General features: G+C 44.0%; 1 protein-coding gene and 1 pseudogene across 1 annotated transcript; both read left to right on the forward strand.

The window, feature by feature from the left end:
* Positions 1–999: 999 nt before the first annotated feature.
* On the forward strand, positions 1,000–6,989 carry LOC132996998 (uncharacterized; annotated as a pseudogene).
* A 3,309-nt stretch (positions 6,990–10,298) lies between these two features.
* Positions 10,299–55,391, forward strand: ptgfrnb (prostaglandin F2 receptor inhibitor b). The gene is made up of 15 exons (XM_061067370.1): positions 10,299–10,538; positions 15,206–15,318; positions 15,767–16,025; positions 21,158–21,565; positions 23,570–23,986; positions 31,170–31,316; positions 31,402–31,556; positions 31,718–31,838; positions 32,532–32,751; positions 32,832–33,019; positions 36,740–36,859; positions 51,574–51,760; positions 51,879–51,997; positions 52,092–52,142; positions 53,335–55,391. Exons 1-15 carry the CDS (start codon positions 10,493–10,495, stop codon positions 53,445–53,447), a joined length of 2,664 nt encoding a protein of 887 aa, XP_060923353.1. The 5' UTR covers positions 10,299–10,492; the 3' UTR covers positions 53,448–55,391.
* The last annotated feature ends 1,750 nt before the right edge of the window (positions 55,392–57,141 follow it).

Here is a 57,141-nt window from a genome sequence, read left to right on the forward strand (position 1 = left end):
TGGAAACTACTCATTTATTTATTTAGTTTTCGAGGTGAAGGGTAAAAATACTTAAATACTCACGCAAAGAGAAAATATACCTTTTACTAAATGTACTAATTTCTATTTGTTGGATTCCTTCATATCTGAACCTATAGTAAGAATATTAGCAGATGTATCAAGACGGAAGTTTCCACTATCCCCAAAAAGACCAGAGTGGGTCTTGATTGAGTAATAACAGTTAGGAAGGAGTTAAAAAGAGTTCATACTGGCTCAGATATGATAGGGAACCACAAGCTGTTAATCAAAGCTACATGTTTCCACCTGTTTCCACATTTCCCCTGCATTCGTCGAGTGCAACACACAACGACACCTGCCACTTATCTGTGTAAAGGAAGTGGATAAGGTAGCTTCTAGGTCAACGCCGGCCTCCAGTGCAGTCAGAGAGAGAGGGTGAGGTCAGCGCTTCAGAGGTGAGATGTTTATTCTTCTACGTAAACGTGCATTTTCTCAACTTCTGGCTGCTGGGAGACAAACGTTTATCACAATGGCCGAAACATTTCAGTTAAAGCGTTTCACCTTTGGGATAGTGTTTGGGGAAAACATTTCAAACATCAGAGAAAAATACCAAAACATCTTTATTTAATTATGAAACACAAATTTAAAGATTGTTTTTTATAAGTCGGTAGCTCATGACTTTGCTGTTTGACATTTTGTGACTATAAGAGGAAACTTGTTAAAAATACTTTTTGAATTTCCCTTTATGTGTGAACGTGGGCAGTAAGTGTGGAGCAAATGGAAAAGATTACATAAACCAATTGTTTGAAACCTTGTTATAGATTCTGTGACCCCAAATTAAAAAGATTAATTAAGAACGCAGTGGGATTTTATTCTTTGAGATCTAAAACAATAAATGACCTAAAATGTAATTATTTGGGATAATGTTGTGATGATTTTTAAATTGAGGTCACAGATTGTATTTTTAGTCTCTGAAGCAGTAAAGGTAGACTAGCATTGTTTCATGCTGTGACGATGAAAGCAAATAGGGCCCCTTGGATCACTTCCTTTAGAAACCATAAGAACGCACACGTACACGCATGAATATGATCAAAACGCGCGCTGACAGGAAATAACCTTGATAATGCAGAGCGGCTGTTCTTCTTTTCAGCCGAACATGATGAGGATGACAATGAAGATGGCTGCTGTCTCTGGAATCCCTCTGCTGCTGCTGCTCTGCTCCGTCATCTCCTCCACAGGTACTGAACAGTTTGAGTCGTTTTAGTGTGGAGCAGATTAATAGATTCGATCCTGTTCTCCTTTCGCTGAACATTTCAAACCGACTGCTACTTTTTTAACTTTCACTTTTTGTGATATTTCCATAAGCAAACAAAGAATATTTGATTTTAATATACCTCTGTAAGTGTTTTCAACCCCATTTGTTCTGCGAATCATGTATAACATCATATACATGTTTAACATCCTTCTATTGGTTTTTCCTCACAGGTTCAAAACCTGTAGTTTGTAAGTTGTAGGAAAATTGGCCAAAATTTTTAAAAACACTTTAAAGACTTTAATGCAGCTGCTCAAAGGGAGCTCAGGGTCAATGTCAAGGTTGAGGTTTCTTTTGAATATATATTCTTTATTCCTTGTGAAATAAAATTAGTTATGACATTGTTGGTTTTTCTAACGCGATATTTAATTATATAAAATACGATGAGGACTCTCTATTTCATTTGTGTGATGCTCTGATTTGTTGTATATTCAGTCTATATTTGCGTGCCATAGTTATCACTGGTTACGCCGGCGAGTTCGAAACCCGACTCGGACAGAAAGAAATGGCCCTTAGCGCCGCCGCTGCAGCACAGTCTCGTTTCTAATGGGACTGGTTCCAGCAACACAGCGATTTTAGCCATTGAATCAAAAGGAAATTAAAACGTGAATACAGACAAATCCACGTTAAGAATGGAGCGTAGAAAACATGAAAAAAAAAGACACAAGTTCTTATATGTTTAAAAGTGTTAAACCTTTTATCACTTGAAACTGAGGTTATAGACGTGTCTCGTGAAGATGGACGATATAAACCAAATTACTGAAATCATTGAAATATTTTTACATTTTCAAGCACTCCAGACAATATTAAATATTTATTCAGGCATTGAAGGAAAACATTTTGTGCTTGAACGAACACATTGTTGAACATAACTCTCAAGACGCAGTTTAAGTGTTGAGACGTCTCGGTGCTGGGTGTTGATGCTGAGCCAGTTTTGTGAAGAGGGTCAGAATAGAGATGTGAAATCGCTGACTCGAAGCTTTCAACCATTTGTCTGTTGTTTCCTGCTATTGTCGTCTGTTCTGCGGTTATGACCAACTTCCTTTCATGATCCGGACTTGAAGAAGCAAAGAGTATCTTAAAGAACTGTGAGCGAGTGCTGGAAGTTAATTGTTGTTTTAAGATCATTTTCACGAGTGAATGATGCAACTTTTTTATTATTTTAATTATAGATATCAGCTTGTTTTTCTGTGAAAGTAATTTAATTTCTCCTATTTTGAAAAATATAAACGTTGCTTGTGATGGCAGAGAATTGTTGTATCTTTACTAATATATTAGTTTAAGGCATATTTTAACTTCCAGTCAGGGTGTTTTCACACTTGTAGTGTGAAAAAGTCACACTAAGGTCCGAACTAAGGTTCATGTCTTTTGTTATATTGTTCCATTTTGACCTGGCGACATACGTTCATCCTGTGAGTCAATGTCACGGAAAATACTTAACTCTCTCGTAACTTTAAATCATCCATTCTGCCGAGAACAGTTGGCGACCGACACCATTACCAACAGCTGTTTGACGGATTGACATGAATTTTGTGTAGATGTTTTAAAAAGGCAAATTCTATCAATGTCCAACTGCTTGGTACCTGAACGGAAACACAGTGGATATGACCTGCTCTAACAACACCACCAAACTCTGCTTAGAATTCTTTAAAATTTTCTTTTTAGTCTTTTAAACTGATCTACCCCCACTCACCAGAGTTACAAAGATGTTCAGGGTGAGGAGTGGGAAAGAAAGACACCTTCAAGTCACAAAATCATTAAACCTGATTTTGAAACTCATATTCTAAATATATTTTAAACTAAACATTTTATTTTCTAACTCTTCACTTCATATAAGCTTATTCTCTTTTGTTCCTTAAAGACTGAACCGTAAAATGTGTGCTGTAGATGTTGATGGTGACTTTCATGTTCCCCAGAGACTGTACCATTTGTGTTATGCTCCTCTGGCTGCCTCTGTGTGTGTTTTTCTCTCATGGGTTTTAGGTGTGAGGGACACTGCAGCAACTGTAGGCCACAAATGAAGCTTTGACATTTGCAAAACGGTTATGGGGGCGTTCATACGGCCCTGTCTCATTCTCCGTTGTATTTCTGTCTCTCTCCTCCAAAGAGTCAAAATGCGACAAGAACGCCGCAAGAGGAGAGGCCTTCGCCGTGCCTCTGGGGCACCAGCTGAAAGACACAGAAAGAGTGAAGTGGTGGCTAGGTTCTGTACTCATTGTGGATCGAAAAACCCTGAGTAACAGCAGGTTTGTCACAGGGAGCAAAGATAATATTTTTCCAAATGGATCCCTGACTCTGAGGAATGTGACAACAGCCGACGGGGGGGAATACCGCCCAGAGGTTTACACAGGGGATGGAGAATCAGCAGCAAAATTAAAGACCGTGCATTTATGTGTATTTGGTAAGTTGCAACATATTTCATCCCTAACCCTAACCCTATATTCACACTGCATAAAAAGCACCACTTTGAATCATGATGGATCTACTCTTCTCGACTCAGATCGTGCCCCGCAGCCTACAGTGAATGCTACCTGTTTCCAGCAGTCGAAAGTCAAACTGACTTGCGACGTTGGTAAGGTGAGCGCAAACGGAGCAGTGACAGTCATGTGGAGCATCTTGCAAATAAAAATGGGAATAAAAACCCATATTTGTTTACTTTAATAATTCGAAATTCTCATGATAATCCTCTAATGTGTCCTTTCATGATCTGTCACCCCGCAGGTCAAGAATCTCACGTTTGCCTGGCTGCGGAATGAAAAAGAGCAGAAAAAACCAACCACTCAAATTTGGATGCTGGAGCTCAAAGATGTTGGAGAAGATTCCTTCAGATGCAAAGTATCCAACCCCCTCGGCACTAAAACCAGTAACCTGGTAACGGGCCTCTGCCATAGTGAGTATTATCCTGTGGTATATTAGAGCCACTTCCACGGGGAAATAAGATCCTGAATCTTGTACAACAAGTTTCACAAATACAGAAATGCTTAACGTTCTGGCTCATCAGCTCCACGTTATCATGAGTAGCAAGAGTTTAAGAAGATTGTGCAGGAAACTGAGTTTGTTCTTTCTTGGGGGATATGGTTGTTTGTGGTCGACTGTGTGATATTTATGGAAGTCCCGGTGAGCACAAGTTCTCCTTGCTGGTTATTTTCTGCAAAAAGGACATTTCTTTTTACTCATGATATTACGAGTTAATTCTGAATTACGACAGTTTTCTTGAAATATTACGACTTCATCCTCCAACTTGTATCCTTACAACTTTCTTCTGAATTACGACTTAATTATTGTAATATTATGACTTTCTTCTTTAATACTTCCTAATTATTTTTAATGTTATGACTATATTCTCGAAATCTCAGGGTTTTTTTTCTTCAATCCAGCCCTAATTCTTTAACTTTTCTTTCCAGATCATTGCATCTATCAAACTATTTGGACATAATATTGATGCTCTGTGTGTGTGTGTGTGTGTGTGTGTGTGTGTGTGTGTGTGTGTGTGTGTGTGTGTGTGTGTGTGTGCGTGTGTGTATTTGTGTGTGTGTGTTGCTTTCAGCCTTTTCATTTATTCTACTTGGGTTTTTACAGTAACACAACCACCTCAAATGTGATCAACTGTCCATCAAACACTCGAACCCCTTGACACGAATATAGTCATTTGAATAAAAATAGTTATTAAACTGACTAAAAAAACGTTCTTTTCTTCCCATCTTTCCTCCTTCAGGCTCTTTTTCCTCTTTTTTCCTCGACAACATGTGGGTCATGTGGGCCTGTGTGGGTGGTGGTGCAGGTAGGTTTGCTCTCCTGTGTAGTTCCATGTTAACATTTCAGTATTGTGATATATGTGTATGTTTTGAGTGGAAATACTGTGGAATTAACTTGATAAGAATGAAAACTGACGCAATTTTAGATTTTGACATGTGTTAATCAAATCGCTGTTATTCTCCATCCTGATCAGGTCTCGTTCTCCTGCTGACAATCATCGTCATCGTTTGCTGTGTCCGGGCCAAACGGAAAAAAAGATATCAGACGAAGGGTACGTTTGTGTTGACTGTTTAGTTTGTGATCAAATTTAGAATGAACAATATTTCACACAGTACACTTGATAAGTGTGATGATGAAAATTGAGCTATTTGGACAAAATGTGCGTTTTGGAACCGAGATATTTAGAAATAATGACGTAGACGCAACAGTTTGCTTATTGGGTCGTCTCGGTAACAATATATACTTTGTTGATTCGTCAGGCTCCCATCACATGACCCCCTGCACTGTAGTTTGGATGTAGCCTCTGTACTAAGTCAATAGGGTGTTACACACTTTAAGGTATGGTAACAAGCTAAAGTTGAGTGTGTCTTAGAAACTGAGATACATGGTCTGCACCTAAATCCTCAAAACTCTGGCATGACCCCATCGTCCGCTGAAATATGAAAACGTGAACATCCAATGCACAGGTTTAAAGGAGAAAATATCCCTCGGTTTTATAAATGTTTGCCAAAGATAAAGAAATTCAAAGATTTGGACTCATCGTTGCTTTTAATGCTCAGATGAGGAGGAGCTCCGCTTGAGGTGGGCCGACCCTCAGCAGCAGCCACACCAATGTCCTCAGCATGGCCATCCTGCCAGTCGTCGTCAACAGCACCAGGGCCAGCACCAGCACCAGGGCCAGCACCAGGGCCAGCACCAGGGCCAGCACCAGGGCCAGCACCAGCGCCAGCACCAGGGCCAGCACCAGGGCCACCACCAGGGCCAGCACCAGGGCCACCACCAGGGCCAGGACCAGCACCTGAAGCCGCAGCAGCAGCAGCAACCGGCCGGCCACACTGGTCCTCGCCAACATCGCTCCAAACAGCAGCGTCCCAAAGCCCCAGAGCCCCCCACCAATCCCCCCCCCCAGCCCAGCCCCCTGAGACCTGCACAGGTAGGAGGCTCAAGTGGAGGTTTCACACCACTGCATGTAGGGATGTGCAACAGCTGGTGGCGTTTGCGCACTTGCCTCATCAGATAACATTATAACAGTGGCTAATTACCAGTAAAGCATACAATCAGGTTTTATTTTCCTGTCTCCTCAGACCGCCAGAGCAGATAACGGAGATGAAGAGCAGGCTCCTCCTCTTCCTAAACCCAGGTCGAAGACTCCCAGGACGCGAGTGTGACGTGATGTGAGTGTCAAAGAAGATGACCCGTCACTGTTTTTGGCGCCATGATGTCATCAGGATGTGTTTTTTATCAAATAATCTCAAAAAGTAAAAGAGGTTTGCTAACTCAAACTCTCTATTTTTCTTAATTTCCCTTGTTATTTTCTGTATTTATTCTATGTACGAATGTTACCTTAAAAAGCAATTCTTCATTTTCAGAACTATATTAGATGCTCAGTGTAATATTTGTTTTCGTTTTTATTCTCTTCTCTGTGTCATCTTCTCTCTGGAGATACAGTCACAGCAGGTTTAACGTACATTTAAAACAAATCCTATCTTCTCTTTGCTGTTTTGTATCATTTCTGTGTCTCAGTTTGAAAAATACAGGAAAATTACTCTTCTAATGAAATGTACTTTATGTCTCTGAACACACCTGTACCTCCTTCTTATGATGGACTTTTATTGAGAAACTGTGTGGTGAGGTCTTTTGAATAAATGCTGTTTAACATGCTGTGACTTTTCCAGTAAAGTAACAGCGGCTGAAAAGTTTCAAACTGCGTCACCTTCACTTGTGCAGCTAACCTTTTTCACTGCGGAAGAAGAGTGTGCATGTGTCAGTCCCATATCCTGTCTTTTTAACAAAAATGTGTGTGTGTGGTTTTGAGGGTTGGTGGTACAGATGCTGCTGCAGAGTGCAAGATTATTATCGCGTGTGTGTGTGTGTGTGTGTTTCGACCAGATCTTTTCCCCGCAGTTTTAAAACAGAAACAGTTTTTCTGACACACACTGCTGCAAATAATGGTGCCCTTGTCAGAAAACTGTTTCACAAGAGGAGAATATTAGGGAGGTGTGTAAAATGCAAAACTCATTATGGCTTTTATTGTGTTTTGCTTCTTATGTAGCTCATTTATTTTATGATTAATGCGACTTATATGCTGGAACGCTGCAATTTCCCACTGGGATTCATTAACAAGGTTTTTGCTTCTGCAGGAGAAACTGGTTCTACACAGATTATTGTAACTGCATGGATGGATGGATTGATGCAAAGATGGGTGGATGGATGAATGGATAACTTTAAAAAAAAATGTGAAGATGCATAGGGTTAACTATCCACTCAAGCTCAGAAGAAAAAAGGATTCTGTATTGGTCTATTGCTACCACTAGATGACGCTGTAGCTCCTAGAATTTGACCGATGTCACACAAAGCTCAGGCTTGATTTTGTTTGAAATATTTTTAATTAGAAATAAGGAAAATAGTCTTTGTATTTCATATAAGTACGATGAGACTATTGATTCTTCTCACGTAAAGACGTCCTGACCTTTATTCCCATGTGTACCTGCGTGTAACAACACCTTTAATTCCTTTTTTCTTCAATGGACTTCTGCATGGTGGCCTCATCTATACAAAGAAGTGTAAAACAAAACAGGAATGCAAAGAAATGGAAAATATAAATTGAATCGACCAATGAATGACATCAAAATGTAAAACATCTTTAGCAGGGAGAGTAAATTTGAATGTTGACATCACATGTCTCTGCCTACTTAATAACTGCAGAGAACCGTGCAGATGCATCATGGGAGCTTAACCAGAGCTCACACACCTTTCACACTGGATTTGCTGCAGTTGAATCAAACAGTTTGACACTTCATACACTTTACAGCTTTGACCGAACATTAAAATTCATGCCGAAAAAGGTGAGGTCCAGAGTATTGTGACTCTGTCAGATTCTCACTGTGACAGTGGGTTAGGGTTAACCCTAATCTCATTGTCTGAGGATGTGGTCTGTGGTTTAGAATAAAAGCCTGTTGCTCTATTAAAACCAGATACACAAGCGAGAACCTGTGATCTGGTTAATAACTGACAGGGTAGTAATGGCAGTAAGATAAGACTGTGTGTGTGTGTGTGTGTGTGTGTGTGTGTGCGTGTGTGTGTGGTCTGTGTGTTAACCATGGTAGGGGACAACGTCACGTAAATCATTCAGTTTTAAATTTAGGTTTCGTTTAAGATTAGGTTCAGGTTATGTTTGGGTTAGGATTAAGCAAGTAGTAACTTTTATTTAGATGAGGCTTAGGTTAAGGTTAGATGAGGGTAAGAATTAGATAAGGAGTTACCCTGATTAAGATAGGTTCAGGTTATGTGAATGTTGAGGTTAACGTTAGGTTCAGATTAACGTTAGGTTCAGATTAAGGTAAAGTTTAGTTTAAGGTAGGTTCAGATTAAGGTAAAGTATAGTTTAAGGTTAGTGTTAGGTTAAGGTTAGAGTAAATCTCACGGATATTAATGCAATGTCCTCTTAAGTAATTGAGACTACTGTGTGTGTGTGTGCGTGTGTGTGCGTGTGTGTGCGTGTGTGTGTGGTCTGGGTGTTACTGATGGTAGAGGACAACGTCATGTAAATCATTCAGTTTTAAAATTAGGTTTCGTTTAAGATTAGGTTAAGGTTATGTTTGGGTTAGGATTAAGCAAGTAGTAACTTTACCTTTAGATGAGGCTTAGGTTAAGGTTAGATGAGGATAAGAATTAGATAAGGAGTAACCCTGATTAAGATAGGTTCAGGTTATGTGAATGTTGAGGTTAACGTTAGGTTCAGATTAAGGTAAAGTTTAGTTTAAGGTAGGTTCAGATTAAGGTAAAGTTTAGTTTAAGGTTAGTGTTAGGTTAAGGTTAGAGTAAATCTCACGGATATTAATGCAATGTCCTCTTAAGTCATTGAGACTACTGTGTGTGTGTGTGCGTGTGTGTGCGTGTGTGTGCGTGGTGTGTGTGCGTGTGTGTGTGTTTGTTTGAACAGATGCTATGTGTCAGCAGACGCCACATACAGTAATAGTCGACAACACACACACACACAGGGAAAATTAGCCATATAATCGACCCGTGAAGTTTCGACCTTTGCCCCCAAGGCTACACACCCAAACTTCTCAGCTCCTCCCACGCCCCCTCTCTGCGCCTGCGGAGGCTGACTGAGCGGTGACCTTTGACCCCACCCGGCCGGCCTGTGTAAATACCCAGCGTGGGTCTGACCACAGGACAGTAGCTGCCAACACGACTGTGTCAGCCTCGTTAAAGACGGCAGCCTGCAGCAGGAGGAGATGGAAGCAGTGAAATACGGTTTCTCATCCTCATGTGAACTGAACCATTCTCATGCCAAATAAAAATTAAAATATTCACTTTCCCCAGAATATATAGCTTTCATTGTATGTGTGTTTATAAGTTCCAGGACAAACATTACCCGGTGGTAGCATCAATGACCTTCAGTACAAGCTTTTTAAGATAAGACAAGTCATCGTTGCGTTGTCTTATTTGTTGTATTTTATCATTTGTTGGTGTGTTTTCCTATTTACTGTTGTCTTTTATTATTAACCTTTGTTTTTTCTTGTATACACTTGTGTTTTTTTTAATTTTTCTTTCTTTATTGTGATGTTTTGTGGCTCGTCGTTGCGTTTTCCACCTCAGGGCCATCACAAAAATTTCCCAGAATCACAACTCGAATGTTGTCGCTATCTCCAAATACAAAATGCATATTTTATTCTTATTATTCTGATATTTCACACAGTAACAGATTCTGAGATGTGACTTAAACCATCAGACACTGAAACATGTGACATGATAGAGGCAGGTTCACATCCACCTCTCTCTCCACCTCTCTCTCTCCCTCTCTCTCCTATCCCTCTCTCTCTCTCCACTCCTCCTCCAGACACTCACCTAACTTCCGGCCACTCTCTCTCTCTCTCTCCCTCCCTTTCCCTCCCTCTCTCTCCTCATATCTCACCCACATTCCCACACACACTCACACACACCAGCAGTAAACCGGTTCGGTGTTGTGGGCCCCCGTGTAAACGTGATCTCGTCTTGATCCGGATCACTGGATCCAGGGACTCGCGGTGTGCATCCGTTTTGCTGCGCGGCTCCGCCCGGTGTGCGGTGCGGTGCGGGGACTACACGCATCTGAGAGTTCCAGTGGAGCGGGAGAGGAGCACTCGTCTTTCTCCGGACAAAGGGACCGAGGGAGGAAAGTGAAGGAAAAAGGAGAACGAGTGTAAGAAGCGAGGGAGGAAAATGGATTATTCTCTTCTCACACTCATCATCTGTGTGTTCACGCTCGGTAAGAAACCTTTTTTAATCGCTGTTTGCCAATTAACTCCTGTCCACCCGACGCTTCACTTAATAACAAGCCAATTTAAAGTTTATTTGCATTTCAGCACAAATACACGCGTCGATTAAATCCATATTAAATAATTCTCAGATCTTTAACATCCGCTGGTCACATCGGCGTGTGTCATATCCATTAAGCACCGCTAGATTTTAATCCATTTTAAACTTTTCCAACTCCTTCACGTCCAAGCTGCCACCAACCTATGTGCATGTCTGTGGCAGCAGAGGCACGTTTAGCAGGTTTTAAAAAGTGGGTTTAAGTGGAAAACAAGTGTTATTTGATTCAGTGAATGTAGCCGAATTGAAGAGTTGGTTCAGGACATTGACACTTTGCATCTTGATCGCACTCAGACGTTCCTGCGTGTGGCGACAGGCGAAAAATGCTAAAAATGCCATGTTGGTAAAAGGAGTTTGGTGCTGAAGTCTCCCCCCCACCCCTGTGAGGGCGAGCTGCAGCTATTTCCCTCTTACATGCACTGCCTCTGTGTTTTGTAACAGCTGCTCAGTTGTGTTTCAGCCAATGTGAGTCTGTCATTTAAAGGGATTGTTAATTAATATTCTGCCTTAAGGTTAATTAAAGCATGAGGCCCTATGAAACAACAATAACATCTACTGGAGCCAGATTCTTATGTTGATCTGCACCAAATTGCTCTCACTCATCTAGACCCATGAATTATTCTGCGAGAAATCAAGGAAAATGTTGAAAACACGATTTCTTGCACAGTTAAAGAGTAAAAGGAAAGACCCGAACCAGGATCCACGCCAAAAATGAATGATCCCTTCCCGCACCAACATCGCATCCTTACACCAAGTTTCGTGGTAATCTGTGATGAAGTTTTTGTGTAATCCTGTTCACAATCAAACCAACCACAAACAAACTTTCGAATAGAAGTAAAAAACATAACTTCCTGCCTCATCACTTGCAAGATAGGATTAAGACCAATCATGAGGTGATCAAGGTCCCATAACAAGCCACTCGAGAGCCGTCCATCATGATCACGCTTATTATTTGAATTGTGTCCTTACCAGAGTGAAACCAGTGTGTCTGATCACCAGCGTGTTTTGAACCAAAGGACCAGTGCTTAGTCATTAGACTGGATTTTACCTCAGTCTGGGACAAACCCAGGCTTGTTCAGCAGCTTCCTTTCTCCCTCCGGGCCAAACAAGGTTAAACAGGGCTTACCATTGCTGAGGTTGCCATATGTTTGTGAGCACAACAGTGGATTCTCTCCTGTGTGTGTGTGAGACTGAGAGTGAGAAAGAGAGAGGGACTTGGCTTAAATTAGAGCAGAGCAAGATGATCAGATGTCGCTCGGCGCTCCTGAGGTGCCGTGTGTTCTGGAGCTGCAGAGGCAGAAGTGCTTCCCCTCAACTCGGACTCTCGTGCTTCCAATAAAATCAAACTCGTGTGCAGACTCCCCAGAGGTCGAAAACCTCCTGGTTCCACTTCGTCTTCCCCTCCCAACGTAACCATGTTTTGTTTCCCTCAGCACAGAACTGCTCGTGTTCAAGGATATTTCCCAGGTGAACTGACAGTGTCAAAACCAGTGAGCCTGAGCAACCTGTTTAACAGTTTTCCTCATGAAGTTCCATTTTTGTTTTGATGCGGCAGCTCTGAAGAGGCCTGACGACTTGTTTGTGTTGAGCTGAGAGACACCTATTGTTGGCTGAGGGGGGGACGGTTGGAGTGCAAACCCCCCACCATCATACACAGGCATATAGACATTCTTGTCTTTGACAGGGCCGCGAAAACTGGGAAGCTTTTGGCATAAAGTGGCATGGGGCCTTGTCTCGACACAGCCAGTCATAGAATTTGAGGGGGTTCTCACTAAATTGTTGCAAACAGCTGTTCTCTGGGGCCCCCCTCTTAGCTCGGGGGCCCCAGGCAATTTCTTTCTTAGCCTGCCCTGTTGCTACGCCCCTGATTGATGGTAAAATGATGAAAATACTAGCACATTGAAGGAGGCATGTGCATTTTATTCCTGCTGAACTTAAACCCTTTAAAATGAAACGAGGGAGCTTTAAACACATTATATTAACCATGCACGCTCAGGTAACTGCACAGATTATGCACGCCCGACTTGAAATTAAAAGCACATTTATTTCATTTTGCGGTCCGCCTCTGTCGTGCAAAAGCCTCTCACCCTCTTCTATGTTTGAGAAATATTTAATGACTTTTGGGTCCGGCCAAGACGTCACGGGGAAGTTCACTGAGAGTCAACCGGGTTCTTTCGCTCTGAAAACAGTTGAGGTGAACAGTGTGTTTTTTTTTTCTTTTCAACACCAGCTGTCAATTCCCCTCCACGATGTCAACTTAGAAACAAAGTTCAGGCCTGATGTGACTCTAGTGGATGATCCCGCCTCCTTTCTGCCTTCAGGCTCTGCTGGCCGAGCAGTATTTTGTTTCAGGAGCGACGAACAGGCCGGCTGGAAATCGAGTTTAAAAACCACATATCTTTGTTGCTGCTGCTGGCCCAGCAACTTTGAGTCTCTCATTTTTAGTGACGAATGGAGCCATCATCCTTTTAGCGAAGGAAATGCAAAGAGCGGAAAGGAAGCGATAGATTGTCTCACCTTAAGTTGGATGATAAATTGCATGAGACGCGTTTTGCATGTTGAAAAATGTACACGAGGAAGCGATTTGAATTCGGTAAGAAGCAGACCTTGTTAAACTCATGACTCAGCAGCGGAGAAGAACCTCAGACACCTCGCACTGGAAGTTGAATAAACCACTCTGTTCCATTAGCTTGAGGTATGGCAGCCGCATCGTCATAAAACTCAAAGAGTTATTCTTGTTTGGCGTCGTAGCTTCTTCTTCTTCTCTTCGCCGTTACCGTTAAATTATCGCAGTCGGACAAACAAACAATCCGTCACCAGCGACCCGTCTCTGGTTTATCTCCTGTCGGGGATCGTAAACGGCAACATACAGTATCTTTTTGTGTGGGACTCATTTCTTTGTGACGAAGCAGAAAACTAAACTTACTAAAGCAGAAAAAGCGCACACTCAGCAGGCGTGCACACACAACTCCAGGCCAACCGCCAAAAAACCCTCAAGTATTGATGGAGCCGCTCGGGTATCGCCGGACCTCACGAGCACGGGGAGTATTTATGAAGCTCTTCCTCCGTCCAGGTGAAGACTTTCTGCTCCGAGGAAGAAATTTATGTTTCTGCACGAGACTCTCGGCTAATTGAAACGCTGCAGAATTACTACTTGAATTGGGTCACATTCAATCTGAGGATGATAACACTTAGAATGTGACCGAGGGTCTGCTGCCAAAATGATTGTACTACTTTCTGATGCTTGGCATGAAGACACAGTTCAGTTCCCAAAACGTAGCGAGGTCTCTTACTCCTATGTTGCAGTCATGTCGTCCATTCCTATGACGAAGGACAGTTTGTATTTTTACATTTAACGAGAGTCCTGTTATGGGATTGGCCCGTTTCTTCTGGAGGACCGAGTGATGGGAATTTGTTATCGGATGAGAAAAGGTTGAATCCTTAGCACGGAGGTGTAACTGTAACCGACAGCGATAAGGATCCGAATCTGAACTCGTATTCGATGCCAACTTTTACCACTTGACAGTTTCCTGCTCGTAGTGAAGGTCGGACCCCCGGCTCTGCTTTTCCCTCCTCACTGATTACCTGCCAACAAGCAGCTCAAGTGTAGGTTGCTGATATTCTACCTCCACACATCCCCAGCAGCGTGTAGCGTCTCCTCTTTACCTTCAGCTTGTGGGTCGGGTCAGGGGGGGGGGACGTCCTGCAGCCTGAACCAGGAAGCGGCAGCGTCGGTGAACCAACCGGCTGCGAGCTCTGCCGGCCGTGCTGCTACATGCTTCACTCATGCAGCTGGAATGTCAGGAGAGAGACCTGCTCTCTCTGTGTGCCGCTGTTCTTTTAGGGGAGGGGGTCTTTGAGATCAGCTGGAGAGCTGCCATAGATAACCAGAGGCTGTTTTCTTTCTCGGGCATGAGTGTGTGTGTGTGTGTGTGTGTGTGTGTGTGTGTGTGTGTGTGTGTGTGTGTGTGTGTGTGTGTGTGTGTGTGTGTGTGTGTGTGTGTGTGTGTGTGTGTGTGTGTGTGTGTGTGTGTGTGTGTGTGTGTGTGTGTGTGTGTGTGTGTGTGTGTGTGTGTGTGTGTGTGTGTGTGTGTGTGTGTGTGCTGCTCAGGATCTGGCAGCATCTTTGTCACCATCGATACCGTTCAGTCAAGTTATAACAAGCCCTGTGTGTGTGTGTGTGTGTCACTGTTTCGTATGTTGCAACCGGGACGTCGTGTCCAAGATTGCGACTTTTCATTTTTATGAGCGTGTTTGTCAAATCTGTCAACGTCATCCCTTAACGTCCCATTTATAAAACCTGGCCGGTGATGATGAATCACAGTCTGTCTGTTTAGTCATCTTGCTCCTAATGGAACACGCACATAAAGTATTTCCCCTCGAAATGATAACTGAATAAAATCTATTCATCCTGCAAATTCTATTTTTATGCAGCAGATTATGCTGTGGCTCATAGATCAGGGTGGTTTTGCTTTCTGAAAGTCGAGATTTCAATACATCGTCCATCAAATCCAGCTGAAGTCTCATTTTTCTCTTTCACATTCTCCCTCGCCCCTGCAGGTGGGTGCTCGGCCCGAGTGGTGAAGGTGTCTCCCGGTCCCCTGATCCGGGTGGAGGGTCAGCCGGTCTCCATCAGATGTGAAGTCAAAGAGTATTCAGGACCTCGTGAGCAGGTGATTGTCAACTTTTTATTGAATGATGCCGAAAGATGTCAATAACAAAACGACAACTCCAAAGAAACCATGTGCTTGTCTAGGTTGGGGACTATTTTCATGCGCGGATCAACCACAAGGTTCAGCTTTTTCTGCGTTGTCATCCCACTTGAGGTCCCAGAAGTCCTTGCAGTTAGAGAGCTGTTTATTTCTCATGAGAATATGAGGATGACATGTTTTACAGTTTCAGTGAACATGCAAAGAGCTGCAAATGGATCATGAAATCATATCTCAATGGGAAATAAATCCCTTGATATTTAATGCAAATTTTAAGTTCCATCCAGAATAACTGTGAGTAGCAATAGATTCTATAGGAACTCTAACAAAGAAGTCAATATGGGCTATCAAAATACAATTTGCTTTGATACGCTATTTTGCTTGTCGGTCATGATCCCTCTCTGTCCGGCAGGATTTCGAGTGGGTGATGTCCAGGGACGCGGGCGCGCCGAAGTTGAAGATCATCTCCACCTTCGACGCCACCTACTCCCACCAGTCGTTCAGCAAGCGGGTGGCGTCCGGCGACATCTCGGTGGAGAGGCTCAGCGACAACGAGATGGATCTGAAGATAGCGGAGGTGAAGGCGCTGGACGCCGGGCTCTACTGGTGCCAGACGCCGAGCACGGACTCCGTCATGAGCGGCAACTACGAGGCTCAGGTCCAGCTCATTGGTACGGGAGAGGAGTGTGTGTGTGTGACGTGTGTGTGTGTGTGACGTGTGTGTGTGTGTATATGTGTGTGTGTGAAGCTAGCTGGCTTCATTGGTTCATTTAACAGCCATCCCCATGACTTAGTAATGCCCTACAGACCATGTATATATTCTCCTGCACACACACACGCCGGCTGGGTTTAGATGATTATAGTCGTAAATTTGGCTTTGACACACACTCACACACACTCGGTGCACATGTCAACACACTCCTGGTGGGGAGCAGATGTCAGGTGGGAGAACTTGGCTTGTGTCAAGTGAAGACCAGGGAGACGCAGATTTGGAACGTGAGGCACAAATGCTGAGCACAGAATATAAATACCATCGTCTGACATTTAAAGGAAAACAGTCCAGAGGGGGATATTAAAAAGAGGAGGGGAAATGGTCAAACAATTAGTAATGCGATCTTATCACTATAAACTTATCGACTGTGTACTTTGGACTCAAAGTACCTGAAAAGTTTTGATACGGAATCTAATAGATTTCAACTTAAAAGCACCAGTTGATGTCTCTTCGGTGTCAAAATTCGGAATAGAAGACAGTGGTCCTCAAACACCAGTGAGCGCCCCCTGTTGGATCACGAAACAATCTACTTCAGACAGTCCGAGGCGCTTCGAGACTGCATATTTTGAAATAGAGCCTCATTTAAACCCTAATTGAAAAGAGGAACCTGAATATGAGCCTAATGTGTCTATGGGAGCAGCTGCTGAAGAGCAACAAAACCAGTTCATCCTGTTTTAGTAGAATTGAACTGTCCAGACAAGTCAAATAATTATACAAGAGAAAAAAGGCAGCACTTCCTCTTCTCCTGAAAACATTACTAAAAAACAAACTAACTGTCATGGCTCTAATATCATAAAACCGAAAAGTGCTTTGAGGCAGGGTTGACTTTTTAATAATTAACCAGATCATTATCTTTCCCTGCCCTTAACAAAGTTCTAACAGTAAAACCGTGAATCATGATTAAGTCACCACGAGCGGACGTCCTCCACTCTTCAATAGATCCTTTCCTTTTGTTGGAATCGTTGGGTTTTTATTAATATTGCTGAAATATTGCCACACATGCTATTGAGCCTGGCACTTGTGATTCACTAAAAGCAATAGATGGAATCCTTTGCTCTGTTTAAAGACAGAATCCACATCCAGAAACGATTCTCTGGTTCCTCCCATCGTCCTCAGAACTCGCTGTGTACACTTTAAATTTTTCATTTTCCGACAAAGAAACGGGGCGAAACAGACGAAACTCGTGCTCAGCATTTTCTTCTGAATTTAATTGGGTTTCTTCCCCCATAATTATTCAGTTGCTAATTAAACGCGCATTTCGGCGACAGCGCTCGTTTAAATCCGCTGTTAACCCGATCCCAGAAGAGGCAGGATGCTCAAAACACAACAAGTCCCTCTGTTTTTACTCCGAGTGTGTGTGTTGTTTCTGAAATGTGAGGGATGCAGTCACAAAGAGGGATTGTCTGACAGCAGGTTAGTTAGCTCCTAATGCACCATCATGTTCCGCTGCTTCCCAGTGAGCCTCCCCAGACACCTTGTTAAATTTAGACCTGAATTAACTAGGCAGCTCTGTTTGTGTGTGAAAGAGATTGTGTTTTGTATATGTGGAGCATACAGTATGGGAAGTGTGTGTGTGTGTTTGTGTGTGTGTATGTACACGAGACAGTCAGTCGTTAACAGAGATGATGAGTTAGATTCGGAGCTGGAGGCTCTTTACCAGTCGAGACTTGTGCACCTCGTTCGTCAGCGCTCATACACACACTCTCTCTCTTTCACACACACACAAAAACACACACACACACACAGTGAGCTTCCATAGCTCCACTGAGGCTGTTCGGTTATGTAAGAAACAAGAGAAGTGGAGGTCGCTGAGGATTTGAAAACTCCTTTCCGGCTAATTTTAATTGATAGAGCAAAACGCAGATTATTTGTCCTGCCTTTGTTATCTGTCATAGACGCTCACGTCCCCTCAGCACCACTGTGTGCTCGGACGTCCACTGCACGTCTTATTAGTGTCCACTACTGTCCTGTTTATAGCCTCACTTTGTAGAGATACATATATATATATATACACACGTCAGGAATTCCACCGAAAGAAATCTTTGAAGCCGATGTCTATTACACAGACATCACACAGCCTCGGGGATCACTGCGACTTAAAGCAGCCAAAGTAATAGGTTTTTTTACGATGCAGATTCTCCAAAATGTAAAGAAATGTAATTTTAAAAAGCCGCACTGGGCCAAGATAAAGGTTACAGTCACCACGTCGAATGCGGTGTCTGTCGATGCCACGCCAGCCGGTATTTGCTGTGCACCTATCACCAGGTCTCTGCTCCGACCTCCTCCTGTTTGTTTCGGGTCCCGTCCACTCAGGAGCAGGCGGCTTCAACTTACTGCTGACCCTGTGATTTATTCTGCAGCACTAACTAGAGGATGCTCACCTGCACACGCAGCAGTCTCTCCCATGGGGGGGGAGAGGGGAGGGCAGAATTGGCAGGTTATTAAGGGGAATTGTTTTTCGGTCATTTTGGTTTAGAGGGGATAACATGTGTCTTCTGGTCTGAGGTCGACTGCTGGCTCAGCTTAGCAATAGAATGGGTGGAGAAAAATAAATTAATATTGAAAAACCCTGTGACCATGGATAAAGTTGGGATTAATCGTGCGTTATAGCCTGAAAACCTTTCAGTGGGATCATATCCGGTGGCGTGGCTTTGCCTCGTGACCTAACATTAGTCATTTGACTTCTGCTAAAAACAGTCAGCCACTGTTTATTAAGTTTTATTTACCTACAGATGAGATGAGCGGTTTGTTCTTCTGAATACATACAAATCGTTTTTTTCCCACAGGATTTAAATGTGGCACCAGTATAATTCCCACAATGCTTAGCTGCGAACTCCTCATCCCCGGCCATCTGTCGCCGCTTGGACTCGTTTGTAACACGACGACAATTAGCATCCAAACCGGATCACTCATTATTTATGTATTAAGTATTTTGGGATGAAACTTGGAGAGTTTAGAGCGAATATTATCTTAAGTTATGTAAGGTTTGTATCACGAGGACACACCCAGCTCTTTTTCAAATTGTGCAGTTTTTTTTTGTGGGATTTCGTGTTTTTATATGAAAAAGGATCAAAACCAGTCGGTGATAATGATGAAACTGAGACAGTAATATGTGTTCAGCAGTCGTCCCGAAACCAATCTGAGGCTGCCACTTAGTTTTATTGTTAACCCCCCGTGTCTCCGCTGCAGATGCCATTCATCAAAGCATCTAATGTCTTTTTCTTTAATTTCCCTGTCGTGGAAAGCCGAGGGTAAAACCTTATTTCATCGCTGTTGGCGTGAAAGCAAAGATCTGCGGCAGTGTTCTCCTCTCGCAGGGCGCCTCCCCCCCGCCCGCTGCATGAGTCATAGCGAGGGAGGAAACAAAGCGACGGCGAGCGCTGCTCTGTTAAGACCTGCTCGGACGTGACACTCCAAACGCTTCCGGGAGGCCGGGGCGTCAGGGCCGAGCAGGAACTTTGTTCATTATCAGAGCAAAAACAAACACTGAAGGTAAATGTGTCGGTGTGACAGGGGTTACTGTGCCGAGTGTGAGCCGGCAAGTCATTAACTTTTATGAACACACACACACAATCAATCACAAATTTATGACTTTGTCTGGTGCAGTATGTTTGCTCGTTCAGCTCTCCTCCAGCCGCTGACCTTGTGAAGAGAGCCACTCTGTGCAACACTTTGAGAGCCACTCTGTGTTGATTTAAAGAATCCCCGGACATTAACCTAGACCTCACTGTCTTTCGCATTGGGAGGCTTTAATTGAAATCCTGCTCATTTACCATGAATGCAGAAATTGAACAGAACCCAATAAAATCCTGTGTAAACACTCAAGCAGGCGAGAGCCAATCAAATCATGTAAATATGAAATAGGAGGCAGAGGCAGCTTCCTTTAGCCCATCTACTTCCTGGGAAGCACGAAACTGTGATTGTTGTCGTTATGACGATTGACACTAAGCGCCATGCAGGAGCTTCGTCAAACTACGTTAAATTATAAAAACAAAAACGACTAGACCTGGTTTATATATTTCGTTGAGACATTATCCAAAAGGTTTGTGGCATCAGGTAGATTTTCATCAGCAGTCGTTATGAGGACAGCAACTCCCATGGTCCCACGCTGCTTCATGACATCATCAAAATGTTTTTATTGAGAGTCTCCTAGTGGCTGATGTTACACATTTTAATTTGTCTAATCACAGGAGCTCATTAGTTCACTAGAATGTAGCATGTTGTGGAAATACGAGGCGTCATCATTATTTAGGATCCTGTAACTCCGCCCAATGAATATGTGCATTTAATAATTACTTGAGCTGAAATTGTCCCATTTCCCTCCTTTTAACGTCCTTTTGATGTTTAGTTTTTTTCTCTGCATGAACTTCCATTTCACCGCATCAGTATTTTTAATCAGACGTTCCTCTCAGGCTCCTTCATACCCCACATGTAAACAGAGATTTACCCCACTCTGCTTCAAAGCACAGAGGAGTGGGGTGGGTGGAGAAGATGAATGTTGAACAGCGCCTGGAAAGGTTTTTTTTTAGATTTTTGTTTTTACCTTGATTATGTTGTAGTGTCATTGCTTTTGTGTTCTGCAGATTTTCCTTCTCTTTTTTTTTTACCGCCCAAAAATAAACATTTTTTGTAAAGTGATCACTGCAGTAAACAAGATCGGGATGAGCCTCCAGGGATAGACGATGAAGAAAAATGAGGGAAAATGCAAATATTCTGCTGATTATCAACCAGAATAAAGAGTTTAGCTTCAGTGTTGTTGTAAAATGAAAGATATAAAAACCAAATGTATCCGCAGCTTCTCTGCAAAATGTCCAAATGTAGATTGAACCAGCATGCAACCTCAATTAAAACTGTGTGACATATATTATAGTATTTAATTGTTTAAAATGCAAAGGAAGGAAGAAAAGACAAGAGAAAACTCAACTCACGTTGAATTAATCTTTATCTCCATATACATAGTCTTCAGTTTGTGTTCAGTGATATTCCTCTTCCACAGTCTTACTAATGTATTCCTCTCTTTCTTCCCGCCAGTCATTCCCAACACTCTCAGCGTCACCCCGCAGACCCCGCCCCCAGAGGTCCCGGAGGGCAGTGACATCACGCTCTCCTGCAGCGTCATCCGCACGCTCACCCAGCCCACCTACCTGTCCGTCACCTGGTCGCTGAAGAGCGGCGCCACGTCGGAGGAGATCCTGACGTTCGGTCCCCAGGGCGGAGTGGTGACCGGGCCGAAGTTCACCCGGCGCTACGCCGACGGAGGCATCCGATTGGTCCCTGGGAAGAACGGACAGTTTGACCTGGTGATATCGAGAGTGACCACGTCTGACGGCGGGACCTATGAATGCAACGGAACGGAGTGGACTCATGAGAGTGGTGGGAAATGGATCAAAATCGTGGAGAACACGAAAGAGATGGGGACTGTTAAAGTAATTCCTACAGGTAAGAAACATCTCTGTTTGATTTTAGTTCAAATCAACTTTAATTCAATCAATTTTTAGTAACAAACTCAAAGGATAAACTCGAGCCTCTTCGGCTTCACTCGAGAGGAACTAGCATGTCGTCCATCTTTATGTGAAGTCTACAGATGGGACTGCACCGCACTGTTTGCACTGGAGGTTTAAGATTCAGGAAGGTGCGGGCGTTTCATTTTCATCGATTGACATCCTCACAAAGTCGTTGTTCATTGAAAGGCAGCTTCCTGTTGTTGTACCAAGGGTGATTAAACTCATGTAAAGCTGGAAGGTGACTCTCTCTCTCTATCACACTTAAAAATAACAAGTCACTTGCACATGATTAGAAATCGGAGTTCCCGTCTGCGGCACCTGAAAAAGATGTGAGCGGGTGATAAACCCTGAAAAGGAAAACTCTGAGTCACATAACGGTTGCGATTCGTACCCTCTGTGCCTCTGGATCAAATCCCAAAATAAACTTAATTAATAGTGTTAATGCAAGACAAAGAAGGGAAAGAGGACTGGTGGCTTTTCACCACCCAGAGGCTCTTGTTCCAGCACTAGACAAGCTAGCGTTCACCCCCCCCCCCCCCCAGGTTGTGTTTAGGAGACATGGAGACGAGCCGAAAATAGCACAACCTGCCCCTGGATCGGTGTAACGTTGTAATAAGTCCCTCTTTAAACGTGGCATTCGGAGGTTCCCTGCATATCCGTAGCAACGGTTTGATAGCTGCAGTGAAATTAGAATTTGTGGATTATTTTTCCTGCAGGGATAATCTTCAAGTGGCACTTTCTGGCTTCTTGATAAAAAGAGGCTACTTCCCTGCATGTGTTTGCCGTTTTCCCTGCCACTGTGTTGGATATGGGAAGAAAATGAAGGATGAGAGGAGAGGGAGGGACGTGGGAGAGTCGTCTCTCTCTCTCATGGCTTTTTTTTCCTTTTAAACTGCATCCTCTCTTCTGTGAGACTTTTCTAGCCGAGTCCCGAGAGGCTTGTGACCCTCTCTGCCCGTCTTTCTGTCTCATTCTGTCCTGAGAGAGGCCCCTGCACACACACACACCCATACACTCTCTCTCTCTCATTCACTGTGGTTGCTGTGGCCACCATATCTTATATCTTTCTGTGTTACCGTATCCTCTTAAGTGTTAGAAAACACACCCAGTGGTTTGTAATGAAACCAGAGATGTGCAGCACACACACACACAGAGGTCTCGGTCCCAGGTCCATTGTGGACCCGGTCAGTTCATATTGACTTACTGACTTGAGTAAAGAGGATGAGAAAAGTCAAACAGAGCGGGCTTTGTCTCTTTTGTCCTCTCCCAGACACCATACAGAGCCTCTCTGACCACATACTGCAGCATAGGTTGTTGCTGGAGACCGAATCCAAACCCGCTGATCCGACTGTTGGGTTGAAGATACACAAGAGAAGAGTGACAGTCGTTTTTTAATTCGCTGGACTCCTTTTCTCCGAGAGGATTTTAAAGTTCGTCTCTGACATTGATAGATGACTACTTGGATTGTCTTTTAAGAATATGTAGCTTGTGTATCTTGTCCGCTTTGACGTTACATCACCTCTGAGGGTTTTCTGTCTTTATCCAAATGTTAATATCCTCGTTACATCTAATAAATCAGAATTTACAATTTACCATTCTTTGCTTTTTTTATAGTTATTTTCATCGAGTGCATCGTCAGAGGAAAACGCTGTGTTCTAGCAATAAAAAATTGTTGGAACCAATAGATGAATCATTTTTATTTAAATAATGACTATAACACTTTAGAATCAGTCGTGTCAGAATACCTTAATAAATGCAGTATTAATATTTCAGCGGAGCCACCCAGTGTCCTCTGCTTACTGCACTCTGCTGCTAATGAGTTGGGATGTTTTATATTCTACCACCACGTCACTGTTTGTTAATTCCTGATCTTGATGATGCACTATCTCGCCTGTACACCTCAGGGTGAAGTAACTGACTCTGTCTCTGTCCTCTCAAGGTCAGTCCCTCAGTGTGAAGGCCACGTCCCCCTCCACGCCGCCGCTCCTCTCCCCCGGCGACACGCTGACCCTCCTCTGCTCCGTCGCCGCCGACAACCTGCAGGCCCTCGCCCTGGAGGTGACCTGGCTGGCCGGCGACCGCGACCTCGTCACCATGGAACGCAGCGGGGTGGTGGTCGCCAACGTGTCGGCGAGCGGCGCCCAGGGGACGCGCGGCGAGACGAGCCTGGAGCGGACGGGAGGCGGCGAGTTCAGGCTGGGGGTGAGGGGGGTGAGCACGGAGGACGGAGGGGAGTACACCTGCCGCGTGCGGGCCTTCATCGAGAAAGGAGGGAAGAGCGCCGGAGGAGGAGGGAGGTGGCACATGGCGGCCGAGAAGAGGTCCGGCCCCGTGATGGTGAAAGTGTCACAGATCAGTAAGTGAAACGTTTTTCATTTATCATTTCAATACATGACATATATACATCTATCCAGTGGTGGGAAGTAACGAAGTAGAAATACTTTGTTACTGTACTTAAGTAGATTTTTCACATATCTGTACTTTACTTGAGTACTTCTTTTCCTGACGACTTTTTACTTTTACTCGTTACATTTGAGCACAAATATCTGTACTTTCTACTTCTTACATTCTCAAACTCGCTCGTTACTTGAGCAGCGGAGGTTGGCGCAGCTCTCTCTCTCACTCTCTCTCTCTCTCTCTCTCTCTCTCTCTCTCATCCAGGGTTAAACATTTGTAAAATCATACATTATATACATTATATTCATATTGTTGTATAATTTTTCAGTCAGTTGAGATACCTTGAGGAGAAAACATTTTGGGTTGTTTTGTGTCTGTATAGGCCTACTATAAAAAGCACTTTGCATTTTTAATTTTGGTACTTGTACTTTTACTTTTGATACTTAAGTACATTTCAACACCAGATACTTTTGATACTTAAGTACTTTTAATATGAGCTACTTTAAGACTTTTACTCAAGTCATTTTCTGACGGGTGACTTCTACTTTTACCGAAGTCACTTTCAGGTAAGATATCTGTACTTTTACTCAAGTATGGCTTTCAAGTACTTTATACACCACTGCATCTATCTATTACTGATCTGAATGTAGACGATCAGAGTTAGATCCCCTGATTATGACCTGATCAAAATGATGAAACACATCAGAAAAAATTACTAATTTTAATTATTGAATATGAAATATGGATGTCAAATGGAATGAGCCTCCATACATACAGGAAAACAAGCTTGACTCTTTATTGACAAGTCGCTGTCAGCGTTCCCCATAGCATGCTGCAGCATCCCTTCTGCTTTAGGGCACGAAACATCCATTTCTTTCTGTGTTGCGGCTGCAGCTGGGGGGAAGTCATCCTGATGTGAGCCTACACATCATGTGGAGTTTTTATATTGCTCTGCTGCAGCGTCGTCCCCTCGCTGTTTAGATCCCATTTCTGCAGAGTGAGAATGAAGAGGAATGCTCGACAAAAACTGTCAATCCCATCACCGATCGGAAACGCATCCTGGTTTTCCCGTACAGTGGATAAGAAAAGAGCACTGGGGAAGAAGTTCTTGGGTCCACATGATTTCACGAGTTGTGGATGTTTACCAGTGAATCCGGAGTCTCAAGGGGAAGTTCTTTTAATCCTCTAGTCAGCCTGTCGACTCCCGCTGAGAGGACAATTGATTAGTCATGCCTCTCCTGCTCTCTGCTACCTCTGGGTATGCTGATAGTTTGTGTGTGTGTATGTATGTGTGTGTGTGTGATGCTCTGATTCCTGCCTTTAAAGAGCGGCGGTGTCAAACACGGTCGACACAGCAATCAATTACTGGCGTGGGGGGTGGTCTCTCCGTCTCCCTGCTCCTCTCCGTCTCCGTCTCTTATTCACTCTGCGTGAATTTTACAGCGCGGCCCTTTTTATTTCTGTGAAGCTGAGAGTAGCCGGCTCGTGAGATGAAGTCTTGGATATCCAACACGACACGAATTCGTTTGCGTTTCCTCTTGAATAGATAGTTTCCTAAAAAACTATAATAAGATGCTGACTAACGCCTTCATTTTCAATGTTCTCCTTGAAATAGACGTTTAAATTAGTTTTTGTATCATCAATTGCTCGCATAACCAGAAGTGATATTATTCCTTTGTGTTGAGCCTCATATTCCTGCTATAAATAATCAATAAAGGGCAAACGGCTAAAACTAAATCCACCCACCAGCTCCTTGAAGTGATTCCTGCCCAATTAACTCTTTGTTTCTTCTTTGTTCAATCTGCACAAACCCTGAATCGTGAGAATGACACGTGGTTTTCTGGGGAGTTCCATACAGGAACTATTTGTTGGCATAAGCGTTGACTTCCTGTCCCGTTAGATCCGTGTTCTGTGGGTTCTGCAGATTCCGACTGATCCGAGAGCCAGCAGCAGATGGATTTCTGTCAAACTCCCTATTCCCACATCTTAATGAAATAAATGGACTGTAATGAATAAGTAAACACTTGTTACATAATCGCTTTCAGTTCAGCTACAGTAGCGCGTTCAAGGCTTTGGAGAATTCCCCCTGAAGGGTGTTGGCGCAGCGACTCGGCTAAAAGTTTACTGTTCAACTGCCATTGTTTCAGGGCGGTGGCAGTTAACCATCTTAATTCATATTTATAGATTCCAGTTTGCTTTGGTGCTTCGGGAATATTCTCAAAGGGTTTCGCTGGAAAACTCTTTATATTGACATCAAAGGGAAACAATTTAATTGGAATTAATGGGTATTTATTGATTAAAATGGAAAAGTAATGGACCTGTTAATATGGACACATTTGATCAGATTTGTCTCGTAATGCTCACATTGTTGAGAACCTGCTGTCATCTTTTTAATGTGATCATTTGAGTTTTCTATTCCTGAATTAAGAAGTGAAACAAAGCAGAAGCCTCTTCCTGTTCTCATGTTAAATAAGATCCAACTTCCCCTCAGTTTTGTCGGTGTTAAAATCCGGAAACCATATTTAGCAAATAAATACTTTAAATGAAATACCAACGCAATTGAAGATAAACACGGTGACATCTGTGATGATTAGAAGGTCATTGCAAACTTTGGAAAGTCAAATGGACGACTATGGTCCCAGCTTCATATTCGTCCTCTCTGTGTTCTGTGGCTCTTCCTCTGTTGTTTTTAGCTTTAATTCTCCTCTTTGGTCGTCGGTTTCCTTCAAAAGGTTTGTCCAAGTTTCACAAGCTCAAATACGCAAAGAGAATAAATCTGAGTTTTCACAGCTACTTTGCAATAAACAGCTCCTTCTGCTTTCCAGTTGAAATTTTATGAAGTGAAACAGCAGCAGATTAGTTTATGGCTGCCGGTACTTTACAGTATTTACAACTTCATACTGTTTGTGCAAAACAAGTATCTACGTAATAAACTTCAAGAATATATCAAACTACTCACATCAACACATATGACTGCCTCTACAAAATGTCTAGTGCAGAATAACCAATTTCTCTCTCTATTCTACATCTCTAAAAACTGTATGCAGTTGCTAATACAATAAGGAAACTACATCTCCCATAAGGAGCCACTGGAAAGAACTTCTGCAGACCGAACGCTCTAGTTTCAGATGATCAATCAGTTTTTTCTCACAGGAAACATGAGAATTATCGCAGGGACACTTCTGTTATCTATAATTTACTGTACTAGACATGCAAATAACTAAACTGTTCCTCATAATCCTCAGTGGACGGAACAGTGTGTGTGTGTGTGTGTGTGTGTCAGAGGACTGGGCGCTGTACATCTTGTATGTCAGCTCAAGCCTTCAGTTAAAATCACAGCCGTGTCTCGTAGATGTAGAGAGGTTTGTAGAAGCCTCGAGGATCCATGTTACATTTAGAAATATCAACCAGGGGTCATTCTCTCACACACACACACATACGCACACAAAGAGCTGAAATATCAGGCTACATGATCGAGTACATTTCGTCAATATCTGCCACGTTGTGTGTGTGTGTGTGTGTTTGTGTTTACGGGGATTATGGAGTGCACAAGTTATCTGCATACTAATGGCCAACAACGTGTGTGTGTGTGTGTGTAAATGAAATTGAATTGAAGCCTTTCTCGGGCGTAAATGCTACACACACATTCATGCTTCAAACACCATCTTTATCGCTGTGTCTTGTGTGCTTGTGTGTTTGTCCCACATACTGGGGGTATGAGGCTGTTCTCACTGGTGGAACTCCTTCATTTGCCTGAGGGTATAAATTCCTTCATGCAGCGTCTGCCGACACACACACACACACGCTTACACACACCATGAGAGCAACACTTCTAATTGAGTGCAGCTCACATTTCATCCTCACTAGCCTTTTAATATTAGCTCAAACTGTGTGTGTGTGTGTGTGTGTGTGTGTGTGTGTGTGTGTGTGTGTGTGTGTGTGTGTGTGTGTGTGTGTGTGTGTGTGTGTGTGTGTGTGTGTGTGTGTGTGTGTGTGTGTGTGTGTGTGTGTGTGTGTGTGTGTGTGTGTGTGTGTGTGTGTGTGTGTGTGTGTGTGTGTGTGTGTGTGTGTGTGTGTCCGTCCGTCCGTCCTCCACCAGTCGGTTCCTATTCTATTGATGGTGCGGCCTTGAGGTTGCTCGCTCTTCCCACGATGCTTTGCTGCAAGCGCAGCTCCCCAGGAAGCACATAAAGAGTTGAAGAACTTATTTAAGAGCTCCCCACAACACACACAGATACACACAAGGGAAGTGTAGCCAAGGCCGAGAGGAATGTGTGTGTGTGTGTGTTGTGTCAGCTGGAATTGTTGTCAGTGGACATTTCAATCTTAATTTTCATAGCATATCCGAATATTTATGAAAATATTCTCATATAAGTCAAGATATGTGTGTGAATGTGAAATAGAAATGACTGATTTCAGGTTAAGACACTGAGTCCCTCTTTAGCCCGACTGACCCCCCCCCCGCTACGACATGGTGAGGAATTCGGCAACAAGAGTGGATCCCTGTGCGGTTCAGCTGCTCCTCCACGGAAAGGATATTAAGAAGCATAACTTGGTCTTCTTATCCGCACTGCTCCATATCAAAGCTGTTTTTTATTTGGCCCACTTAGACTTGCACATTAACTGGTCCGATTTGGGTGGCCGCAGGTCATGGTGACCTCATATTATTATTGAGAATGCAATATGTCAGGAACACCTTGAGGGACTGAGACTGCACTGGTGGGTGGTCGGGGTTAATAATGGAATCTACTCGTCCACGTTACAAAAGGATCGACCTGGAATATGTGTCTGCATGTATTTGATTGGCAAACACTTTGGTTTCATTGAAGTAAATAAGTGGGCTGTTTTTTCGGAATGTGCTAATGTCATTCTGAACACCTGAGGGCGTTCCTGGTTTTATAAATTGTAAAAAAAGAAAAATAGCGTGGGCTGCCTGAATAAAAGAGTCAACTTCAGTCAACTTTATATCTTGCAGGATTAAACGTATGACATCGTCCCCCCCCCCCTGAGGGAACAATTTAAGTTGTTTCCTGCAGCTTTCAGGCAGTTTCCTAAACTCTGTGAAAATCTCTCCCTCGGTGAAATGCAAAGCAGCTAAATTAAGGCGCCTGTGTCTCGCCACCGGCGGCATGGCGCTCCAGACTGTGGTTTTATGACGGTTTAGCGTCTATACAGTTCAGCATCTGTGACTGGATTGTTTATTATTTAGCATCTTTTGTATCACACAGGAGCCGTGACAGGCTCGGCTCATTTGTCGAATTGGAGCATGTAGCATGAAAATGAGATTTCGAAACAATAGTGATTCACATTTCGCTCATAAAATGTGAAATTAATACACTTCTCAATGGGATTTAATGAGACTGTCTCATAATGACATAGAGCCACCGGCAAGCCTGACACATGCAATCTGATTACATGTAGCTGTAATGTTCGATGCTGCATGCACATCTGTTCAGTGTGTCAGCTCGTACTTCCCCTGAGACGCTGCGTGCTGACAGAAAGAGGGAATGGCTCGAGTGGCTTATTCATATCTGCTTTTCCAATCACACACACACACACAGGGCCAAATTATTTAAAACAATGAATTGGACACTATAACAGTGGAAACACTCCAGTCTGTGGCAAATCTCCATCAGATTCGCTGCAAACTAAGAGTCTCCAACTAAGACGAGCTCCTTCAAACGAACACATGCAGCGAGACGCGGATGAAAGCGGTTTGTTGTGTTATTGACATTGACCTATTTCTCCTCGCGCTTCCTCCCCGAGCCACTCGCTTAAAAAACTCCTTTGTTCCTTTTTAAAACTTTTTTTATTGGTTCACATGAGATTTGTTTTCTTCGATATTTAAATTCACAGAAACCACACATCGCCTAAATCACTAAGTCACTCTGCTGAAGTCGTAAACGTTCAGAATGTCTCATATTATCCACACTAACAAAAACTCTGATACTCTGTACTATCTTGTTGCACTAAATTGCACCACACTAGATATCAGACGTCTAAATGTGCCAAATTCTTTCTTCACCAAGATCCATCAATTATTTCTCCGGCTCAAAGCCCAAAAATGATCTCCCTTGGCCCATGTCCCGACCTTCCAGCTAGTTTCAGGAAAATTATCTAAACGAAAACATGACCTCCTTGGTGAAGGTTTGGTTTGATCGCTGTATCTTCTGTGACTTGTTCCTACATTTATTAGCTGCTCTATAAGGATTCAGGATTTTTCAACACCTATATCACCCACATGGGTCACTTCCAGTTTATATGTTGAATAGCATCGGAGCAGCTGAACGTGAGTAAGGACTGGTTACTCCAGAGAGAGGGACAGCGAGAGGCACGTGGCTATTTGTCAGGAAACCTTCACACATTCCTATCCAGTGTGTGTGTGTGTGTGTGCGTTTCACAGCAGATGGTGACGGTGCATGAGTCAGTGTGTGTCTGTGACGTCCAGCTGACATCACGCAAAAACCCCTCCTTTGCCAAACACACGCTCATGCACACACTTTGTATGTATAACGTTTAATCTGCGTGTGTGTTGGTCGGTGGCAGGTAACGGCACATCTACACACTAATAACACACCAGTAACTGCTTTTATACGTGTGTGTGTGTGTGTGTGTGTGTGTGTGTGTGTGTGTGTGTGTGTGTGTGTGTGTGTGTGTGTGTGTGTGTGTGTGTGTGTGTGTGTGTGTGTGTGTGTGTGTGTGTGTGTGTGTGTGTGTGTGTGTGTGTGTGTGTGTGTGTGGGGGGGGCTCAGATGCCTCACTGTTGGGCAAGTGGTAATCTTTTGTGTGTGTTTGCTGTTTATTGATGTGGAAAGGTGCAATCTGGATGTCTAACTGAGAAAACCTGCCTCCCCACCTACTGTACACTCTCGCACGCACACACACACACACACTATTAACACTGACGCACACCTCATCTCACACTGTTAACAGTGTTATTTCAGGTCTATTTTTGTGGCCTGGCTCTGTCACACAGCTCTATTTAAGGACTGAACCACTGAAAGGAAAAGAAGCAGGATTCACTGTGGATTCGTCTGGTGATTCTGTGTAAAGTGTCTAAGATCCCGTCAGGATGCGAGTCGTTTCTAAAAGTGTTAACTACATAATGAAGTTTTTTTATCTCTCTCGTTATTTCTTTGCAGAGCCGAGCTACACGCTGACCCTTGAACCGGCCGTGAACCCCCAGGTGACGGCTGAACCCACAGAGCTGGACTGCCACGTCACCAACATTACCCACGTACCCCTGGGAGGCCGACTGGGCGTCACCTGGGAGCACACCGCGATTGCAGGTACTTTTTTTAATTTTTTTTTTACCTCAGCTGGTTTCTAGAACTGCCATGAAACATTTTGAGACTCTTCCATCTGTCCGAGTAGGGGATGATGCCAAGACCTCGCATCACATCGGCTCCCTGGACGGAAGCGGCGACCTGCTGCCGGGGTCCATGTACTCCGACCGGCTGAAGGGCGGCGCCATGTCTCTGACCAGAGTCCAGCCGAACACGTTCAAACTGCGAATCCTCCGCACTCAGGTGGGAAAACTCACAAAGAGTGGCAGACAGAAACATTTGCGATTTCTATCCTGAGAGATATTTGACAGTTTAATGGGAATAAACATAATCCTATCTTCTAACAGTGAAACCAGCAACTCTCTGACGTTGATCACTGACTAGTTTTAATTTTTGCTTTGCAGGATATCGACATGGGCCAGTACTCCTGCACTGTGTCTGCGTGGAGCGCCAGCAGCCAGGGTGACATGGTGAAGCTCACGGAGCACAAGAGCTCGCCGGTGACTGTACAGTGGGATACCAAACGTAAGGAGGAACCAAAAAATCCAAAACACACATAAGAATTCAACTCAAATCATGAAATGCATGGTAGATTGATTAATTTCTCCACCACGATTTGTACTAAACATTACAACAAACTACTCAGGCTCTAGTTTATTAATGCATAATGGACTTCCTCAACTTGTACTTTCGTTTCTCTCTAATGGTTCCTCATCTCTGCACGTAACACACAACCTGCCACTCAAGGTCGTATTCTGCGCTTTAACGAGTCACTTGTGGGAGAGATAAAAAAAAAAAGGAATGAAGCCTTAACTCACATTTATGATTAAAAAAAAAAAAAAACTCCAACCAGTCAGAGCAACCCCACTGTTAGGTTTTTATGAATCAGCTCTAATGTCTCGATGTGGTTTCCAGACTTCACAGGAAAAATCCCTCCGCATAACAACAGACCTCTCGTTGTCTTTTTCACAACACGCACACAAACATGTCTCTATTTCAGTCGCACACGCTGAACTCGCTGCCCTCAGTTAATTGAGCCATGATCTAACTCCATTGCGCTCCATGTATGTGAGCCTGTTTTGAATCAGTGTAATCGCCTATCACTTCCTGTCGGCCTCTGTCGGGGATTTCCTCACCTCCTGACACCGCGGCGGGATGAATGATGTCCTTGTCGAAGTCGTTCTCGCCGATTAATCGACGGGCCGGTTGTGTTCTCAGGTCCGACTCTGAACGTCGTGGCCAAACGGGTCCGTGAAGCCTCAGTGGGAGGGGCTACCTTCGAGATGAGCTGCACCGTGACCACTGAGAACCTCGGGGAGGCGGGCTACTCTGTGCTCATCCAATCGCAGGAGAGCCTGGAGGGCAACGTGAGAACCATCATGACTCTCAGCCCCGATAATGTGGTGCAGCATGGAGGAGCCACCGACCCCAACAGGAGGTATATACCTACACAAATCTATACATTCACATTTTAACAATGTACTGGTGTCTTCTTACATCTCTGTTCTGTCCACTCAGAGACAGTTTAGTTCTGACGAAGTCCGGCCCGGCAGAGTTCCGCTTTCGCCTCGCTGGAGTCCAGCTGTCCGACAGAGGGTTCTACTGGTGTGACATCACGGCGTGGACGAAACAGCAGCCGGGACAAACCTGGACCAAAGCCACGAGCGCCGAGTCGAACAAAGCCAGGATCGACTTCCAAGAAAATGGTGCGTCCATGCACGTTTTTGTGTTCCTCTGTCTTTTGTCGTGACTGCAGAGGCTCATGGGTAACGCTTCAAAATAAACCTCCAAATGTTATTTTAAAATGGAAAAACCACTTAAAGAACCATTTGTTTCCCACTTTACTCCCCTTGAGTCAAAGTTAAATATTATCACTGAGCTGTACTGCTGTTTCTAAATGTGTCTCTTTACGTCACCACTGAAGTTTTCTCTCACTTGTTTTTAATGCCGTTGGTTCCGTTTAATGAGTTTTGCCTGAAATCCGGCTTTGCACAAAGAGCATGACAAAAGACCAAATATTGAGGAACTACTTTCTAGCACTGCGGCGGGATTCATGATTAATTTAAAGCCGTTTGACTATTTCAACTAATTTCTTCCGTTTCATAACAATCTGAGCAAATACTGGCGACTAAATATGTGTTAAGTTCCTGCAATTACCCTGGAAATCCTGGAGTAAATGTCTATAAATAGAAATATTTAGCATTTCTGTTCACACATTATACACTCACATCCTCCACCCACACACAGTTAATGATAAGCAACATAAATTCCCTAATAACGCTCAAAGATAAAGATGCATGTACACAAACACACCTTAAGCCCTGTAACGCCCACCACAGCCACTGGCCTACTTAACGTACTTTGATCTGACTGGGAAGTGCGAGACAGGAGAAGGAAAAACAAGGCGCGGCAGACAGGAAGCGGAGGAAGAGGAGGGAGGTGACATCGAGGAGGAAGAGAAGGAGGGAGGTAAAAAAGATAGAAGAGAGGAAGAAGAGACGATTTAAAGATGGAGATGTGAAGGAAGGAAGGAAACATGAGGAGCCTTATCAACAAATCTGATTAAAGACCAATAACCAACTTGGAGCTTGTTAGCTTAGCATAAAGACTGGAAACATTGGGAAACGGCTAGCCCGGCTCTGTGGTAATTTAAAAGCCCCCTACCAGCACCTTATGAAGTTCACTAATTAACACATTCTCACTTCTATCATATCACTTTTACATCCCAAATAATATCAGATGAACATTTTATGTGTATGGCTCCTCTTTTTCATCCTGTGATATTTGCCCTCTGTAACTTTTATTCTGACATTTGACTTTGGGGGGGGGGGCAACTGGCTCGGATGTTTGCATTTTCACATACAAGGAAGTTGCCGTGAGAAGGAAAGAGGCTGAAGACGTTCTGTCTTTCTCTGGGGAGGACAGGAGCCCTTGAGCATAACTTCCTCTTCCACCGCCTCTCTCTCTCGCTGCTTTTTCCTCCCCCGTTCTCTCCGCCATCCTTTCACTCTCTCTCACCCCCACTGTCTCCCTCTCTACCTCCCTCCCTCTCTGGGACATCTTCAAAGTGAAGCCCTTTGGCCAATCAGCCAGCTGCAGAGATCTGCACCGCTGCTTTTTCTTTTCTCTCTCTGCTTGCGCATGTGTGTGTGTGTGTAATCTTTCAAGTGTGTGTATCCAAGTCTAACATTTTGTGTTGACCCCACACAGTGCAATACCCCTACACATACACACACACACACACACATGCACACACTCTCTGACAGAGTTAGAGCTTTAAGCTGGGCAGTTTTTGCAAGAACCCCTTATGCTTGCCTTAGGGGACAGAAGCTATGAGTGTGTATGTGTGAGTGTGTGTTTGTGTGTGTGTGTGTTACGAGCACATGCAACTGGCATGCCTCCCAAGGTTCCAGCTGTATCTTGAATGTTTCAGACGTGTTGTGGTGTTGCAGCCTGTACGTGGGATCTTCTCTGAGGACGTATGTGGAAATGCAAAGTCTCACCAGCACATTTACTGTTAAATAATTAAGTGTTTGAGTGATTTTTTTTTTAATAGTAAAACAGCAACATACATATGGTGTAGCCGCGGGAAAAATGCAAGCTTGTCAATGGGAATTTAAATTGAGGCATTGGTAAATGTGTAAAAAAGTCAAATTCTGTTTCTTTTTACAACCTGGATTTGATTTTAAAGTCCATAGTTCTGTCATATAACATAAATCACTTAGTTGAAATGACAAAAGCCGAATTGTAAAAGAAAAGTCATTTAAATCAGTTCATTTATCTTCAGCCTTTGAAATGGAGCAATGATGCAGTTTGAGTATTTATTGTAGGAGTAAATGAATTCTGCATCGCTCATCTTTCAGACCAATGAGACAACGCAGATCTTAAAGTGGTTTCAAACACTGAAATTAAAGAAACTATTTAAGACGTTGTTCTACAGAGACGTGAAGTTCAGGAGTCGACGAGTTTAAAATGATCTTCACGGACTTTATTTCCCTAAACATCCTGAAGTTGTTTGGGGAGGGGGGGGGGTGCAGAACGCCCACAGCAGTTTACAGTAAACATGTCCTGTAAAAAAAACAACTCTAGTTGTAGAAAATGAAGAGAAAAGAAATAAAGGAGTTGCTAAACATGCTGGTGACGATTACAAAAACCCCTCAAAGTAAATAAATGTTCCCTCGAAAAAACAACTTTGGATATTTACTGAAATTGTTAATAGACTTAATTAATAAAGTGGTTTTCTAGTTTCAAATTGCTTAAAGGTCATTAATGCTCAACGTTTGGTACAAATATGGAAACAGACGGATGTTTCTGTCCTTGGGCTTCAGTGTCTTTACCAAGGAAACTTCGTCCTACACACTGAGGGGTCTGGGGAAAAACCACAACCCTCTGATTAGTGGACGTCCGGCTCTACCTCCCGGGCCGCAGCAGCCCAAATGTAAATATCGGCTGCGTGACTCATTTGGAGCCTGAACCCTCTAAAGTGTTTCTTGAATGCTCCTGTTTGACTGATCGACTCACCCGCAGCTCACCGAGAGGCCGAGACCCAACCAGCATGTTTTATGTCCGTCCGCATGCCGTTTACGAGCGCGTGCATTTTACAACGCTTTGCCCGCACATGACAGTGTGAGTAATGCGGCGTTCTTGGCGGGGGGAATAAAACTGTCAGAGCAACTTAAATGTTACCAGAGACGGCTCGAGACTATCCCCACACAGGAAACCACATAACATGGCTGCGGCAACTTCTGCACCCTCAAACAAACGGACTCGATGTCATCAATTTGTTCATTTCCTGTTTTACAGACAAGAGAAGAATATTAGGATCCGGGAACTGGCTTAGTAGCATACCAGGCTGGTTTGCTAAAATTCTTGCTTGACTTCCATGATTGCCAATAATTGAGCCAAGGGGCGAATAAAACATTCCTCGTGGCTTCACGTGTGGGTCAACTTACCGGAAAATAAACATCACTGTAACGAGAGCTACTAATTTGGGTCCTTGTCCATTCTGCTAACACGGAGGAGGCAGGTTTTATGAGCTATACTGCGGACCACACATATCTTATTGATAAACCACTGACTGTATATGAACGTGTTAACCGCTCGCGTTCTTTAATCTATTTATATCGACACCACAGCTGTTTTCTCCTTGTCGACGTCCACACATCACATCAAATCACACGTCGTGACTTTAAAGCAGCGTTTTTCCGTCTGAAAGCTCGAGAACTCTTTCCTCACAGGAAGCTCACATCCTCATCCAGCGCTCCTCGGGGACATGAAAGCAGAATTGGTGTGTGTGCAGGTTGAAAAGCGGCCTGTGTTTTAAACGAGTGCTTTTCATCTCGCTCTGGGTTTCTCTGATGTTTGCCGCCTGCGTCCAATGTGTTTGTGGAATGAAGCTGATTCCAGCTCATGTGCTGCTGTTGCAGGCCCGTCCTTCACCATCGCCATCCAATCAGACGACACCAGTGTTTATCCGTCGACAACCGCCAAGATGGATTGCTCGCTCAGCGTCTCTGGATCCTCACCAAAGACCGGTGCGACACAAGGTACAGTGCACACACACACACACACAGACACACACACACACACACACACACACACACACACACACACACACACACAGGTAGACAACACAGAGATGTTTGCTTTCTTATGCTACAAATCACAATCACTCACTGTCTCTGTCTTTCTCTTGTGTTGTCTGAACTTTTCATTTTCTTTTACACACAAGCATGAGTGAATGTAGCTGCACGCACACACACACACACACACACTTGCACACTCTCTCACACACACTCTTTGTACTCGTGCTGTGTTCTGCACCTGCCAACCTGTCAGCAGCGCTGCTAATAAGAATGATGTGACTCCTGCATTTCAAAGAGTTGTACAGATGAAAAATATGCTTTTTCTCACTCCTGCTCTTGTTAACACACACACACACACACACGACTACTGTAAATGCTTTTGTTTTCTTAACTGTGTGTATTTGCCGCTTGAAACACTGGTGATACATTTTACTGTAGGTGAGAGTAATAACACTTCCATTCTAAACCGTATTATTCTCCGATCGCGGTTGCTTCTAATTAGATGAATGTAGAATTAACTGGTTAAAAAACATGATTACTTTCAACTCAGGTGAATAATAAAAACTCCTGCTTTGAAAATGTTGCTGAGCCATTAGCAGATAAATATACTTAAAGCTGCACTAATCAAAATGGATCATTTCAGATTTAGAATAAAAAAAAGTTGCCTGCCTTAAAAAAAATATATATTCTATATATATATTTGCAGTGTAACTCGACCTGTCCTCCCCTCTTCTCTCCATTACTCTATTTCTCCCTCTGTCTCAACCCCCCCCCACTATGCAAACACCCATCCATCTTCTGTCCTCCCTCCTCCTCTTCCTCGCCGCTCCATACCCTTTGACTTAAACGTGTCGCATGACATCACGCGTCGCTCAACACCGCCCTCCCTCCATCTGTCACCGTTTCTTTCCCTCCTCTTCCTCTCTGTGCATCTTTCTTTCACCGTCCAACATGTGTTTTCAACCTTTCTTCCACATAGGGAGCCGTTAAGGCACATTGCAGACCTCCTCCCTCAGTGTGTGTTTGTGTGTGTGTGTGTGTGGAGTTATTTGGAAATAATTGTGCAAACACATGCAGAGAGGAGCACTGTCTCCTGCAGTGTTCGGACATATGCGAGCATATTTCTTTGCACATTTCTTTGCACCTGTGTCTTCGCAGCAGTGTGCTTGTGTACATATGCAGCCTGCCTGTAATGTATGCCCATACATAAACACTTAACAGTGAAACGCTGCAGGGATTGGTGCGTTGGAGGTTGTGGAGCGTGTGCGCACAGACAGCTGCACCATGGGAAGAACCCCCCCCCACACACACACACACACACACACCCTCAGTATCACAGCTGAGAGCAGAGTTACGCATGAACATGCTCACTACAGGAAGGAAGAAAAGACAGAAGCAATTCATGAATATATTCTGTGATTATTGTTATTTTTAGCACCGATTGTTTATAGAAGTTGTGTAAGTTTTATATTCCAACCTATAGTGACAGGTGTCCTGAAACCATCGGACTAGTACTCTGAAAAAGATTCCATTTAAATTAACGTAGGAAAACACAACACCCTTCAAAGAACATTCAAGGAACGATGGAACCAGATCTTTATTGTCCTTTAAACGGGTACAATGACATTTTTAAGGAACTAATCTAAGGAATCAAACTGTTATCTCATTTCCTCATTCGTCTGAATCTGAGACTCTTGCAACAACCCTTGAGTATCTGAAGTGCGTAAGAGCACAGGGTTTGGTTCATTTCGACTGAAAACAGCTGCACACTGACTGCAGTGCATTGCATGTGTTTGGCAGCTGGACAGTAAACCTGCTTATGTGTTTGCTTTGATGCTTTTTCATAGTATTTTATGATGTTTTAATTTCTGTTGAGGAAAACCAATCTTGCAGGATTTAGATTGTCTTTCTTAATGTTAATTCTGCTTTGGTTTCATCCAATAGCGTTCAGCGGTTATCCTGCAAAGAGCCAACAGAGGAACAGGGCGGGGGGGTATGCGGGACCCTCTTATGCTTCTGTGCCCAGAGGCAGATTGTCTCTACAGTGGAGGCAGTTGCATTTATAGTTGTTTTTTTGTTTTTCTGAAGCAATGTGTTGCTTGACACAGAATTAATTATAAGGTCTATAAATACACATGTGAAGGAAAAGGCTGACGGGTTTTAAATGTTTCTTCGTCAACAAATATCCCCAAACAGAGAATGTTTGTCTGACTTCTAAATCTGTTAAAACGGCTCACATACATACAGCTTCGATTTTAAAACAATCAGTGAATTTCCTTCAGAGTCGGTGACTGCAGCAGGATGGTGACTGTGGATCTGACTTGAAATGAACCGCGGAGCTCGTGTTTATGATCCATGAGAGGGAACAGGTCACCCCCGGCAACAGTGCTGATGTGTATTTAACCGTCGGTTCAACAGTGGAGCTCGGCGGCGCTGGGCGATTTAGATATTCAGTTTCTCAGACGAGGCCGCTGCACAGAGAGCGACAGTGTCACGAGTGTAAACCACGACAGCAGGTTAATGGACCAATTAGCAAACTGGTATCGAGTGACGTGTCAACAAAGGTGCGGCGCTGACGTGTCGGCTCCGTTTGGACAACGGCCAAGACTTCACTTCCTCGGGTGCTCTTAGAACACACACACACACACGGAGGGACTTTGTTGGGTGTAACAGAATATTAGACACCTTTGTCCCTTAGTGTGTCCTGTGTGTGAATGTGCGTACAAGTGAGTGGTAGATTGCGTCCTACTTCACCTTTGTAGCTCATTGTTCTGACACAATAAGGCAGCTTCAGGAGTCATTGAAAAGGTTGACCAACTGTGTGTGTGTGTGCATGTGTGTGTGTGTGCATTCCTCAGAGATGGCTGCAAACAGCTCTCCTGTTGCAGCTTGTATTTATGATGGGCGAAACACACCCGCACATAAAATATCCCTCATTATTCCTCTCTTCTTAGTCAGGTTGCTGCTTCAGCCTTTTATTAGCCATGCTGTTGACCCACAGGTAAATACAGTGTGTGTGTGTGTGTGTGTGACCTACAAGCGACTGCAGCTGTGGGACAAGGAGCATTTCCAAAGCGACTGCCTGTATGGAACCTATATGACGCTGTGGGGGACAGCGACTGAGATAAATCAGGGGCGAGGCAGAGTGATTGCAAACATCCATCTCTTCCTGTGGGATTCCGATGCCAGATGGGATGTGTGGTCCCCCCCCCCCAGCGAGTCTGCGGGTCTGCCCCTGGGTCTCCTCCCGGTTGAGTGTGCCTGATAAAGCGCTTATGGAAGGCGCCCGGGAGGCATCGTGATGGGTCGCCCGAACCTCCTCAACTGGCGCCTTGAAGGAGCAGCGGCTCGAGTCTGAGCGCCTGTCCGAACTGCTTGCGCTTAGGGTTGCAAAATTCCGGGAATACTAAAAGTTGGAAACTTTCCATGGGAATTAACGGTAATAAACTGGACATGTTGTGGGTAATTTATACTAACTGTATTTACCTTGTCATATACGTATACAGATAAATATAAACATTTTGTTTTGTCATAGGCTGATTTGAGCCCTGAGGAAACTTTGGGCACTTTGTCATTCTTCACATAGGGCTTTGCACAGTATTTGCAAATGTCCACAGCCTTTCCATCTGCATTGGATGGGGTGAAATGTCTCCACACACATGAGATATTTTACAATTGATGGATAAATGAATGGAAATAGGCCAGATGAACAGATTTACAATCCTCAATCAGCATGCTAATATATTTTCCCCAGTAATATCATGGAAACTTACCTGACTAGTCCTGCACTCTACAGCAGGCCTCAATAGCCCTGCTGTAGAGTGAAGGATGCTGGGAGTTATCTGTGCATGTGATGGAAGAATGCACAGTGGAGGCGTGTGCTGCATTCCATACATCTTTAAAATAGAGTTTTGAATGATGTTTTTATTGCTCAGTGTTTAATTTGCGTTTGTTTTTTTTTTCAAAATTCCCGAGCTTAACTTCCCATGGCAAGTTTCCGGAAATTTACCTGAAACTTTCCGCCCCTTTGCAACCCTACTTGCCCTTCCTGAGCCGAGCCACCGAACGAGTTTCTCTTATTGTGTCACCAACTATCACCATGTTTTCTTTCCTCACTAACACTGAGGCCGGGCCTTATCGGTCACGGGGTCATCGGCTGAGCTCGTCCGTCCGTCACCAGAACGAGCTGACGCCACATTTGCATATTGTTGGTGGCAAACGAGACGTTGAATCTCGTTAACGTCTGAGTCGCACTTCGCAGTTTGACACATGGCTTCCCCCGGGCAGCAGCTGGTCCACAGAGGCTCGCGTACGATTTGTTGCTTTCAGTTCACATTCATTTTTTCTCCCGTCGTCACTTCGTTCACGCCGGAAGTGAATGTGGGAAAAATCTGTGAAGTCTGCAGCACCTTGGTTAACGAAGAGTGGGATTTGTTTTACATTCCTAGAGAAGAGTTGATGTCGAGAGCCATCCTCTGGAACTGGATCACTGTTGTCATTTAGCAAAATAAGTGCGTAAATACAATTTGAACACGTGTGATGGTTTCGCTATTTTCTTGACCCCGTGTTACATTTTGCCTCGCTGTCGTTTGAGCGTGCTGCGGCGTGCGGGCGCACAGCGTTCATTACCGCTGGAATGACTGGCATGTTATTGCAGTCATGGAGCTGTGTGTTAGTGCGACGCCGCACACTTGAAATCAGTGGCGGAGGGATGACATCACCGTTACAGATATTTGTCTCTCTCGTTTGAAGCTGAAGCTGTGACAGTTTGGGGCTTTTAAATGCATCGGTGTGTGTTTGTTTTCTGTCGCTGCTCTGAAATTCTCTTGTTAAAATAACAGCGCCCCATTCCGCTCCTGCAGCGAGGAAATGAAGCTTTGTTCCTCACTGCCTCACACACACTCACACACACACACACTCACACACACACACACACACACACACACACACACACACACACACACACACACACACACACACACACACACACACACACACACACACACACACACACACACACACACACACACACACACACACACACACACACAGACACACACACTCACACAGACAAACACACACATACATGTTTTTTCCTTTTAGCCTCCAAAGAATGCATCAGCCAAACAGGAAGAGGAAACCGTGAGGCTCCTGGTGAACAGCCACGATCGTCAAGTGTCAGTCACGACGCTTCCATCTTGATTCCGTGCAAAGGAACAACAATCTCTAAAGTAGAGATTCGCCTGAGTGCACAGAAGTCCACACGTTTTTCTGATCATTTTCCAGAGCGGCTGTATGTGAGAACACAAATGTCCGAGTCAGCTGCTCCAGCACTTTTCCTTTTTCAAGACCTCAGCGTTTCCCCCAGAATTCGTTCAATCTATAGCGGTAATGGGGGTGCACATGCACGAAGGTCACCCTCACATGCACCAGATGCTGAGTGACAGGTACACAAGCTTAAGAGAACTGCAATGCATGAAACAACAGCAGCTGAAGCTATGAGGTCTGACTGTGTGGACGGTAAAAACATTAGGACCAGAGTGTCGGCATGCAGCAATGGGAAACCTGCTGCTCTACCCAGTCGCCCCAGTCTGACCAGTGTCTAGTTTCATATTTCCTTGGGTCTTACACGTTTTAGCAAACAACTTACTGCTGATTTTCTATTCTTAGAACCCCCCCCCCCCCCCGTAATATCATTCATTCCTTTGTGCTAATGGAGGCTGTGCAATCATGGCGTCCTGTGCAATTCATTTCAGTCTGAGTGGAGATTTTAACCTGATTATGTTGCAACAAGTGAGTTCACTTTGAATATAGCTCGCTGTTAATTCACCAGAAACAGTTAATGAAGTGAGTCGCTTTTCTGTCATCACCTCACCACTTCATCCTCTTTCGCTCTCACACCTCCTTTCATCCCTCTCTCCCCTCTCCAGCTACTCTTCCTCATTCTCCTCGGTACAATTCGCTCTTTTTTTCCCCTCCTCTCTCGTCGCTCTTTTCAGGAAAACGCTGCACGCCGTTCTCCAGCCACTCTTCCCCCCATTTACTGCCTCCTCCATTCACTCCTCTTTTCCACTTTAACAATCTGCTTTCGCTCCCTCCACTTCCCTCACTCCCACTTCTCTCCATCTATTCGCCAACTATTCTTCCCCTACCTCGTTCTGTCTCCGCGGCTGGCTAACGGAGCGTGAGATTGGCTAATTAACGGCTGCCTGTCGGCCTTGGAAAGACAGCTGGGTAATTTGGTGAGTGCGGGGGGGGGGAGGGAGGCTGAAGAGAGACCGAGGAGGAAATGAGGGGTAGAGCAGCCAAAAGAGGAGCGAAACCGTCGTATCGTTATATTTACCATGAGATTTACGTTTGCCAGGTGTTGATCACCTGCTCCTGTGATCCGGCGAGCGCCTCACTCACATGTGACCGGTAATCGCTTCACTTCCTTGTCGGCTGTGATGCATGAGAATCAGCTGCAGATGTTGGGATATGAAGATGCAGACAGAACTTGTCATTTGACGGTTATTTGATATTGACTCCACACGGGTTTAAATCAATCAAAGCTGCATTAGTAAACACAACATTGATTGAGGTGTTGTTGTTTCTTTTGGCTTCAGAGCTGCACCAGGACTGGGAGTCTAGATCCAAGACGTGACTCAGGAATTCTTCCCAAAATGCACCCGGTTTTTCTGGGAGAAATACCAGCAGGGTTTCTGAACATGTGTACACTTGTCTCTCTGTGTGTGTGCGTGTGTGTGTGTGTGTGCACCCTTGTGAAAACTACACACCTTTCATTTGGAGATCTTTGTCACAGATTCCATAGATGAAGCGATTAGCGGTTTCACAGTATGACGAGTTCAAATTCCTGAGGGTTACTTGTACGTTTAATCTTTTAATTACAGTGATGACATGGTTGATACTGTCCAGATACTGTCGACCTTTGATAAATAATACAAATAACTATAAATATATTTTTAATTTAAGAGGTTTATTTGAAAAAAACCTTTCTGTCCTTGTTTCATCCCAAACGAACTTGGATGCATGAAATAAACATTCAGTTAAAAGTTTCAGGCAAGTTATTCACTAGTTATTTATTCATTTGTTGTCAAAAACAATCTTTTTTGAATATTCAGTGGCTTCCAGATGACAAGTACCTCTTCTCAGGTTCACTATAAATTTCGACTGCTAGGGATGTTTATGCAGTTGTGAATAAGTAAAGCGAACGGTTGCCATCCCAACTTAAAGACGGATACGGTGGAGCGGTGTATAAGCAGGAAGGGGAGAGAAAGAGGAGAGGAAAGGACGGGGTGACAGTAAAACACAAATTGAAAATGTTGAGCAGATAGAAAGGCAGAGCGGCGCCATCATTTTCACTCCATTAGGTCTTCAGTTAAATGAGAAGATGCAGCTTTAAAGGAATTGGAAAGAAATTGAGGATTTTAGGGAGATGAGATCTGTTCAGGTAGTAAAGTTACATTTTTGTTTCCTTTCCGTATGAAAAGAGTCAAGATGGACGACGGCTGATGTTTTAAGGTCACGATATTTTCAATAATTTTTACTAATAAAAGAAAAAAATTTGGACTACACATTTTTAATATGAAACTGTAATAGTTGTTTAAAAGATAACTAGTTTTAACACACAACCCATTCATATGGATTTCTCTCTGCTTTTTTAAAGATATCTTTTAAAATGTTGGTAATTTGCGGCTAAAATCTGCTCTCGTGAATCTGCAACTAGAACATGACACATCTCCAGTAACATTTGCATTTATTTACCCGAGGTCGTATCGAGCAGCACGGCGAGTAACGAGGGAAACTTTGCTTCCCAGTTGCTTTGTTTCTGCGCGACTTGATAAGTGTTTTTATAGTGTTTAGTATTCCACTCTACCAGTGCTGTGCTGCTTTATGGAGCAGAGAACACACACACACACACACACACACACACACACTTTCATTAGAAGCACTGGTGGTAATTGTGTGTGTGTGTGTGTGTGTGTGTTTCAGGCACTTTAACGCCTTGGACTCTCCTCCAGGGATTAATCCAGAGAAATCCAATCAGACCGTCTTCATTTCCACAGACAGCCATTTTAGTTTTAGTAGCTCAGACAGGAGCCAGATATTCTATTAGAGATGCACTGTAGTTCCTCCGCTGCCATCCAATCACCACAATGTGCCGTCACCGCCACCGCCACCCCCCCCCCCGCCGCCGCTCCCGCTCATTGAAGCTGCCGCGCCTAAACCTGCGTTGTGAGTCATGAGGCTGACACAGTTGTGAGGCTGCGACAGCCCGGTGTTGTCTTCCATTAATGAGCCGACTCATTGCGGCCGCCGGAAACTTTTGATGGTTGACTTTCACTTAACAGACGCTTCGCCGTTACGCTGCCAATGACAACAATGATGATGATACAAAAATGAAAAAAAAAGGTTAAAAGCTCTGTAGCATAGAGCTGCATTCTTATACCAGCCGAGCAGGAACACTGTTGGTTTAAAATGTATTTGTTAGTGTTAGGGTTGCAAAATTCCGGGAATATTCAAAGTTGGAAACTTTCCATGGGAATTAACGGGAATATACGGGAATTAACAGGAATAAACTGGAAATGTTGTAGGTAATTTATACTAACTGTATTTACCTTGTCATATACAGACATAAATATAAACATTTTGTTGTGTCATAGGCTGATTTGAGCCCTGAGGAAACTCTGGGCACTTGACTATATGCTTCTGCATCGTTGTGTCATTCTTAACATAGGTCTTTGCACAGTATTTGCAAATGTTCACAGCCTTTCCTTCTACATTGGATGGGGTGAAATGTCTCCACACATGAGATAGTGCACGTGGCATTGTTCTGTAGAATAAGATGAGAAAAAAGTTTGTAAAAAAACACTAATATAATGCCAGAGATATAAATAGTTAGCCAAACAATTGGAACCGTCTGTAGACATATTTTACAATTGATGGATAAATGAATGGAAATAGGCTAGATGAACAGATGAACAATCCTCAATCAGCATGCCAATATATTTTCCCGAGTAATATCATTGAAACTTACCTGACTAGTCCTGCACACTACAGCAGGCCTCAGTAGCCCTGCTGTAGAGTGAAGGATGCTGGGAGTTATCTGTGCATGTGATGGAAGAATGCACAGTGGAGGGTTGAAATTCAAAGTGCAGTGTGTGCTGCATTCCATACATCTTTAAAATAGAGTTTTGAGTGATGTTTTTATTGCTCAGCGTTCAATTTGCGTATTTATTTTTTTTTCAAAATTCCCGAGCTAAACTTCCCATGGAAAGTTTCCGGAAAGTGTCTGGAAAGTTTCCGGAAATTTACCGGAAACTTTCCGCCCCTTTGCAACCCTAGTTTAGTGTTAACATTTCTGAGGATCACCAGGAGGAGGCCTCTCACGCAGGCTGCATCACATCGTGTGGACATCGCTTGTTTACCGTGGGTTTGGGTTAAGAGTTCAGTATGTTTCACTGATCATATCCGACAGACATGTTTATAGCTGTTCTGGAAAAGCCAAACACAACAGCGAGGGGAAGAGCCTTCCATCACAGGCCGCACCCAACTGCGTCTCTCCTGATATTTGTGTGTTTATGTTGTCTTGTACGAATAGACACATATTTCCACATAAACGAAATTGAGAAATGACCCATTGAGGCCTTTTGCTCGATGTCACTTTGTGTAGCAGGGATTACTTGTGGACAGATAATCACACATTCGTCCTCTAAATGCGACGACATTCTGAATTGGAAAAACGACAACGCAACGATCACACGTCTGGAGCAACGCACACACTTCTCTATAGTTTCTGGTTTAGCTGCACAGTGCACACACAGCCTGTCGCCTGTGAGGTGACTGTTGGGTGGGAGTCAGCGAGTTCATGGGGTCGCACTAGGGGGGTAGAGAGGTCCTGTTAGGGGGGAGGGCGGCTGCATGTCTACGTTCAGCAGAGCAACAGCTGTGGGCAAGTGTGAGTCAGCCCCCCCGGCGACGGATCGGATCCTCCCACGAGGGAGGGCCGCGGTGTCTCTGCTGATGTGGCGTGCTCCCCGGAGATACGGTGTGAGATGCGTTCAAGTGCCTCCCGTGGCTGTGCGATAAACACAATAATCTCCTCACTCGCTAAGTATCTCAAATCCCCCCCCCCCCTCTGCCTCGTTTCTCCGTCCGCTCCCCCGTCAAGAACAAAGACGGCGAGGGATGGAGGCTAGCTGCGAGGGAGCCGAGGCTTTCTAATTATATCTCCGTTCCTCGAAACGCTGGCATCGCGGCGGAAACAAGCAAGCGGAGTTCACGCGTCAGTCCCGTGGAATTATGCAAAATGTCTCTTTGATCACTAGCGGCGGTGTCAGACTGTAACCTGGTGTTATCGGGACGTCACAGTGTCTCTTCCCTGTCAGCCAGGCAGCTCGGTAAATGATGTGATTATAGAAGAATGTAGTCACGGCGATTAGGGAACGGATTTAAAATAGTTTTTTCATAAATCCCCTCCTCCCTGTTCAAGTAAATATAATACAATGTGTTGTCATTAGAGTAATGGGATTTCTTTTATGGAATGCACTTCTCGTAATGTAAAGTCAAGAATAAAATCTATTTAAAGGATGAGTTTGGTTTAAAACAGCCGGGTTTCCTATTTGACCTGAAACATTCAGACCAGCAAACAAACCGAGAGTTTATCCAAAGAAACCAATTCAATAGTAGGGGTGGAAATTGGCAAAAATGTGACGATTCAATAGTATTGCGATATTTGGGCCACGATTCAATAGTATTGCGATTCTGCGATATATTGCGATACTGCAAGTATTGCGATTCGATTCTGCGATTTATTGCGATTCATGTCCCCCATATTATTCAAAGGCATTACAAAAAATGAGGAAAATAAGACTCAACTCACTTCAAATGTCACATTTAATTCTGTGAACAACATTGTCTTCTACACATTAACTGAAGTGCAAAAACTTTGTCCTTGAACATTCAGGACACAGGACCTTTGTAATTATTTTCTGAATAGGAGACCTCTCACATGAACACTGAGCTCAATCATATAAATAAGAGTAACCTAGAGCTTCAATCAAATTGAGACCTGCAAGGTCATGACCCAAAATGTTAAATTAACTGGGGAATATTGGCATTTTTGTTCAGAAAAAGGAGTTGGTCAACATGCTCAGATGTTAAAGTGCTCCTCTGGGCCGTTACTATATCTCCTGCAGTGGAGATCATCCTTTCCACAGACACACTAGGTATCTTTTAAACTCTGAAACTCTCCTTGTCCTGCTTTGCCAGCCAGGGGCTGTTACATATATAATTGTAAATAAATATTAAAAAAAAAACTAAAAAAAACTTGTGCTACAGTATCGATATAATCGCGGGCGCAAAATATCGCGATACTGAACATAATCGATTTTTTCCCCCACCACTATTCAATAGGAGGTGAAATTTGAGTTTATCACACATGATGTGTCGCTGTTGATCCCTCGTTACACAACAGGTCACAGTTCAAGCTGCAGACTGTGATGGATGGTTTTCAACGTGTCTGGTCTCGTTACGTCTCAGGTTTCTTCCGTCTTTTCAGCGATACGTTCAAAATGTTCCAACAACATTGTCACAGGACACTTTTTATGTTTGTGTTTGCATTAGAGTAAAGTACCACAGCCGTCCTCCACTTTACACACACACAGGAACTCTGCTTGTTTTTCCTAAACTGAAATATGTGCAGACTGGAGCCCTGAGTGGGGGGACGGGTCGGGTGTGTTCAGGGGTCCTCACTCTGTCTCGCTCCGCCTGCGCCGAGAGGATAGACTTACTGCGGGGGGGGGGGGGAAAGCCTCATGTGTGAACAATATGGTGGAGGAGAAAACAGCTTGGAGCATTTTGATTAAACCGATTTGAGCTTTTAATCGTCAAGAATAATATCTATTACAGTTTCCAGGAGCCCAAAGTGATGTCACCAATTTATTTTATTGCCCCAAACCTGATGAGAAATGAGGAAAAAGCAACTTAAAACTTCACGATTGTTTCATGATGAGTTGTGTGCTCGGTTGTGGGTGAATCGCTGCAGCTGGAGTGTGAGAAGCTCGGCTCCCTGCGGAGAAGGCGTCTTAATGTTGCACTGAGGAGCCGTGTGGGTTTTCCTCAGGAGGTTAACGGCTAACTCATCCCTCCCTCATCCCTCCCTCATCCCTCCCTCATCCCTCCCTCACTGTCAGAACTTTGCTCATCAGTTGATTCTGGTCAGCGAGTCTGGAGGGTCGTGTGTGTGTGTGGTCAGCCGGCCAGTTCACCCCCCCCACTCCCTCAGTGTCACCTCCTGTTTCCTCCTCGTTGGCTGGATGAAGCGCTCGGCTACTGCAAGTAGAAATGCCCCCCCGCCCACCAACCAGTCCACACTGTCCTGATGTATCTTCATCACCAGCGTCGCAACACTTTTGTCCGAGTTTACAAAGTGAGGACGTTTTATGTCTTTGACAAATCTGGTTTAAAATCCTTAAAATAATTACTATGACAAATGTAATTTGAAGATTTTTTAAAGATTTTACCTCCCAATAAAAATATATCACATTTTTACCAGTATTACAAGGATTTATTTAGTTTATTAAGGTTTAAAAGTGATTAATTTAAATGATAATTCTGTAGTAGATATTGAATTTGTGCACTGAAAATATAAAATACACATTTGAAGTGGCGTGTAGAGCTGCGATCTTGAACTTTCTCCCTGGCCGCTCAGTCTAGCCGACTCCTCCCAGTCCCACCAGACGACACCCAATCCTTCCAGCTAATTGAGAAGCGATGCAGCTGATTTGCCATAATTACGTCCTGCGTGTCCACCTCCTCCGCTAACAGGAAGTGAAGGATTCTCAGCGGAGAGGTTCTAAAGGACCGGACAAGAATGAATTTCCAAATATACTGCTGTCGCTCTAATTGGAGTACTGCGTATCGACCGTGTTTCCATCGGTTATTCTAAATTATGCATCAAATGGAAATAATCATCACTGAAATCTGCAAGAGCAGTTTTGAAACTTTAGTTTTGTCCTTCATACAGTTTGGAAGGAAGTTTTCTGTGTAATCTAATACAGAATTAAAGGATAATTAAAGTACAGTCATATTAATGAAGGTCCTCACGTCACAGCCTCAGCCAATAGCAACAAGGTTTGTGAGGTTGATCCCCACTCAGCTGTTAGTGGCACGTCCTCCTCCTCCTCCTCTTCGCCCAAAACAAAACCAGCATCCTCCTCTGTCCTTCACATTTTCTCACGATCCAAAACCCACTCGTCGATTGTGTATTTGTGACCGAGCCACAAACGTGCAGACTGAGGGGCTTCGGACATTAGGACCATGGGACCTGAAAGTGAATCAGAGGCCTAAGTTATTATTATTATTGCCGCTGCTGCTGTTGTACTACTACAGATTTTTAATGATGTAGCACTTGGATATTAAAACCATTAGTGAAGAGGGGGGGGGGGGATAGAAATTGAGATGTGATTCATTACTCCGCTCTGGGTGCGTTCACTCTTCTCCTCACATGTTCTCTTCATTATGCTCGCTCCATCCTCCCTCCTCCTCCTCCTCCTCCTCATCTCTCCATCTCTCACTCTCCTTTTTTTTTTTTTTATCTCTCTCCATAATTGTTTTCCATCACCATTTGTCTCTTTTTTTCTTTTTTCTCCAGCATTGTCGTTCGCAAATGTTCCTTTTTTTTTTTTTTCATGTGTATTCTCTATTTGTCTCTGAAATGACAGAGGATGACTAAGGCTCCATGGGGTTTTCATTGTGCTTCATTGTGTGCGTATATGTGTGTGTGTGTGTGTGTGTGTCTCTCCCTGACAGACTAATGACTAGTTTGTGCTTCTCTGTCTCTCTTGCCTCCTGTCTCTCTCTCTCTCTTTCTCTCTACGTGTCTTTCTCTTGGAAATAATTAGCTCGCTCGCCCCTTCTCCAAAGATTGCATCTATTATCACAAAATCTCGGGTCCCTGTTTTTTGATCGTCAGACATCTTTCTCTTTGTGACACATGTCCAGCGTTTAATGGAGTTGTTCTGTAGGTTCGGGCTGATCCTCCTTATTTTCCTCTTCCCTCTTGTAGTTACCATAGTGAAATTAGGGCTGCGTTGCACATCCCAAAATAACACGCTCTCCTCCCCAGTTTCTATAATGTCATAGGTAACTCTGAATCAAAGCTGATGCAGATGAAAGGTTGGAATGAACACGTCCTCCAGCTTCCTGGAGAAACGCTGCCTCTTCAGGGCTGACGTCATCCTGCTTGAATAGAAGTCGGCACAAGCACTCAAGCCTCTTTTCCTCTGTGCCGATTGGCTAAAGAGGAGAAGCTTCGAATTATAGGAGTGATAACATGCCAGGTCCTTCACAAATGATGCTGGTGGAGGGAAGAGCTCAAGTGAAACAGATCTCAGGCTGCATTTTGGTTCATTTAGACCAGATTGGATCGCAGCATGGAGTCTGAACATGGTCTAAATGTCTTTTCTTTCACCTGGTGTGACGCAGTGACATCCTTGCTCACATTTCACTGAGGTGCAGAATATGCTGCAAAAGCAGGATGAGACAGAATCTTCCAAAATGTCCTTTTCATACATATTTATCTAATTCAACATGCCTGAAACATATAAACACTTATTTTGAGGATAGTTGGAGCTGTGTGCTGTTTTGTGATGAATGCCGCTCGTGTCTTTCAGACGACCTGGCGTACGAGGTGCGTTGGTTCTTCACCCGGCTGCGCGGCGGACAGACGACGACCCAGGTGGCGAGCGTCGACCGCTTCGGCATCGTGAAGACGGAGGAGCGCAACTCCTCCAGCGAAGTGGCCATCGAGCGCAGGGACACGCACACCTACCTGATGAACATCTTCGGCACTCAGGACGGGTGAGTGAGTGTGTTTATGGGTAAACGTGTTGTGGTCCCTGTGGACGAGGGTGTTTATCCCACATCATAGTTGCACGGCGGCGTCTGAACATGTGTTTGTGTGTCTTGTGGTCTCCAGTGACAGCGGTGAGTATTACTGTGTGGCCACGCCCTGGTACCTGTCGGCCTCCACCGGAGCCTGGACTCAAGCCGGAGAGCTGACCTCGTCCCGGATCTTCCTCACGGTCCAGTTCGCTGGTGAGGAGCGAGCGTGCAATTCACACCATGGCAACACTAATACCATACAAAAGTTGAAAATGCTAAACTTTATTTCTGTCTGCTTCTTCTTTAGTGTGGGACTCTCTAAAGTTACCTCTTCTATACGGTGCATCGGCCTCATTAGGTAATGTTACACTTCCTTTGTTTGATTTTTATCTGGCAATGTTAAAGATGGTGATAAAAACACGTTCCTGCAGCCGCCCATTTCTCCGGATCCACGCCAGAATTTAAACACAAGGAAATCCCTTGTGTAGCTTTTTGCGTAATCCTGCTGTCGAACAAACAAACAGGCAGACACACAGAGGAATGAAACAAAACTTAAATCAGGACATTCCAAGTCCTTAAATAACGCTGACAAGTCGGATTCAACATCTGTCTAGTCGACCGCCGAGAATAAATCAGTTTTGAAGAAGTGTCTTTCTCCCAATGCTGAATTTACTGTAGATTGTCTACAAACGTCATGAAAACAGCCGCAATATTAATCAACTTCTGCTTCATATCTGTTGAAATGCGGAATTTACAACAGTTTTTCTTTAGTTTTAAAAGTCAAATGTTGAGTTTGACGCGTCGTTGAAATGCAGCAGCTGTTCAGAGGAGTGTGGCACCTGCCCCAAAGTCACGGGACAGGATGGAGCTGCTCGCTGATGCCCTCCGTCAGCGTGGACATCTCCGCTGAAACTGCTGACTGATGGACCGGAGGAGCTCTTCTTTTGTGCCGCTCTGCACTTCACCCGCTGACTGTGCTGTTATTTGGGACTCGAGTCTGACAGCTGCAAGAATATGAATTTGATCAGTCTTTTTATAGCCGAAAAAAAAAAAACGATCGGATATTTTCTTTTAAGGGAACTGATACTGCTTACTCTGGCTGGGGGACATTCAACAAGAAATGTCCGTCCTCGTCCAAATGCAACTTTTAGCATGAGTCAGTCATTTTAAGGATTTATTTTTGAGCCAGTTCTTAAAAGTTTCATCCCAGTAGCAATGATTCGGCGGCCAGAGAAGGGACAAGGGTTCAGTCCCAGTGCAGTTGAGGACCTGGAGAAAATTAAGCTCACGTTAGATATTATATGTATTATATTATAATTGGAAATCGTGGGGAGTGTAGCCAATAGTTCAAGAGAAACCATCATAGGACGTGAGGAAGAAATTTCAAAATGGCCCAACTCTTTAACGAGTTACTTTACCAAGAGGAACATTATCACAACCTCCTCCACCTTCGCCTCTGCACTGCCCTCTAGTGGATGATTTGCTTGGCCACCCTAACGCTCCTAGTAGAGGGAATATGGCTTCGTTTTAACTTTGTTGTGTTTCCGTAGGTGTGGGCCTCTTCTCTCTGGTCCTGGGTCTGGTTTGCGCCCACTGCTGTTGCCGCAACACCACGCACACTCCCCGCTCGCGCAACAAACTGATGGACCTGGAGATGGACTGACAAACAGTTTCCCCCGCGCCCTCCCACTGCAGCAGCGCTCACAGGAAGCACCACACACTCAACAGACACACGCCCGTGGACGATTTCTGGGACACGAAGCTGTTTCCGGGCGACGGACGTTGGGAGTAAAAACGCCGTACCGCTTCGGAAACGGGGGCGTAACTTAGGTGCTCTGGATTTATCAGCTCTGCAGTGGAGGACCAGGGGACTGTTTGCTTTTATTTTTACAAGGACCGCCGAGGAACTAGCCTTGGAGACTTGTCCACAGTTTGGAGGGACAGGAGACTTTTGAGACATCACTGCCACTTGGGAATAAAGGACCACTTACACATCTGCTGCCTCTGTAACCACTCGGGATTTCAAGTGGAGCACTCAGGCTGGACGAAGACATGCTTTCCTTTTTCTGATTTCCTCTAACGCCATGGCTTCCTGCAAAGTGTCTTCCTGATCCTGTTATCGGATCTCAGAGGCACGCCAGCGTACCCTGTTGAATCTGGGAAGCTGGGCGTTGGAGAGACGGAGGTGGCTTTTCATTTCACCTGTTTGTTTGGACTTTGTGTCTGCAAGGGTTTCAATCACACGGCTGAAGTCATTTTGTATTCTCGGAGGCTGATGTTTTAGGCAGCCCGAGCCTTATTTCTGTCCCGGACGAGGTTTGAGCGTCGCCTTCGTCCGGGCGGCAGAAGTCCAACAAAACAAAAGTGCTCCACGTGTTCTCCCGCCACGAGAGGCATTGCACTAGAACTCCCACCCCAGAGTATTCCTTCCTTAACCAAGGGACAAGATAAACCTTTATTCTCACCTCTAGTTTTTTGGAAATTAAGAGATTTTAAATCAAGAGACATTTTTAAGCTTTACAAGGAGATATGCAGATAGTGTGTGTTGTGTGTGAGAAATACTTTACGTGGTGCCAACATGTGAACAAACCGAGGTGTGCTTGGTTCATCTTTTGCCAGATCAACACTTGAACAGCCGCTGAAAGTGGCGACAACAAGCACTCTTCTTTTATAGGTATTCGGAAGTGTATCCAGCTGTTATCTTTGCCTGAGTCTTGTGTTTTCGTACACCGTGTGTGAGCGCAGTGTTAAAGTATGCGAGAGAAAGAGTTGCATGTGCTGTTTTTTCTTTTTAAAGGGGGAATGATGTCAGTCGTGAGCAACACGAGCCCTTTTGCAGGGTCTCGTTTTGATGACATCAAAGCGCCCCACATCCAGATCTTTAAAACCCAGCTGTCACCCCCCCCGATCAGGACGCCACTGTTGTAACGGGAGTGTGGTCGGCGCCAGAAACTTTTTGAGCAGGAAAATCTTTTAGAAGAACTGGTGCAGCATTTTCAGAAATATGCTTATTTGCCTTTTTTTATCATTTTTTTCTGAAGGCCTTTCCACCCGGAGTCTGGTTTGGTTAGCTTAGCTTAGCATAAAGACAGAGAACAAGAGAATGTGTTGGAAAAACATAGACAAACCGAAATGTAAAACTCACAATTTGCAGTGGTATAACTATTTGTTGTGGCAGATGGAAAAAATCAGTTTTTCCCCGAACTAGTTGGAGGATTTGAAATCACTAACTGTTGATGTTCATGTACAGTTTTAACAAATTCGATACAGAAATAATAACTCACATTTACGATATAACCTCCTGATTTACTTATCAACTAGCAGGTCCCCTCTGTTTTATGTGTTTTTGTGCTAAGCTAAGCTAAACATGTGTCCGACCCAATGCCTGCAAACAAGCACATGTTTTCACAATGTTCCTTTGTAAGTGGTTCCGGAGATTTCGACGCTCAAAACGAGCTGCGCCCCCTTTTTCAAATAAATTAAAATGTTTTATCTCTACCTTATTATTTTCTTTTCTTTTATTACAGTGCACTTAACAGGTAAAGTTGAAAGAGATCGTGTTTGAAATCTCGCACCAGTTTTTCAACTTTTATGGCAAGAGAATGAACTTGAGGTGACTAGTGTATCGTGTTTGACCACACACACACACACACACACACACCAAAACACACCCAGAGTTCCAGTATAAACACACAACGTGAGGAAGTTGGTGTTCAAACTCCGCAGGAATCAATTAAACCTGTTCGTTCAGTAATATGACGTGCTGGGCTGGGACAGAGCTTTGTTTATGCATTTGAAATAGTTTTACAAGGTGTTTAAAGCAACTATCAGAACTTTATGAGCAATATGAGACTGTATGGTCAAACTTTTTTTCTTTATTTTAAACAAATATTGAATCTGAATCAACTCAAAAGGGAAGAAATCTGACGTCCACATTGGATACCAGAACAAACCTTCGATCGGTGCTGCTGTTTGGACGTTGGAGCTTATCCCTCTGACTATTTTGTGAAATATTGATGATGATAAACGTGTTTTGATTTGATCGATGGTGACAGAAACTTCCAGTAGGTGTCCATGAACCAAGCCCACTCTGTGTTAGTGCTGTGGCAATATCCAATATAGGTTTTTACCACTAACACACGTACATGAGCTCACAGGTGAATAATAGGGCTCTGGGCTTTTATCTCTTAAAGCATGTTGACGCACCACTGAACACGTCACGGCAAAGCTTTCCCAGTGTCTTTTCATTTGATCATTTTATCGCAATGAGTATGATGAATTTTGTTTTTTTAAATAAATAGATTTGTAAGATGTACTCATTTTGTAAATGGTGATTATTTTAAGTTGGTGTTATCGGTATTGTCACGATATCCATCTTTGGTTCGTTCCATTCGATATTGCTTTTTTCTTGGTTGGAAATAGACATTGCCGCCTATAGGGGGCGCTAAGTCGAAGTGTTCGTATGGCGCGTCACTTCTGACACAGTGGATTTAGTCAGAATAAAGCCGCGGTTATTTAATTATGGCCGCCGCCCTTGCTGGCCCACATTTTACCCTCTTTCTGTTCAGACGTTTTTCCAGCGGCTCTGATGTGGTCGTGATCACAGCTCCTGCTCAGAGATTTGTGACAAATGTGGGCCAGTGTGGTTTTCTTCTCCGTCTGCAGGCAAGCCATCAATCAGGTTTCTCTATGCTTCCAAACATCTAAAAAAACCACAACTTCAAATAGTTCCCGCAGAAAAAATGTTTTATAATTCAACATTAAGCGGCGGCTACATCTCTCTCTCCCTCTCCCTGTCTCTCCCATCCTTGTTAGTCTAATGGCATTTCTTTTCCGTCCGTTTATACTGTTCCTCTCACTCTGTCACCAGTCTCTCTTTCTTCTCCACCATCGCCATCCCCTCCACTCCCCCTCCATCGCACCAGTCCCCTCTCTCACTCCCGCTCTTGATTAGAGATGCAGATGAGTTAAAACATCGGCCGAGCTCCAGGATTCAGATTTTTACACCTCTTTAACGACAGTCTCTCTATCCAGCGCTCTCTCACTCTCTCTCTCTCTCTCTCTGCACCTCTCTTTTCTCTCATCTCCAAATGAGATGGAGATGAGAGAAAAGACCGATTCCAGTGTCGACTGGCTCTGGATCTCACTTCTCTAACTTGCACTCGCTCCCTCTCAGGGTCCATTTGACCCAGTTTCCTCCCTGTGTGTGTGTTAGTGCCTCTCTGGGATCCTTTGTTAACGTGGCCTAGTCGTACCTTAAACCACTGTCTTCCTTAATCGACTCTGCTCTGTGTGTGATACCCTCCATTCGTTCGCGGCTCCCACCACTCGTTCGCCCCTGCTGTTCCGGAGATGCC

The sequence above is a fragment of the Limanda limanda genome, chromosome 23 (assembly GCF_963576545.1).
Source record: "Limanda limanda chromosome 23, fLimLim1.1, whole genome shotgun sequence".
NCBI lineage: Eukaryota > Metazoa > Chordata > Actinopteri > Pleuronectiformes > Pleuronectidae > Limanda > Limanda limanda.

Excerpts from the sequence above, each read along its gene's own strand:
- ptgfrnb (XM_061067370.1), top strand. The coding sequence starts at position 10,493 with ATGGATTATTCTCTTCTCACACTCATCATCTGTGTGTTCACGCTCG. Across the intron at positions 15,319-15,766 it reads ATTCAGGACCTCGTGAGCAG|GATTTCGAGTGGGTGATGTC; the intron begins GTGATTGTCAAC and ends TCTGTCCGGCAG. Across the intron at positions 31,317-31,401 it reads GGAGCACACCGCGATTGCAG|GGGATGATGCCAAGACCTCG; the intron begins GTACTTTTTTTA and ends CTGTCCGAGTAG.